This window comes from Silene latifolia, chromosome 9, assembly GCF_048544455.1.
Source record: "Silene latifolia isolate original U9 population chromosome 9, ASM4854445v1, whole genome shotgun sequence".
Taxonomy (NCBI): Eukaryota; Viridiplantae; Streptophyta; class Magnoliopsida; order Caryophyllales; family Caryophyllaceae; genus Silene; species Silene latifolia.
The window spans coordinates 100,905,146-100,977,234 of NC_133534.1; the positions used below are offsets into that span (position 1 = coordinate 100,905,146).

Genomic DNA, 72,089 nt, shown 5'->3' on the forward strand with positions numbered 1-72,089 from the left:
GCGACGGGAGTAGTCTTCGATTTCTTGAAGGATGAATGACTTGGAACCCGGCTTCTTCTTCTCCTTCGATCGGATGCTTCTCCTTCTCTTTCTCTCCCTCTCGCACCTTGTAGTCAACGGGCTCGCGCTTCCTCGATCTTCGCGCTCTTCCGAAGTTGCGGCCTTCCTCCACCTCGGATAAGAGTCCGACACCCACAAGGCATTGGAGGAGAAGTTCAAGAACCACATGTTTCTTTGGGCCCACTTCATAGCCCACTCTCTTCGGCTCTCGGTAGTAAGCGCCATAGCGATCGTGGAACGGTGTCAAGCCTAGGGATCATCCGCTTCAACCCGACTTGCCTCATCAATCTCTCGGGAAATATGCATACCATAAACTCCAATCCGGGAATGCGCACGGACCTAGTAGGATCCAAAGAAGACACTCCGAGTGTGAGACTTGAGGTGCCACCACGGAACGACCCACCCGATCGGCGGGCCATCATCATTCTTGACTTGTTCTTCCAATAATCGCAGACCGGGTGAAGTCCACCATGTACACCGTGTCCTCATCGAAATCATACGGGCATGATAGGAAAGTGCATGAACCGGGGGCTCGAGCAATCGGAGCCGTTCCATAAGCCAAACCTACCAAAAAACAGGTATTAGACAAAAAAAAAAAAAAAAAGACAAAACGAAAAAAAAAGAAAGAAAGAAGGGTGTCTTTTACCTGTAGGATAACGGGACTCCCCAAAAATGGAAGATCGCGGTTGGATTTCCTATTGTCCAAACCCAAGATAATCTCCCTAAGCACGAGACAAGTGGGCTCTGCGCGACTCCATTTGCTCAATAAGACCCAATAGACGGGGATCACCTCGCAAATCTTCGTCAACATGCCCATGAAAGACATATACATGCAAAGCAAACGAAGCCAAAGGCTCTCCTCCGGCAACATAAGAGCGTGGGGTCGGCTGTTGATGAATCGGTCTACGAAGTCCAGCATTCTCACGCCTTTCGGGGTAACCAAGCGGTCCACCTCGAGCCTAGTCAATCCGAGCAAGTCTCTGAATTTGGTCTTATACCCTTGTGAAGTGGAAGAGATGGCAGGTAAATGTTCGGGGTCCCACCCGCCAATAGCAGCAATTTCCTCCGGAAAAGGACAAATATCACCTCCTGGGAACGCAAAAACATGATAATTTGGGTCCCAATAATCAAGGCAAGCATCCAAGAACGGTTTTACAACCTTAATGAGTTTCAAACTCAACAAAGACCCAAGGTTATAAGCACCCATGTCATGTTTCTCAATGTTCGAAAACTCATTAGTCCATTCCTTCAAGCGAATCTCTAAGGTATTCATGATGATAATTTTCTCTTGAAAATTTATTGGGAGTTTTTATGTGTGAATCGACGAAGAAGAGACGGAAGAATTATATGATTTAAAGCTTCGTCGACGCTTCTATTTATACTAATTCTTTGTTTCCAAAAATCCGTCGAACCGACACTTGGCAGGAACAGGCGCGGCACTCGCCGCGCCTCTTCAAAGGGACGCGGCTCATGCTGCGCCTCTTCTGACCTCACTTCGTGATTTCGCGTTTGGATCTTTCCTAATTCTATAAACGAATAATTTCCTATTCCTACGGGATTTTATTTTGGTAAATCCGAGAACTTTACCATGCTTCAGGTTTCCTTAATCCGCAAACGCGCATTTCGAGGCGACATCGACATTCTCCGCCATTTTTCTCACACTTTTATATTTAGTTTTCATTTTAATTCTTTTTTATTTCAACATTTACTTAGTCATTTCATTTTCTTAATTTCTATTTTTTTCATTTTCAAACTTATAGATTTCTCTTTTTCTTTTTTTTTCGGGGGTAACCCTCCCTACCGTCCGGTCATTTCCGACAAAATTTTTGCATTTTCACGTCCTTTCGAGTCTCATTTTGCACTAATTAAAGGCCTTATGTGTATATAAAAATGTATGTGTTACGCGATTTTCTATGTAAATTTCGGTAGCATGACGGTGTAAACCGTTGTCTACCAAACCTGTTCAAAAGCTAACCTGCAGGTACAAATAACACAACCCAAAGAAAGCAAAAGGCACTCGGGCCGTCGTATATACAACAAAAAAAGCAAATATACAAGCAAGCTTGGGGCTTCGCCCCAAACAAGTCCAAATGTGCAACTGGGGGCTTCGCCCCAAACAAGTCCAAACGTAAACTGGGGGCTTGCGCCCCAAACAAATCCAAAAATGTTCAAAATCTACAAAACCACGCAGACTACTGCTGGGCACCCTCCAGCTCGGCAACCCTCGCCATAAGAGCGGCAATCTCGACGTCCCGAAACTCGAGCTCCCTCGACAAACGAGCCGTCTCCTCCCGAGACTGGGTCAACTCTCGCTCCAGCTCACGATCGGCCTGTGGACAACAAGAAATTGGATCATGTCAATCAATTCAAACAAAACTGAAAAACCAAAGATCAAGGAAAAACAAATGAGGTTCATACCTGACGACCTCGACCGCCGACGAGTGCCTCGATGGCCGTAGCTCGTAGCCGGTTGGCCACCCTCCATAGTGCCACAAACCGAGAGGGCGCGACCTGCGTTTCAAAAGAATTCTCAGTAAACTGAACAAGTTCAATCAAATGTGTTCTTACACGAAAAACTATGCAAAATAAGAACTCACCCTCCGAATCGATCGCAGTCATCTAGGCCAAGATCCGTCACGGCCACGTCAAAGTCACGCGGCTCGGAGATCGTCGTCCTCCCGTAGCGTCGGTGTACTCGAGGGTCTCGGGGAACTCGGGGGCTCGATGCCCGCCGCCTCAACCTCCGCAAAGACAAATGGCTCTCGTTAATCGATGATCTTTCGTCGCGATTCTCGAAAATCAAAATCCAACAAGAAACAAAAGATACTCACCACTACCGGCCAATACGCCAACCTCCCGTAAAGGAACGCCGAGTAAACCTCGTCAGGGAGAAGAAGGTCGTCGCCACTAGCACCAGCCAGGTCCGCCTCCCTCTCAGCCTCAGAAGGCTCCCTAAACATCGTCCTAGGAGGATCGACGGGAACCGTCAAAGCGCCCCGAAAACACTGACGAGCTAACCGCTCGCCCAGATACCACACAGGACCCATCGACGTCCACAACAGCAGCCGACTCGAGCTCCTAGGTCGAAGGACCTCAGCGACAAAAGGAGGCGCTCCTGCGTACTCCGCCCGGTCCGGGCACCCTTTGCGACAATATAAAGGCAAAGGTCATTCCTATGATCAATTTAAAACAAAGTATGAGAAGAATAAGTGCATACAAATAGGATACTCACGCTGCTCAGCTGAAGAGCGTTCACATCCCGCCGGTAGACATTGTGAGAAGAACGCTTGCTCTTCGTCCGGCACATGACCCAATCCCTCACCACGGGGTAGGCCCTCTCCAGCGGCTCCGTCCTCTTGGGCGCGAGGCCCGGAAAGTAAGAATACACCCACGCCTGCAAAGCATAATAATCAATGACGATCTGTCGGTCGTCGATAAAGAAAGAAATTGACTCTGGCCTAAAGGAAGGTTCATACCTCCAACAGTAGCCCAGGTCCGACGGCGCCAGGAGAAGTCCCCTTCTCCATCAACTCCGGACGAACCATGGCCCTCATAAAGCGGATGAGGACCGCAAAACCAGCAGTGACCCAGTCCCAACGCCCTAGGGAGCTCGGGTCGAAAGAAAGGGGAGAAGCTTCGTCGTGACCTCTCACCCTTGTCTCCGAGGTAAATCGAAGACAAGAACCACCAAAGCCACAGACAGGCCCTCGCTCGTTTGTACAAGGAAGGGGAGCCGTCTCCCTCCCATCGATCACCACCGATACGGGTCTTCCCGCAAAGTAATCTCGAACGTAGGCGGGTACCAAACCCGGCACCGCAACAGCCTTCGGCGACGAGGTTCCACCCGATCAACCTCCTCGCCTCGGCCGAATCCGCCCTCATGCCGGTCTCCGGCCACACCATCTCCTCGGTCCCACACGGACAGAAATCATGCCGTAGTCCTCCAAGGTGACTCCCACCTCACCAAAAGGCAGGTGAAACGTGGAAGTCGTATCCCAAAATCAATCCAAGAAAGCGCGGACCAGGCTAAGGTTGGCCCGTAACTTCCTCTTCACGATATCCCTCCGGACGAACCGGAGGACCGAACGCTCCACGCTCGATCATGGCTCTCTCCTCCGCCGACAGCCGCTCGTAGTGCTCCATCGCCGTCGTGTACCCCGAGAACGACCGGATGTTCCCAGCCTCCTATTATGATTCGAAATAAAGCTATCTTTAGTTTTAAGTAAATTTGAAAGTAGAAAGGGGTAGGTAATGAGTTAGGGAATTCCTATTTACCAAGCTCTTCACCGTCCTGTAGGACAAATGACCCTCTGCAGCCCACACAAGGTGCCTACTCTCCCGAGTCTCGGCCACGCGGAGCCTCTCTCACCGACGACCCCCTCGTCCGAGGTGGGCCCGTCTCGGAATCTCCTCCTCATCGGCCTCCTCCTCGGGAACCTCGTCAGCAGCCCATCACCGCGGCGGTGAAGGCCTGCTCCAAAGCCTCCTCAACAACAGCAGCGTCTACATCCATGAGATCCCTCCCAGAAGTAGAAGCATCGTCACCTGCAACGTTAAAGCAAATCCAGGCCGCATCATATGACGACAAGCCTTTGTTAAGAAATTTTCAAGCCTTCAAGGCCCGGGAATTCCCCATTTCTGGCCATCCTTGGCCATGTTCTCACCAATTCAATCACTCATGTGACAAATTGGGTCAAGTCAAGTCCGAGTCAAAGCCTAGTTCCGGGTTCAAGTCGAAAATTCGGCAGCATTTCGCTATAATGGCGGTTATGCCCTAGAAGAGTGTCCTGAAAAAGTTGTCACAAACCAAACTTCCAAGATGGTAGAAAGTTTACCCATCATCCCAGGGTCCAAATATCAAATTTCATCATAAATGGGCAATCCTAAGGCCATTTTCGAAGCAATTTACGATCTAGCTGTGAAACCGTCTCAAAATTCGCTCAAGGGCTCAAAACTCGATGAAAATTCAAAGCAAATACATGGTTATGTTCCTAACATTGCCTACTATCCATTTCTAGCATCAATTTGGCAAAGCAAATCCATTTGGGGGAAAAGCCCCAAATTTTCGATTAAATGGGTTGAAAACCCTAGTTATTGCGGCTCGAAATTCGACAAATATGGAAGATTAATGCAAGATTAAGACACATACCTCGGTTAGTCATATTTAAAGCAAGCTTTTGAATCCAACCTTGACGGAAATGGTGAAGATTTGAGAGAGAAATTGAAGAATTTGGGTTTCGAAATAATGAAACATAAACCTCCTGATTTCGTGTTTTTACGCGGAAATTGCCAAATTGGGGAAAAGACGCAGCAGGCGCTGCGCCTCTTCCAAGAGACGCAGCTCTTGCTGCGCCTCTTCCTTTTGTTCCCTCCACACGAATTTTCAAAAATTCGTTATGAGTTCGTTATTTGTGGGCCCATCTTTGGTGCGCCTCTTCTTCAATGCTATTATATCCTTTTGGTCCGTTTCGACGATTTTCTTTCGTTTCGGCCCGCATTTTATCCAGCGCGACAGTATTTTGCAGTATTGTCCAAACCCATTTTATCCCGCGCAGCAGTATTTTGCAGTATTGCTCAGTTTGTTTTGCCAGTAGCGTAAAGTAGTATTTTAAAGATCGCTCACTCAAGATTTCTTCCCCGACGATCAAGATGTTCCTAGTCGTCAGTATATTCCCCAACAAGAGTTCGCTTGAGACCAACGCAAGCAGATTCAACCCCAAGTTTTCTTGCCTGAGTTCGTTTGAGACCGACGCAAGCGGATTCCCCCAGCAGTTTCTACCGACGTCCTGCTGCTTTCAATATTTCTTGTTTCCCCGCGGAGTCCGACAGGGTGTCGTTCTCCGGAAGTTCCTATACTCAAACCTTAGTTACCCTTAGGTCGAAACTCATATTTGGCCTCCTTCCCGTCAATGCTTTCCCTTAGGGTCCCACACCCTAGCACAATCCTTATATATCTTTTAGGTCTTACCCTTAGCTCCCAAGCTCAAACCTTAGCTCCTATGCACCTCCGAAAGCATCTCGAGAAGAAGTCTCAGGTATGATCTCTTCTTATGGCTGGCGAGCTTCCTTACGTAGTCTAATGGACTTTAAACGACCCTCCCCGGAAGTCGACAGACTCTAAAATGTTCCCGACGATAGGTCCTTGGCTCAGACCCCTTGAGCCGCCTCGCGTCGCCATAGTCGTCAGGTTGTAATCTTTGATTGACCTGATGGCTATACTTTGACTTTCGCCTTGTCCAAGCCTCGGTCAAAGTGGGGGCTCAGAGACACCTCGTTTCGCACCTCCCGCAAACCACCCGGTGATGATTGGGCCGCATGTTTGGTACGCGGAACGATTTGTGACGATTCGTAAGATTATCGTCAAGTGATTGCTCAAATATTAATGTCAACCTCTTAGTTGTCATCTACGTCCCGATACGGTCGTTTTGGCGATAATTAGAGTATATTCGAGTCGGGTCAAAAACCGTCTCCATTTTTCGATGATCGTTAAATCCCGAGTCGAATGTTTGGAATGTTCCGGATATTTCTATTCCATATTTCTCAAATTTTATCTTTTGGCAAATAATATCCCGTAATATTTACATAAGATATTAAAGATAATCGAATTAATTCCGTCCTACCATAACTTAAACGCGGAAATCTTTCTTAAGCAGGAGGAAACCTCCTGGGAACAGACGCAGCAGGTGCTGCGCCTCTTCCAAGAGACGCATGTCGCTGCGCCTCTTCCCTGTGCCCTTCTTTGCATGATTTACGTATCTTTTTTATATCTTTCCGAGATTCACTTCCAAAGAGTCTCTGAAACCCTATTCCTCCGTGTGATTAGTATAAATAGGAGCCTTCGTTCCTCATATTTCTCACGCGAGTGTCCGCCCTTCTCTTCTCCCTTTGCATTCTAGACTTCGTTCTTACTAATTGGCGCCTACGTGCTTGGACTTCCGACCACGTAAGCTCGGATCTTTCCGGGTACCAGCCTCTCCGTTGCATGACCGACCAATTTGACCACTACACTCAATCAATCTAATTAATCAACTTGTTAAATCGTTTTCCTCTTTCGAGGGCACTCTTTCCTTGCATTCGCGTCGAGCATCACTAATCGATCTTCTTAGTTCTTCTCGTTCCGTCAACATGTAAGTCTGAGGGTGTATTAATCTCTCTTTTATTTATTGTATTTTATTATTGTATAACGATTGTAAGGTTTATGTCGAAAGTACCTCATTAAAACCGATTTCTAAAACCGTCTTTAAAACCTTTTTTGCGGATTTCCAGTAGACAGACGTCGAGAAAAGACGCAGCAACCGCTGCGCCTCTTCGAAGGAGCGCAGCACCTGCTGCGCCTCTTCGTGAGGGCTGCGCAGATTCTCGCTTCTTTTCTTCTTCCTCCGTCCTCTCGTAATTCGTATCAAATTTATTTCTTTTGTTTTGTTCGTACATTAATTCTTCATCATGATAGTTTAATAATTCATATGTATATTAACCCTCATCATTAACATGTTTTAATCGTCATAAATCCGACTCAAATCCCAAATAATCAATATTTGCGGGTTTTTCGTCATTAAATTCAATTCGAGTTTTAGAGATTCAATTCGTTCATGTTGAGTTTCTGGGATTCATTGTTGATATATTTTCACCTGTTTAGTCATCAATCCGTCGTCAATTCATCATGTTTAGTTAATAAATTTCGTTAGTTAGTTTAATTAATCATTCATTAACATCGACCCTTCACATAATTAATCCGTTTGTATCCGTCTTATCCATGTTTATTGTTTTTATGACCTCAATCATATGTAAATAGTCTGCTAATAACTTTCATCCGAATCTAAAATCGCAATCAATCCATTAATTTACCAATTAACATTAACGGTTTTGCGATTAAAACACGGCCAGAACTCACCCTTGGAAACGCGCAAAGAATCGGCCGCGCCTCTTCCAAAGGGGCGCAGTGCTCGCTGCTTTGTTCAGGATGAGTTCTGTCTCTCGAACTCCTTTTACGCCTTGACGTAGTGTAATTAGTTTATGTATTAATCAACTAATATTCGTATTATCACCTTCTGATCTGTCGTGTTTTGTTCTTTTATTCCTTTTTCTCAAATCATCCGTTTTAAAGGTATTTTCGACATAAATCGCCTATTCCTTTGTAATTAATGTAATTTTTATTATTGTAATTCATAATTATTGTATTCCATTTATCATTTGTATATTTCCACATGTAAATCAACATTAAATCCAACTTCGACCCAATTGTGTGCTAACTTAATTGTTCACCGACTTAGTCTAATTCTCACATGTTAGGATTAATCTATGGATGTTGCATTGCATGCATATAGCCGACGATATATCGAGTACGAATAAACTCCCTAATCATTAGTAGAGGCCGCTATCGAGGCGGGCGGGATTAGGTGTTCGATCAAAAGAGCTTCCTAATACGTACCCTCACCCCTTACTCCAGATCTCCGTGAGCACCCGTGTTCATTGGCATCCGCGAGAGTCATTCTAGACATAGAATGCTAAGGGTAACGATTGCTTAGTGTTCATGTCACTACTTTGTGTCTTGACATGACACGAGGTATTCGAACGGTTCCAATTTCCCATAAAAATTGGTGGCGACTCCTTACAAAATGCAAACGCTTGTTTTCGAGCCCCTTCACCAAGCGCCCCCGTGGGCGGCCCGCTGTCCACACCAGCATGATAGAGATGATGAGCCGTCGGATGACGGTTCTGGGGGGGAGGAGGAGGAGGAGGACGCTGGAGAGTATGTGGTCCAACCGAACCCGGCACCGCCGAGAATGTTGAGTCTGAAGTTGGGCCGGGATAGTAGAGGACGTTATTCGAGTGTTAGAGAGTCCTCTAGCACCGACAGGTCGAGGAGGCCGAGTAGGGATAGTTCTTGGGTCCTGAGAGAGCCCGTTCCTGGTGGTCCTAGGAACATTAGCACCCTACGGAGTTTTGGTGGTCACGTTGCGTTCAACAGTTGGTCGGACCCTAACCCGGAGAATATGAGGTCGTGGATCAAGCTCTACGAGAGGCCGAAAGCTGTGAGGGAGATTAGGAACATGGTTCTCACTGAAGGTGTTGCAGCTAGGGTACAGGCGAGCGGGCTTGGGGTTTTGAAGGAGTGTTTTACCACCGGTCTAGATGATAACCTCCTTAGTGCTTTTATCGAGAGGTGGCACCCGGATACTAACACTTTCCATATGCCTTTTGGAGAGATTAGTATCATGCTCCATGATGTCCAGCATATTCTTGGGATACCTGTTAGTGGTGATCGGGTTATTGTGGCCGGTTCGGGCGAGGATGATGACAGTGGTTTGCGGGGCAAGATTGCGAGGTTTTATGGAGTTCCTGAGTCCGATGTTGCACCACCGCTCTACAAGAATGGCGGTATACTAACATCGGAGTTGAGGCAGGTTGTTTACCTAGGGAACGAGCATGACTCGTTACGGGCTTACCTCTTGATGTTACTGGGTCATACTCTTTTCATGGATAAGAGTGGTGATAGGGTGTCCGCTCAGTTGTTGCCCTTGTTTGATAGTCTTGAGCGGGTTGGTTCATATGCTTGGGGTGCGGCTTGTTTGGCTTACTTGTACCGACTTGACTAGGGATGGCATCGCGCCGAGATAGTCTTTGGTGTTAGTGGGTGTCTACCGTTACTCCGGGCGTGGATATACGAGTACTTTCCCGGGTTCCGACCCGGTCTTTGGATTCTTTTTGAGGACCGTCCTCTTGTTGAGGCTTGGGCCAACTTGCCTCGGAGTAAGGGCGAGTCTCGTACTTTTTCGGTTGTATCGTCATAGTTTGGACGATCTTAGGTCGAGCATGTCCGATGGTTGCCTTACGGGAACCGTCCTCGGGAGCTTGCGAGTATCGCTTTACTCGGGTTTTATCGGACATCTTGATATAGTAGAGCCGTACCAGCCGGATCGGTGCATGCGTCAGTTTGGGTACCGTCAGGATGTCCCGGTCTCGATGCCTATTGCGGTGAAGGAGTCTCGGCCCGCGAACGGGACTTACAGGCTGGATTTCGGGCAAGAGCCCGATAGGACATGGATGTCCGAGATATCCATCACACACCTCCGACACCTGTCAAAGAAGGCATATATGCCTTTCGAGTGTACTAAGGGATACATGTCTTGGTATGTAGAGCATTCACACCCCTACTTTTATCCCCCCTCACACCGCGTCCATTTTCGGCCTGTCGAGTTTCATGAGGAGGAGCCTAAGTCGCCCTAGCTGTTAGTCGTAAGTTGAAGAATGTCTTCAAAGACAAGATGATGAGGAGACCGAGAGAGAGACTCTAGAGGATTTGTTTGCGGGGATGCGTCCTTACTATGCAGACGTGTATGATGACTAGTTTCTTTTTATTTTCTTATGTTTTTCTATTTCGTTGGATTATGTATGTTTGGATGATGTTTGTATGGTTTTTTTAGTATCTTTGTATGGATAATTCATCCCATAAATCACCGTCATTTTTCGGCATTTGTTGAGGAATATCATACACCAATGTCTTCCAAAAGATATGAATATCCTCGAGATGGACCCTCCTACCTTTTCCGTGCAAAGATACCAAATTGCATGCACAAGGTAATCCATGAGTCGTTCGCATCACGTGTCGGCATCGATCATTCAATCCGATACCCAAACCAAGGCCTCTAGTAAGTTCTTTCTCCATTAACTCTATGGCCTTAGTAGACACGTTTCCTTGCAATAAGGAGAAAGTACGAGATGTTCTCCTAGGTTTACTCATTTCATCTTCGAGTTCTTTCTTAATCTTCGAGTGTTGACTTTCAAGCATGCCGTGGATACGGGACCACATGGAGTCAAGTGTGAGATGCTTTGACTTCAACCAAGCCTTCAATAGAGAATGTGCTGACTCAACACGGGAAGTTGCCGTGTTACCAAAATATAAGACCTCGTTTGTATAGCATAAAACGAACTTCCCTGCGTGTTGACCCCAAGTTGTCCGTACATAATCCTCAATTTGTGGCCACTTACGTTGGAAACACTGCCACGCACGCTGAAACGATTCCTCGGTAACTGAATTGATCACCCTAAACCAACCATCTTCATCATTTGAGATGACAAATTTCCTCATACTTTCAGTTTTGAATGTTGTCAAGGCTTTTGCATTGACGGCTTTGTTCACATGCCATCTACACAACAAATGCTCAGCCCGGGGAAATACTTGCTCAAGAGCGCTGATCAAACCCAATTCCCGGTCGGTGACAAATACAAATAGGGGACGCAACTCCGGTGGCATCTAAAATCGCAGCTAACTTTCTCAATGACCACTTGTAATTCACGTCGGACTCGGAAGGAATCATCGCACATGCAATTAAGAAGGACGATCCCGTGGGTGTCACACCAACCATCTCAATGAGTGGATTCTGGTAAATGTTGGTTTTATAAGTCGAATCCATGAGGACCACATAAGGATAAGCCCGGAACAACTTAATCGCTTCAGGATGAGCCATGAAAATGTGAGTCAACGCTTTTGAATCCTCGGAATCAATCTCGTAGAAGTGGACGTATTTCGCTGCCACCGCTAGAGCCAACATTTGCTGAGCGGTGTTTCTTTCACCCATTTCTTCTTTCTTAATTTTCCTTGTTTCATTATACAGTTGGGTGCTTGACGGTTGAGGTTTATCGGGGGATCTCAAATGAAGACCATTTTTAATATCCCTCGGTTGAACCCCGGCCAATGTTTGTTGGAATCTAACGTTGGACCATGGCCAAACGTGGAATTCCATTGTTTGGTCCGTGGCCAAACGTTGGTTTCCATTGTTTGGACCGTGGTCTGAACGTTGGTTTCCAACTTTGGCCATGGTTCATCTTTCGGGGGACATTTTTCAGATTACGCAACAAATTCAAACATTCCCTACTACTAAGTTAATACGTCAATTAATTCAACTATCGAATAGAATGAACGATGCGCAAAAAAAATTGAAAAATTAAGCAAATGATTAAGTTGTTTACGTACCGTTGAATCGAGATTAGACATATTGTTAATTGTTGTTGTTGTTGTTTGTTTTGAATTTAGTTGAGTTTGAGAGCATTTTTTTAGAGAGATAAAGTCATAAGGGCAGTCATCGTCTTTTTTATGAAAAACTTCGTCGATATTTACTAAAACGTCGTCGATATAAATCAGCCCCCTTAATCTATCTTCATCTCCTCCCTCTTGATCTCTTCCTTTCAACCTGTAATTTTTTTTCAAAAATTTTCATGTTCTTCCATTTTAACGAATTATCAACTCTCCAACTGCTTTATTATTTCCTCACCCTATTACAATCCCTTACAATCACTCCCAACCAAATCTTTTCAAACGGACCCATATAGCTCGCCGCATAAACCCACTTCCACCACCACCACCACCACCACCCATACCCGATTCTGATTCCTAAAATCCGCATTGTTACAGCCCATAATACCAAGGATGAAATAGTTGTAGGTGGAGAAAGCATTGGTAAAGATGCTCCTCCGTCGGACTGATTACTCATCCGCCGCCGTACAATCCGTCGCCTCTCTCTCCAAAGTCCAACCCGCCCTCCGCCCCTCGCTCGGCTCCAACCGTGACTTGGTCTACTAAATGGTGATATCGTTGCCGCTTTGGATTCGCCGTCGCAGTCGGTTAAGGATGTTGTTAAGGTACTTTTTAGGATTTCGTTGTGTCAACTTTTGAAGAGAGTTTGAGATTTTGGATGTATGGTTGAGATGGGCATGGGAAATTTTGGTCTATACATCCTGTAGACACAAAATCAATGTATTTTGGAAAGGATTAATGAGGTTTTGGTGTTTTTGGGAAGAAAGAGAAGATTAATTAATGGTGTTTACAAAATTATAATAAGAAAGAGAAGGTTTAGAAGAGAAAAAAACCGGTTTAGCAGGTAGCCCTTCCACCTGTTATAATAAAAGTGAAGGGATGTAATAGTTGGATATATTAGTAGTTAAAACTGAGTTTGGAGTATTTTGAGAAGGGCATTCATAGTTTGGAGTATTCACATCAAATAACCCTATTAAAAATTATAAAAATTTGATATTCTTATAGCATTCATGACGATAAATCAAACAAGATCTCACATGACTATATTTTGTCTTATAGATTAAGAATAATATCGAAGATTCTTTACGATCATGAATAGTGACAAGATTCTCAATGTTACCATTGGTGTGGTATGGAGGGAGTATAATAAGCAAAAGGATATGAAGTGGTTTCTCCACTAGCATGACATTTGCCTGTTTGGATTCCTAGAGACTAGAGTCAAAGCTCAGTCTCAGAATAAGGTAGCTGATAATGTTTGTTATAGTTGGGATTATGTTACTAATATTACCTGTCACCCTGGAGGGAGAATTTGGCTTCTCTGGCAGCCTAGAATGGTGTTTGTGGACATTATTGAGATGAGTGACCAGCTTGTCCATGTTAAGTTGAAGGAGAAAATAAATAATAGAAATTTCTATGCTACTTTTGTTTATGGATTCAATAAAGTTGAGGAAAGGGTTCCTTTGTGGAATGACTTGATCAGATTATGAGCCTTGGACTTTTTTGGGGGACTTCAATAATGTTATGTATGCTAATGAAAGAATAGAAGGGATAGTAAAGGATCAGGAAATGTTTCCTTTCCAGGACACTGTTGATGAATGTGAACTGCAGGATATCAAATCTTATGGAGCCTTCTTTACTTGGAATAATAAGCAACCAAGTGAGACTAGGGTTTTTAGTAGAATTGATAGAGCTTTGGGGAATCATTGGTGGTGTAATGAGTGAAATGATTACTATGCTCAATTTAATCCTGAAGGAGAATTTGATCACTGCCCTTGTCTGGTGACTGCTGGAGCAAAGGAGATGTGAAGAAAAGAGCATTTAAATTTTTTAATTTGTGGTGCAGAGCTTCTGAATTTTCTCAAAATGTCCAAGTGAATTGGTAAATCCATATCCCTGGAACTGCTATGTTCCAGGTTTGCAAGAAATTAAAATTGATGAAACCTGTTTTGAAGAACTTAAATTGCTCTTTATTCTCTGACATTGAAAGAAATGCTGATATTGCTTATAAAATCATGATTGAAGCTCAAATTCCGCTACAAAGTACCCTTATAATTTACAGCTGATGGATAAAGAGAAGCAAGCAAGAGATTCTTATCACTTATTAGCTGTCTCTACGGAGTAGTTTTTGAGGCAAAAGCCAAATGTGCCTGGGAAAGAGATGGTGATGCAAACACTGCTATGTTCCATCGAGTAATAAGGAAGAGACGGCTACAAAATAAGGTTCTTCAGATTCAAAATGAAGAGGGACTGAATTGCAAGGAGCCTAAAGAGATTTTGAGGGCCTTTGTGGATTATTATCAGCATATGTTAGGCAGTACTTCAGCAACCGATGATGTTTTGAAACATGTTGTTGAGGCTGGGAAGAGAGTCAATAGGGCCACCTGGGATGCCATTTGTAGAATACCAAGTGAGGAGGATATTAGGGCCATTATCTATGCTCTCCCTGATGAGAAAAACCCAAGACCATATGGATATACAAGCAAGATCTACAAATCAACCTAGACTATCCTGAAAAAAAGATATCTGCACTGCTATATAAGATTTTTTTCACAGTGGCAAGCTCCTTCAGCAGGTTAATTCTACTAACCTCATTCTCATTCCTAAAGTAGATGAGTCAACACATGTTAAAGAATTTCGTCCAATAGCCTGTTGCAATGTATTATACCAGATTATCTCAAAACTGTTGCACAGAGTGCTTTCATTCAGGGGAGAACAATCCTAGGTAATATCCTGATTACTCAAGATCTGGTCAGGCTCTATACTAGGAAGTGTGTGTCCCCTAGATGTTTGATAAAAGTAGACGTCAGAAAAGCATATGATTCTATTGAGTGGAAAGTGTGCAACAGATGCTTGAGTATTTAAACTTCCCTCCTAAGTTAAGAGAGCTTATAATGCATTGTATCAGTTCCCCATCTTTTTCTATTGGTTTAAATGGCCAAACTCATGGCTATTTCAAGGGCAAAAGACGGCTCAGACAAGGGGATCCAATCTCTCCTCTATTATTCACTATTTGTATGGAATACTTGTCCAGATTAATAGAGAGAATGGTGGAGCATCCTGAGTTTTCTTATCATCCATTGTGTAAGAAGTTGGAGATCACTCACCTAATGTTTGCATATGACCTATTAGTCTTCTCTAAAGGTGATATTAAGTCTGTTACTATTCTTATGGAAGCATTTAAGTTGTTCATAGCCACTACTGGTCTGACTATAAGCAGTGAAAAATCTGATATCTACATGAATGGTGTGGTAAGTGAAGATGCTAAGGCTATCCTAGATGTCACTGGTTTCAAAAAGGTGTGCTGCCTTTTAAATATCTATGGGTCTGTATATCTCATAAGAAATTAACTAAGATTGACTGCAACATACTTGTGGATAATATGCTTGCTAGAGTTAGAGGATGGAATAAGAGGAAGCTCTCCTACTCAGCCAGGTTGGTCTTGGTTAAAGTTGCGCTGGCTACAATACATAACTATTGGGCCCAAATTTTTGTTTTACCTGTTGGGGTAATGCACAGGATACAAGCTTTGTGTAGGAATTTCTTATGGGAAGGAGGTGAATCTTATTCTAAGGCTCCATTAGTGGGATAGAATATTCTTTGCAAAGGTAAGGACCTAGGAGGATTAGGGCTAATTGATAGAAGAGCCTGGAATCTAGATGCCATAGGGAAGCTGGCATGGTGGATTCAAATGAAAAAACATATGCTCTGGATAACATGGGTGGATATTATATATCTGAAAGGACGGCTATGGATGAGTTATATTCCAACTCCTAATAGTTCTTGGGCATGGAGAATGATCTGTGATGTGAAAGAGAAGTTTAAAGCAGCTTATGAGAGTGGTATGTGGCAACTTGACAATGATGCATATAATATTGCTAAAGGGTATACTTGGCTGAGCAGTGGGGATGACCAGAAGGTTATATGGAAAGCTATGGTCTGGAATAGGTACCATGTTCCTAAGCATATGTTCATAATGTGGTTGATTAAAAAACGGAGACTGCTTACCATGGACAGATTGAAGAAGATGGGCATTTGCGAGGCTGGTATGTGCTTCCTATGTGACCAGCTCCCTGAAAACCACCAGCATTTATTTGAAGATTGTCCCTATATTAATGCCTGTTTTAGCATTCTCTATGCATGGCTGGGCATTATCAACCTTGGGTTGCAAACTGGTGAAGCCCTGCTCAATGACAGAAGGCAGCCCCTTCTAATACGATTGTTGAAAAGCTCTGTTGTGGTGGCGCTCTATTATCAAGTTTGGATGGCTCCAAATTCTTGCAGGTTGGAATTGTATGTCCCACGGCCTGAATGTCCTATACAACGCATTAGGGAGGATATTAAGCTGAGATGGTTACATGCCGCAACATATATTGGAATGGTGTAGGAGCAAGAGATTGTCCTAGTTTCTTCCATAGTTAACTAGGCTATGATTTGAATTTATATATATATATATATATATATATATATATATATATATATATATATATATATATATATATATATATATATATATATATATATATATATATGATTTTGTGAGTTTGGTTTCTTATGGTGAGTTTGCGCTTTGAAATCTCAGACACTAGATTATATTAGAGATGAATGGCCAAGATCTAATCTTACCTGTCATATAAAATCACTGTCATTTAGTTATTTTCTCTTTTTTCTAGTGTTACTCTTTTTTTTTACTTTAATTTTTTTTATCTCCTTTTTTTTCTTTGTGTTAGTATGCTGTTATTGTGCCTTTTTTTTTTTACGACTTTGATTTTTTTTTTCTCTTATGTTTTTCTCTAATTTTTCTTATTATGTTACCTTTTTTTTCTTTTTCTTTTTGTACCAATTTTTGTACTTTAATTTTTTTTACTCTTATTTTTTATACCTCGTGTTATTATGATGTTATTGTATTTTTTTTACTTTGATTTTTTTCTCTTTTTTTTTTACCACGTGTTATTGTGCTGTTATTGTTATTCCGCTGTTATTGTGATGTTATTCTGCTGTAACTTTGATTTTTTTTACGACTTTGATTTTTTTCCTTTTTTTTATCACGTGTTATTGTGCTGTTATTCTACTGTTATTCCGCTGTTATTGTAATGTTATTTCGGTGTCACTTTGATTTTTTTTATTACTTTGATTTTTTTACTCTTTTTTTACCGCATGTTATTGTGCTGTTATTCTGGTGTTATTGTGATGTTATTCCGGTGCCACTTTGATTTTTTTTACGACTTTGATTTTTTTCTTTTTTTTTTACCACGGGTTATTGTGCTGTTATTCTACTATTATTCTGCTGTTATTTTGATGTTATTCCGGTGTCACTTTGATTTTTTTTTACTACTTCAATTTTTTTTCTCTTTTTTCCCCTTGTTATTGTAGTGTTATTGTGGTGTTATTGTAGTGTTATTCATGTGTTATTAGAGTATTATTCTGATGTTATTGTAGTGTTATTGTTATCTTATGCAACTTCAATTTTTAATAAATGCAGGATAGACTCGGGCATTCACCAATCAGTATCATAATCTCCTCCATCTTTAATCTTATAAAACAATTGACCATTGCTCTTGGTTAGCTGGCCTGATAATGACCCTTGTCTCATTATAAACACGATACCGCAAAAAGATGGTAATAATTATGATGATGAATCTGATGATGATGATGAAGCTATAAACATATTCTAAGACCAAGGGATATACCTTTGTGGATGTTTCGGTTCTCTACCCAAACCATTGAGTTCTTCCAAGTTATTCTAGGGCGTTTTCTTTTCAGACAAGGGTTCAAGACATACGAATACAAATGAACAAACTGCTATAGACTTGCAATTTCGAATGAGAGAATCCTGATCTAACTAGCGTAAAAAGCCATTGTCGATTTGACAACTACATACAGTATATGTTTTGGGAATCGATCACAGTACATAAATCTATATTGAGCTCAATCAACTAAAGAAACAGCAATTAACAAGCATTCACCGTCCTTTAGAAAGCGCCTCATTTAGCTCATTCTCGGAAGAAACAAAAAGCTCGATATAGCGGCTTCCTAGGATTTTTCGATCCTTCTGCATTGTAGCCTCAGAATCCTCAGCGCTTGCAAACTCGAAAAACGCTTCACCAGTTGTCTTCCCATTCAAATTCATAGTGATGTGGATGGACTCGTCTTTCAAAAAAAATCCACTGAAGAACTCCGACACATCCTTGTTGGTGGCTGAGAAGGGTAGAGAACCGAAACATGACGATGATGATGATGGTAATAATTATGATGATGAATTTGATGATGACGATGAACTCGATTAAAGACTATGAATTTCATTTGAGAAAAACATGAAGCCCTTAATTCAAGTCGATATCCGACGTAATTTCAGGCACCGAATTGGTAAAATTGAGATGATACAAAGAGGTTAAATTGATCGAAAATAAACATTTTTAATAGATCTGATGCATAATTGTTGAAATTAATCGGAAAATTGGTTAAATTGAGAAGGCAACATTGTTTTTGCGTGAATTTCCATAGATTTTGGGGAGGTTTTTCTGGGTTTATAAAGAGGAGCATAGGTGTGTTAGTTTTGACATTCAAGCTGACAACTTTCCTTTTGCGTGTTTTTATTAATATTAGATTCAATCTCACCCGTCTATTTTCTTTTATCTAATGGTTTAGATTTTAAAGCACAAACTCACCATATGAACCAAACTCACGAAATTCCGCCTCTCTCTCTCTCTCTCTCTCTATATATATATATATATATATATATATATATATATATATATATATATATATATATATATATATATATACTCACGAGTTCCACCAAAAAAAATAATTTGTATGCTAAATTAAGTAAGTGTGAGTTTTGGTTGGATAAGGTAGCATTTTTGAGGTATGTGGTGTCAAAGGAGGGAGTGTCAGTTGATCCAGGTAAGATTGAGGCAGTGTCTAGCTGGGAAAGGCCGCAAAACGTGGCGTATGTGAGAAGTTTTCTGGGGCTGGCTGGTTACTACAAGAGATTTGTGAAAGATTTCTCTAAGATAGCTAAACCTTTGACTACTTTGATGGGGAAGGAGAACAGGTTTAAGTGGGATGAGAGTTGTGAGGCAGCTTTTCTAACCTTGAAGGAGCACTTGACCACAACTCCTATCTTAGCTTTACCTGAAGGGAGTGAGAATTTTGAGGTATATACTGGTGCTTCGGAGGATGGGGTAGGATGTGTACTAATGCAAAGAGGGAAAGTGATGGCTTATGCTTCGAGACAGTTGAAACCATATGAAGAAAATTACCCGATGCATGATCTAGAGCTAGGGGCGGTCGTGTTTGTTCTTAAGTTGTGGAGGCATTATTTGTATGGAGCTACTTTCAAGGTATTTTCTGATCATAAGATTCTTAAGTATATTTATACTCAGAAAGAGCTTAATATGAGGCAGAGGAGATGTATAGAGTTGATTGGAGATTATGATATGGAGATAGTTTACCATTAAGGGAAGGCTAATGTGGTGGCAGATGCTTTACGTAGAAAGTTTATTCATGCTCTATGTTCAGCTATGTCGCGTTTGAAGTTGCAAGATGAGTTAGACAAAATAGGAATTAGTGTGATAAGAGAGGGGGATTCAGTTGGAGATTTAACTATTGAGCCAGAGTTGTATGCTGAGATTAGAGAGAAGCAAAAGGGGGACTCGAGGATCGAGAGGTGGCGCACGACCGTGGAGGGAGGTGATACGAAAGTTGCGCGGAAGCGTTTAATAGAATAAAAAACAATATTGAAAATAGGATATTTGCTTCGAAATATGTCCTGAAATCGAAACAATGGGATATTTGCGTGATCTAGACCTATAGATCGAACAATGGTGATTAAATCGCAAGACCTATTGCTATCAATCGGGTTAGAGCTTGAAACGCGTCAAACAATAACAGTTTCGGAACGAAAACGCGTCGATCCTATGTTTACAGAACTTGCAAACACGAAAAAGCTTCTGCTTCAATTTTTATTAATTCTCAATCGATCTTTAAAACATAGCACACCCTATGCCTTATATAGGCTTACAATCACCTAAACTAGTACCTTTAGGAGATATTATTCTTGTACAATAAGAAAACTAACTTTAGGAAAGAAATAACAGAAAGCAGAAAGAAGTAAACTTCCTAAAAACTAGTAAACTTTCTAAAAATTGAGATAAGGAGATAACTAAACTAGAAAATAAATTAATGAATTTTTAAACACTTTCATTTTTGGATCAGGAGGCGTGGCGTCACGGTTTACCGTGGGGGAGGATGATGGGTTGAACTTAGATGGGAGATGGTGTGTACCTGGTGATGAAGAATTAAAAAGAAAGATTTTAACTGATGCACATTCTACGCCATATTCTGTGTGAGATTAGAGAGAAGCAAAAGGAGGGCTCAAGGACCAAGAGGTGGCGCACGACCGTGGAGGGAGGCGTGGCGTCACGGTTTACCGTGGGGGAGGATGTGTTGGGGTTGGTGTCCTTAACAGTTAGTGCAAGGACTTATAAACCTCTAAAAGGATCAAAGGGCATACTTTGGTATTATTATCAGTTGATCCACGTTTATCAATAACGGTTGGCTTGCTAGATAAGTTTGACGTTATTGTCATACAGATGGCGGTGATCAACTGGTCCCTAAAAGTCACACCTATAGGATACGTTCGAGAGATGTGACAAGTATGAAAATACTTGTCATATAGATGCAAAAATTGACTAACCGGTTAGTCGAGTTATTTGACTAAGTAATTAGTCAAATATGTGATGTTGAGATATTATATTTAATACGGATTAAATATCATGGGCTAAGGCGAATTAACCAGTTAATTCGTAAAATTAAATATACGTGATTTATATTTAATTAAATGTATATTAAAATAATTATACAATACTGTTTTTGTCGGACACGAATTAATAATTCAAACTAACCCGAATTATTAGCTGATGCCTTAATTTCCGATAACCGATAACAGTTTATAATCAGACCACGTCATATACACTTAGCGAGTGATGGACCGGACCGCGAGTTTAAGTGAAGAGAAATTGAAAAGCCCATACGGGCTCCTCTCACTCGGTTTGGCCGAGAATCACCAAGACAAAAGGAGAGCTTTCTCCTCTTGTCTAACCTAATTCATTCTCGCTAAATTTTTAGGGTTTCGAAGAGCATTCTTCTCTCAGAGAAACCGAGATCTCACATCTCAAGCAAACTCACATCAGTTCTCCCTATATTGCAAGGCAATCGGAGAACACTTTTCTAGCACAAGGGCATATCTCGGACAAAGTCTTGGGTGTAACAATTAGGAGGAAATCGCATTGATTTTGTTCTTTACGCCGCAATTTTAAAGGACCCGAGGTTATTTCTATACATTAATCATTTCATTGTGTTTATCGTTTTATGACTATAAATTGCATGTTTAAATTTACGTTATAGTCCTGCAATTAAAGGGTAGTATACGGATATTAACCCACAAGTGGTATCAGAGCGAGGCCACGTAAATTTTTATATGTGTTTTTCATCAAACGATTGTTGAAACGATGATTTTTGGTTAAAAATTTATCTCGGTGACCATTTTTTTTTACTCGCGCAGAAATTTTTTTTTAATTTGCTGCGTTTTTTGGTTGCTTTGGGAACCGTGTCTTGTTTACACGGTTGCTCTTGTTGTTGTTTTGTCTCGAAAACCAAACCGTGCCATGTTTTACACGGTTTGTTTTGTTTCAAATTTCATATTGTTTTTACATGTTGTTATTTTATACAGAGATTATAGCAACATGTCAAGTTTTTGTCAATTGTTAAATTTGTTTTGATGCGTTTTTGATCAAAATTACAATTGATCTTGTCTCGATATATGTTTTCACGAGGGTTTTGAAGTTTTCAGCCACTTTTGCATTCGATCGAGCGTATTTCTACTCGATCGAGTCTTTGTTTTGTCTTGTTTTTGATCGATCGAGTCCCTGTTGTACTCGATCGACCATCTCAAAACCTTTTGCTCGATCGAGTCCCCTGTTGTACTCGATCGACCCCTTTCTAAACCCTCACGCTCGATCGAGTTGTCCTCGTACTCGATCAAGCAGATTTGCGATATAGGTACTCGATCGACCTCCAGCTTAGTCGATCGAGTACTTCTTGATTAGCATACCTCTCGATCGACTTGCAGATTCGATCGATCGAGCCCTCTGTCCCTCGATCGAGCACTCGTGTCCCTGGATCGAGGGATTTAAATCTTTAACTTGACTTTGAAAATTTGTTTCTTTTGATTTAAATTTTCTTTTGGCTTCAATATGTACTTTATCCGGATATAGTACACTCGCTATGATTGTGAAACGGTTCACACACGTACCATTAAGTTATTTTAAATTATATTTAAAGTAACGGATTATAATAGATTAAAATTAAATGATAGAAGCGGTTTTATCACACGAATTTTAATCATTAAAAGGTGGTTTGGATAAATTTAACATAATTACAGAATTATGTCACGAATGAATTTGTTTTTAGTTGATGCATTTTTATTTATCGTTAATTTATGAATGCCGTGAATGCCTTTTATTACGTATTTAATTTTTGCAAGCGATTGTAACTTAGTGTGGCCTTAGTAGAACGTGTTACCGTAATGATGGAACACGGTCTTGGTTGTATTTTGAGATCTTGCATCTCCGTTTTGGATTTTTTCACTTGTAATTGCAGTTTTAATTAGAATGTAAATAGGTTTATATTTTGTAATTTTAATTGTAATTTTTGAGAAGACCAAAGATGGAGACCGGATGCTCACTCCCGCTACTTGGATCAAGATGGAACATCAAGACAAGCTTTTCGGGTCCAACGGTGGATTCCAAAGTTGTATTATGTTCTTATACTAGGATAGGCCACACTAGGAAAATTTTATTTACGTTTTTGCATTCCTTTATTTATTTTTCGCAACGATAATTTGCATCATATTCCGCCTAAAAACCAAACCACCTAATTATTGCATGAAAACCGACACATATAGAGGTCACGAGTTAGTTTTCATTGACATTCTCATGTCACACGTTTTTAAGCCATCTTCCAAATAAATTCATTCACGACAGACGCTAGTTATTCGTTCACTTAAAATGAATTATAATTTTGTTGATGGGATCTTCCTCGTACAAACTAAAATTGAGAACGGTCTTTATAGGTCAAACTCCAATGAGTCCCTTCTTCGTCGGTAGGCATACTATGACCCCTTCTACGTCGGGTAAGTTGGAACCGATTGACCTATTTTATCTCAACACTATGGTCACTCGTACGATCCCGTGATCATGGTGGACTATAGATAGGATTTACGGAAATCTATCGACCAAGAGTTCTTACGAAAGAATTAGCTAAACAGTTGGCTTATCAATTTACTGAAATTGAGTCTTGGGATCACTTGTATCATTCTTGAGGGAGATCAATTATGCAAGTGCGAGAGTCTACATGTTTAAAATGAATTTTAAAATAGACTTAAATCACCTCGATGAGTTGCTTATTTCGTTTTGTTTTTCTTTCTTTTTCGAGTGTAGATCACGTTTTAAATCGCTAAACATCAAATGGTGGTTCAAGTGATAACCCAATGCCAAGTGCCACATTGGACCGTGAGTCCTGGCTTAGGATCTTCATGAGTCGGATGAATCGGTCCACTCGGATCGAAGAATGACGGATCCAACCGCGGATCGGGAGGCAAAGATTACGGAATCTGCCGCTGGCGACGGAAAGCTCAGATATCTGCTTGAGCCCATGCCGTTAAACCCAGGCCCCACGGCTGGAATTAACGAAATCAACAAGTATAACGATTTCGCTTTAGAAGCTGGTGCGGTAAAGAACGTACTTATTTTTGCAATGGAACCCAATTTGCGTAAACGCTTTATAGCCCAAGGTGCAAACAAGATTTTCACCACGCTCACTAAGGAATTCTCGAAAGCACCGAGAATCGTGACCTATGAGCATACCACTCGCTTCTTTGATGCGAGACTCCGGAAGGGCCAACCGGTTAGCCCACACATTCTCAGCATGATTGAGAATGTCGAGAAGTTGGAGACCTTTAATTGTAACATCAGCGAGAATATTGTTATCGACCGTATTCTTCACTCACTCCACGATGGTTATTCGCAATTCAGAGCGAATTACTATATGAATGATTTGAAGAAAACTCCCCATGAATGGCACTCCCTCCTCGTATGCACCGAGAAGGACATGAAGTGCAAAGTGGGAGCTCGAAACAGGATATTCTCGTTGTGTCAAACAAAGGGAAAGGTAAGGGCAAATCTCCGCAAACCTAAAGAGGTAAGGCGAAGTTCAAGAAGTCGGGTTCAGGTAAGAGTGGTCTTGGTGAGTCGAGTAACTCATCAGGCATGACAAAGAGCAAGAGTGAAAACATGGAATGCCATCATTGCCACAAGATTGGGCATTGGAGACGCACATGTCCTGTTTATCATGAGGACTTAAAGGCAGGTCGTGTTAAACCCGTTGGTATGTCTTCTCTCTCTTCTACTTTTATTCATATGATTGAGATTAACCACGCAAGTTACGGAACTTGGGTACTTGATACCGGTTGTGGTTCTCATCTCGTGCAATCATGTGCGGGGGCTCGAAACATCGAACCCCTCGTAAAGGGTGAGGTGGACTGCGTGTCGGGAATGGAGCAAGAGTAGTTGCCATCTCCAAGGGGACATATGTGATCCAGCTTCCTAGCGGATTTGAGTTGTCATTATATGACTGCTATTATGTACCTAGTCTTTCCAAAAACATTATTTCGATTTTGCGCTTGATAAACTCGGTTTTTCATTTGTAATAGAAAACAATGCTTGCATTTTCTCATTACACAATATGATTTATGGCAAGCGGTTTCCATGAACGGAATTTATGTTTTAGATCGACCTCGGAAATATTACACGTAATGAATAAAAGGTTAAAGGTTGGTGACAAAGATCAAACATATCTATGGCATTGCCGTATGGGACACATTAATGAGAAACGCGTAAAACAGATCATCAAACATGGAGCTATCTCGGCCTTTGATTTTCAATCATTTGGCACGTGTGAATCATGTCTCATCGGTAAGATGACTCGGATTTCCTTCAAAGGTGTTGGAATGCGCGCTGCCGACCTATTAGGGCTCATACACACGGATGTATGTGGTCCTATGTCAATCACCGCACGAGAAGGCTATAGGTATTTCATCACTTTCACGGACGATTTGAGTAGATATGGCTATGTCTACTTAATGAAGCACAAAAGTGAATCCTTTGAGAAATTCAAGGAATACCAAAATAGGGTACAGAACATGTTGGGTAGAAAGATAATAACACTGCGTTCGGATCGTGGTGGCGAGTATCTTTCTCACGAGTTTGATCAACACCTAAAGGACTGTGGGATTGCCCTACGATTAACTCCACTGGAACACCTCAATTTGAACGGTGTGTCCGAACGGAGAAATCGAACACTACTTGATATGGTTCGATCCATGATGAGTCACACGGTTTTACCCGATTCATTATGGGGTTATGCTCTTATGTCGCCGCCGCTCTAATACTTAACCGAAGTCCGTCTAAAGTGTTGACAAGACTCCATATGAACTATGGAAGGGAACGGTCCCCAACTTGTCCTTTATACGGGTTTGGGGCTGCGAGGCTTATGTCAAGTGGAGACGCGAGGATAAGCTCGGCCCGCGATCGGTCAAGACATACTTTATAGGTTATCCTAAAGGAACACGTGGTCATTACTTCTATTCGCCAACCGAACAACGCGTTTTTGTTGCGGCTAGTGCGACATTCTTAGAGAAGGAATTTCTCGAGAATGCAAAGAGTGATAGAACCTTCGACCTGTCGGAGATTCCAGAACCAAACACCGAGCAACCATTGGAGGAACCAATTCCTTCAATCCCGGCTGCGGTGAATATTCCTGAGGAACCTAGGAGGTCGGGTAGAGTCTCTATTCCTCCGGACAGATACATTGGTATGGTCGAGGAACATGACATAGATGACGTTCTACTCTTAACGAGTAGTGAACCCGCAACCTATAAAGGTGCCATGACAAGTTCCGACTCAAAGCTATGGCTTGAGGCCATGCAATCCGAGATGGACTCCATGTATGAGAACAACGTGTGGGATCTTGTTGACTTACCTGCTAAGGTTCGTCCCCTTCAATGCAAATGGCTTTACAAGATAAAGCATTTCGTGGAAGGTCAGCAAGATATCTACAAAGCACGACTAGTTGCTAAGGGTTTCACCCAAGTGCCAGGTTTGCACTACGATGATATTTTTGCACCCGTAGTCATGCTGCGTTCCATTCGGATTATCTTAGCGATTGCCGCTTTTCATGACTATGAAATTTGGCAAATGGACGTGAAAACCGCCTTCTTAAACGGCTTTTTGGAGGAAGAGTTGTACATGGTACAACCCGAAGGTTTCATCGATCCTGAACATCCTAAGAAAGTATGCAAACTTAAGCGTTCCATTTATGGACTTAAGCAAGCATCAAGGAGTTGGAATCATCGCTTCGACCAAGTGATAAAAGACAATGGATTCACTCGATCTGTCGAGGAACCATGTCTATATATCAAGTCGAGTGGGAGCAAGATTGTCTTCCTAATATTGTATGTTGACGACATACTCCTGATTGGGAATGACATACCTCTCTTAACTTCGGTGAAAGTATGGTTGAAAAACCATTTCCGGATGAAAGATCCGGGAGAGGCACGAGAGAATTCTAGGCATCCGTATCTATCGAGATAGACCACGACGGATGTTATCTCTCGATCAGAGTCTTACATAGACAAAGTCCTAGAGAGATTCAGCATGACTAACTCCAAGAAGGGGTTCCTTCCTATGGCTCCAGGGGTGCATTTGAGCAAGTCTCAGGCACCAGAGACACCGGAAGAGAAAGAGCGCATGACACGGATTCCTTATGCTTCGGCTATAGGATCAATCATGTATGCCATGATATGCACACGTCCGGACGTGGCATATGCATTGAGTATGACAAGTCGATTCCAACAAAGAACCAGGTGAACCACATTGGTTGGCTGTCAAGAACATTCTTAAGTACCTCAGGAGGACTAAAGATTGGGCATTGACTTATGGAGGCTCTCAAAAGCTATGCGCAACCGGTTCCGCAGATGCTAGCTTCCAAACGGATCGAGATGACTCGAAATCTCAGTCTGGATTCGTTTTTACTCTTAATGGCGCCGCGATCAGTGGAAGAGTTCGAAACAAATCTGTTACAGCAGATTCTACGATCGAGTCCGAGTACTATGCCGCGTCGAAGCAACAAAGGAAGCGATATGGATGCGTCAATTCTTACATGGGCTCTCTGTAGTGCCTAGTTCGAATGACCCGATCACCATCTATTGCGACAATAGTGGTGCCATCTTCCAAGCTAAGGAGCCAAAGTCTAGCAACAAATCTAGACATGTACAACGGAAAGCTCATCTAATCCGGGATTACGTGGAGCAAAAGGAAGTAGTGATAGAAAAGATTGCTACAGATGATAACATAGCAGATCCTCTCACTAAAGCATTACGACAAGATAAGCATGAAGGGCACGTAAATTCCATGGGAATCAAACGTGTTCTTGAGTTGTAGTACTCTTTTATGGATCGATTCATTCTCCTTTGTACTCTATACGACATCATCGTTTTGATATTTTATATATATATTTTGTTTTTCATGTGGAATTGTACGACAATTTTGAACACCACAAAGTGAATTGAACAAACATCATATCTTGTTAGTCCTTAATTGCCCACATGAGTGATAACTCGGCAATTATTCGTGACGTTGGTTGATGGTGGGTTCAACGAGCCATAAGTCAACAAAGTTGTGACCAATCACAGAGGCGATTTATACGGATATTTCGTAGGACACAATTGTGACATCGACGTGGAGTCCTAAATGTTTTATAACATTCGTTGCCCGGTCGTGGATAGGACTTCCATGGTGATCCTAAGAGTCGATTCTTAGACTATCGACTGTCTCTTGAGACTACGGCAGACTTTGGGTGACTTTGGTTTCTTTCTCACGGTCATCCGTAACAGGGGGCCAAGTAGATTTTTTCTGGGTCATTTCATGTTGTGCTTAGATCGGAAGGAGTCGAGTTGAAGGAAATATTCAGCCTTTATCGGGTACTCGATATTTCTCAGGGCCACTCGAGGAGTCAGAATCGAAATGCATGGCCATGCTCGGATACGGATTCGTTTTATCGGTTAAGTTACTCTCTAGTCGGGGAAACCACTATAGATACAGATCGATTGTAAAATACGACCTTTGTGGATCCAGATCTGCAAATTGTTTTACATTGAGTGGGAGAGATTTTAAATGAATATGAGAATCGGTTATCGCACATACACTTGTTCGGACAAGTGGGAGTTTGTTGGAGCTTGTGTCCTCCAGTTAGTGCGGATAACGTCATTGCACATACACTTGTACGGACAAGTGGGAGCTTGTTGGGGTTGGTGTCCTTAACAATTAGTGCAAGGACTTATAAACCTCTAAAAGGATCAAAGGGCATACTTTGGTATTATTATCCGTTGATCCACGTTTATCAATAACGGTTGGCTTGCTAGATAAGTTTGACGTTATTGTCATACGGATGGCGGTGATCAACTGGTCCCTAAAAGTCACACCTATAGGATACGTTCGAGAGATGTGACAAGATGAAAATACTTGTCATATAGATGCCAAAAATTGACTAACCGGTTAGTCGAGTTATTTGACTAAGTAATTAGTCAAATATGTGATGTTGAGATATTATATTTAATACGGATTAAATATCATGGGCTAAGGCGAATTAACAAGTTAATTCGTAAAATTAAATATACGTGATTTATATTTAATTAAATGTATATTAAAATAATTATACAATCTTTTGTTTTGTCGGACACGTATTAATAATTCACCTAACCCGAATTATTAGCCGATGCCTTAATTTCCGATAACCGATAACAGTTTATAATCAGACCACGTCATATACACTTAGCGAGTGATGGACCGGACCGCGAGTTTAAGTGAAGAGAAATTGAAAAGCCCATACGGGCTCCTCTCACTCGGTTTGGCCGAGAATCACCAAGACAAAAGGAGAGCTTTCTCCTCTTGTCTAACCTAATTCATTCTCGCTAAATTTTTAGGGTTTCGAAGAGCATTCTTCTCTGTAGAAACCGAGATCTCACATCTCAAGCAAACTCACATCAGTTCTCCCTATATTGCAAGGCAATCGGAGAACACTGTTCTAGCACAAGGGCATATCTCGGACAAAGTCTTGGGTGTAACAATTAGGAGGAAATCTGCATTGATTTCTGTTCTTTACGCCGCAATTTTAAAGGACCCGAGGTTATTTCTATACATTAATCATTTCATTGTGTTTATCGTTTTATGACTATAAATTGCATGTTTAAATTTACGTTATAGTCCTGCAATTAAAGGGTAGTATACGGATATTAACCCACAGGATGATGGGTTGAAGTTCGATGGGAGATGGTGTGTACCTGATGATGAAGAATTGAAAAGAAGGATTTTGACTGAAGCACATTCTACGCCATATTCTGTGCATCTTGGAGGAGAAATTATATAAAATTTTAAGAAAACATTATGGTGGCCTGGGATGAAGAAGGAGGTTGCTGAATTTGTTTCAAGATGTTTAACTTGTCAGAGGGTGAAAGGTGAGCATAAGAGACCACAGGGTTAGGTACAGTCTCTAGATGTGCCTGAATGGAAGTGGGAGAGCACTTATATGGATTTTATTGTTGGTTTGTCTCGTACCCAAAAGGGCAATAATATGATTTGGGTGATAGTAGATCGTCTGACTAAGACGTTACACTTTATTCCTATGAAAGATACTTGAGTAAGGCTGAGTTGGCTAAAGCTTATGTGAGAAATATTGTGAAGTTGGATGGGATTCAAAAAGATATTGTTTCTGATCGTGACTCAAGGTTTATTTCTAAGTTCTGGCAAGAGTTGCAAGAGTGTATGGGTACAACTTTGAAGTTGATCCCTGCATTTCATCTAGCGACAGACGGGCAGACTGAGAGGACTATACATACTTTAAAGGACATGTTGAGGGAGTTTGTTGTAGAGTTTGGAGGATCTTAGGAAGAGAGGTTGGACTCGATAGAGTTTTCTTACAATAACAGTTATCATGATAGCATTGGTATGACACCTTTTGAAGCTTTGTATGGAAGGAAGTGTAGGAGTCCAGTTTATTGGGACGATGTCACTGATGCCGTGACACTAGGGCCGGATTTGATCAAGCAGGTGGTTGAGCAGGTTCATGTGATCAGACAGAAGATGAGAGCTCTACAAGATCGAAAGAAGAGTTATACAGATTTGAAGAGAAGTGAGATTGAGTTTGCTGTGGGAGACAAAGTATTGTTGAAATTGTCACCAATGAAGGGAGTGATGCGGTTTGGCAAGAGAGGAAAGCTGAGTAAGAAGTACATTGGGCCTTATGAGATTTTAGATAAAGTTGGTGAAGTGGCATATCGTCTTGCACTACCACCAGCCTTGGTAAGAGTTCATAATGTTTTTCATGTTTCACAGCTGAGGAAATATGCACGTGAGTGATCCTACTCATGTGTTAGCAGCTGAGACAGTTGAGATGGATGAGAATTTGTCTTATGTGGAGGTGGCTAAGGAGATTTTGGACAGGAAAGTGAGAAAGACCAGAAATAGTGAGATTGCATTGGTGAAAGTTCTTTGGTCTACTCATAATGTAGAGGAAGCTACTTGGGAAGCTGAAGCTGAGATAAAAGAGAAGTATCCTCATTTATTTGCTTAAGGTATGTTGGTTACAAGGACATAACCTTTTCTTTTACGGGGGTAGAATATAACACCGTGTTTAATTTTGGTCTTAACTAATAATCCCTCCAATTTCATTTATTGTTCCTCTTTCCCTTTCCATCCATTTTCCTTATTGTTCTCTTTCCTTTTTTGGACAACTTTGTATGGTTCAAAATCAATTTAATGTGGGCTTATGTGTATTGTGTGGTCCAAATTGATTCCCTTATTTTTTATGCCAAAAAGAAAGGGGAACAATAAATGAAATTGGAGGGAGTAGTAATTTAACTAAAGTGTGTGTCGTTTATCATTTAATTAATTAGTTTGGGTAGTGACGTGTGGTGAACTTCGGGACGAAGTTCTTTTTAAGGAGGGAAGACTATAGTATTCCGCATTTTTAATTAATATAATTTATAATTTATAATTTATTATTTATAAGATGTGAATAAATAATAATTATTGTCGTAAAAAGAAAATAAAATAAAATTAAGAATCGGGTACAAGACCACGGCTTGGACCGTGTTGTACCGAAAGTGAAAGGAGGTAGTATGTGGTTTGGTTGTTATCTAAATTACTTAGATATTTTCATTAGTTTAATAATATATGCAACTTCCTAGAACCTTCCACATTCACCTACCAATTTATATAAATACCTAGCTAATGCCTCACCATCATATTTATTCCACATCAAAAACTCAGCACATATAATTGTGAGGAAGAGCAATTTTGTGAGATAACCTTAAGACGGAGTTGTCATCTCGCGCTAATTAATTGTGGTAAGTTGTTTTATCGCCTCACATCAATTATTTTTGTTTGACCTTGATCCGCATCTTGACCGTGACTGTTGACTGGACCGTGGCCGTGGAGGGGAGCCGTTGACTGACGCGTTTGACCACCGCCGAGTCAATCGTGTATGGGGGATGCGTTTGTGATGGTTTTGCGGGATTGTTTTGGGCAGTTTACATCTTAAATTCAATAATAAGATTAGTTTATAATCGTATATAATTTAATTGATTGATTAAGTGGTGGATTTGTGGAAGAAGCTTTCTAAATTTATTTGTTGAATTGAGAAGATTTGCTAAAGATAGGTTAACTACTCAACTATGCTTAATTGGTAATTGGTGATCTGTTATAAGATGGACTGTTAATATATTGTTGGCATGAGATAAGTTGTTGGTTGCATTGTCTTATGATAATTATATCATCTTGAGCATATTGTTATAATTGTTGTCTTGAGCATCTTATAATCATGTTATTATCATTGTTGGTTGGCTCTCTGTTGTTGGTTGGTATTTTGAAAGAGGATTGGCATTGTAATTGAGGTTATTTGGTCGTCCAGGCACGGGGATGTGGAAGATCTGTGGACCTGCGCGGTTTTGGTCGGCTAGGCAAGGTGGCGTTGGGGTTTGGCCGTGAACCTGAGCAATATACGGATTGTGATGGTTGTGTTGTGGGTTCGGTTCTGGCGTGTGATATGGCACACGGTTGAGCCGTGTGTGTGACGATCTTGGCTTGAGTCTCTTGATTATATTTTATTGTAGGTTATCGTATTATTATTGTTTTTTTTGGTGAAATGTGAGTATATATATATATATATATATATATATATATATATATATATATATATATATATATATATATATATATATATATTTCAAAAACTTTATCCAATTACATAGGGAACAATTGGAAAAACCAAAGAATTAGAACATTGAACATCATCGTTCCCATCAATAGAAGCCCAAACGAGTTCGTATCTCCAATTCAGTCTGTCCACCTCTAAGATCAGTAAGTCTACGAATTTGCTGTTGGATCATCTTCTTCATCCGTTCTGCTACGACTACAGGTCTCAACACACTGAGCTGGATTCTCGCATGATTCCGTTGGGACTAGACATAATATCTGTAAGTAGTCAACACCATTGCCAAAGCTTTCCATTTCATGTTGTTTCGATTAGCATTCAGTAATTCATTGATAGTAAGAAATGGTCGACCAATCCAGACTTCTAACACATTTTTGCACTTGGCAACTGAATTTGCATTCAGTGAATAAATGGTCAATAGTTTTAGAATGTTCAGCACACATAATGCATATATCATCCAGGCAGAAACCATAGGCATAGAGCTTAGCTTTAGTATTAAGACCTTCTTGCATTATCAGCCAGGAAATGAAAGAATGTTTGGGCACATTCCAATCATTCCACACAATTTTTGTCCAGTTCTGTGTAGGATATCTCGCCATTAGCCAGTCATAACCATTACCAATCGTATAGCCTTTCTGGTGAGGAGTCCAGCAATTATCAGTGAAGCCATTCTTAATCTTCTCCTTCACCTTACAGATAGTCTTCCAAGTCCAAGTAGAATCATTTGCAGGTGTGTAGTCATGCCAGTTTGCTCCTTTAAGGTAAACATTATCAACCCATTTAATCCAAAGTCATCGTATTATTATTGTTGTTTAGTTATCCTACTCAACCTCGTGGTTGACTATGTATTAGGGAAAACCTGTGATGAACCAAATATTGGGGAGCAGATTGATTTCAGGTTAGCTTGTGTGAAGTGCTGGATGCTTGGATGGAGCTTGGGACGTTGATCTTTATCAGAGTCTGGAGATCACTTTAAATTATTCAGACATTATTTAGTTTATTTCCGCTGCAGTTGTTTTAAACGTATTTTGTATTATTTATTTAACTCATCGAAACTTTTATAATAAAACCATTTGAGGCACTTTATTTATATCGTCTTAAAGTACTTTGGTAATTGTTTTTTCTTTTATACTTACTACCTCAGGCAACTGAGATGGTAACACCTTTATTTATCTGGGAATGTCTTGCTAAAGGCTCCTAATTAATGGGGGTGTTATAAATAGAAATTTCATGTGTAGTGATATGTGGAACGTGTTACCCCGAAACCATGTTTAGTTAATGATAGTAGAGATTTGATTTGGTGATAAGTAGTAGGGAAAGGGGGGAAAATAGAAATATGCCGCTGAAGGAATCTATACCTGGTAACCGTATATATAAGATGTGCCTGCTAAGGTTGGGGAGGTTTCTTTCTTACAAACCTAATTGAGTTTCCTTTGGGGAAATTTGAGGTAATTTTGGGGATGGATTGGTTGGGAAAGAATAGAGCCTTTAATGACAAGTATTAATAGAACGTATCTTTGAGGGGATCCAAGAGAATAAATGTGTCTTATAAGAGATTTGTGGTAAATCTAAGGTGAGACTTATAGCAACAATTACCTTGAAATCTTGTTTGAGGAAGGGTTATAAGATGTGAAGGATGTCTTGTGGACATAACCACCCGAGCCGCGCGCATTCGCGCGTTGGTTTTGAGGCGTCGTCACTTCTTCCACGGAACTCGGACGCGAGTCAAAAGCACGTCATGTGCCGTTACCGAATTGTAAGGCATTAAAACTGTTGAAAGGTTTGACAATCCTGCATTTGTGGAGTCGCCACCAATTTTTATGGAAAACTGGAACTGTTCGAATACTTCGCGTCATGTCAAGACACAAAGTAGTGACATGAACACCAAGAAATTCGTTACCCTTAGCATTCTATGTCAAGAATGACTCTCGTGATGCCAATGAACACGGATGTTCACAGAGACTTGTGTAAGGGGTGAGGGTACGTATTAGGAAGCTCGTTTATTTAAAAACCTAATCCCGCCCGCCTCAATAGCGGCCTCTACTAATGATCAGGGAAGTTGTTTATATTTTATATGTTGTCAATTATATGCATGCAATACAACATCAACGTATTAATCCTAGCATGTGAATATTAACTAAGTCGGTGAACAAACAATTTTAACAATTAATTGGGTCGAAGTTGGAGGTTAGATTAATTAAAGGTGAATTGCCAAGTAAGTAAATCATACAAGATAAATAAATGAATTATAAGAAATAAATTCCAATGGAGTTACAATGGATAATTGAATTTACGTCATGAGTACGCTTAAAAAGAGATTTGAAAAGAAAATAAAAGAATAAAATATTTAGAAGATTGTAAAACACGTCAAATTAGTAGTGATAATAAGGATAATAATCGATTAAAACCTAATTAGAAGGCCTACGTCAAAACAAGACGAGTTCATAGGCAGAAATCACCTCAGAACAGGCGCATCATCTCATGCGTCCCTTAGAAGAGGCGCATCAGTTCATGCGACTGTTCTTGAGTTGCGTTCTGACTGTGAAAGTCAAACTTGTTAATTGTTATCGTTGTTTGGTTGATCAGTATGTATTATTGATATACAACTCGAGTGAAGCTGATTTAGTCAGATTATATGCATCGGGAACCGTTGTAGAGCAATAAAAACGAATAAAAACGAATTATTACAAGTTAGCTATTCTATGAAGTCGTAAATGGGTTTATATACAAACTTGAAATTAGAGACGGAAATTAGAAGGTAAAGAATTGAAGAAGGAACATAATTAAAATCAAATATCAAAGACGAATTCAAGGGACTTGATAGGAACAAATCGAGCCTCTTAAATCCGGGTTCGGATTTAACGACGAAAATCCGCAAATATCGAATTATAAGGGATTCAAGTCGGAAAAGATTTGAAAAGTATTTTATAAAACAAATTTGTAAATGAGAAAAGATAAAAACTTGAAAGGAATAAGGAATAAGACAGAAGAAAACCTTCGAACAAAACAATGAAGATACACGAAGAATAAGATGAAGAGCAACAGAGGCTAAGCAGCCTCTGGAATAGGCGCAGCAAGTGCTCCGACCATTCCAGAAGGCACAACAGTTGTTGCCTTTCTTCTCGATGGTGTCTCCTTGCTGTTCCGTCAAAAGAGTTTTAAAATATGATTTTTGAAAACGGTTTTAAGCATGCTCATGATGTGAACTCGTACGTTAATTGATACAAAATAAAATACAGTAAATAAATTGGGTTTTATACCCTCAGACTTACGTGTTTGACTTAGCGAGATTAACTAAGTTGTCGTATTAGTGATTGCTCGACTCCATGTAGAATGAAAGTGTCCTCTAAAGAGAATTTAAAAAAAGTTGATTAAATTGTAGTGGTCAAATTGGTCGATCATGCAAATGTGACTGGTACTCAGAATGATCTGAGCTTACATGGTTGATTGATCAAGCACGTAGGCGTCGAAAAGTAAGAGCGCGGTCTTAGAATGCAAAGGGAGAAGATCAGGGCGGACACTTCTGTGAGAAATATGTGAGGCGGAGGCCTCTATTTATACTAATCACAGGGGGGAATTATGGAAAAAGTAGAAATAGGAAAGAAATCCGGAGGAAATCCAGAAAATGGAGAAAAAGCAGCCCAGGAAGAGGCGCAACAGGAACTGCGACCTTTCCAAGAGGCGCAGTACCTGCTGCGTTTTCTCTTGGGCAGTTTCCTCCTCAGCAAGAAAGATTTTCGCGGTTGATTTTAGGAATTAGGGAAGATGTAGGCTTCCTTATTCCGCAAGGTAGATATTTTCGTGATAATAGATAAAATTTAGGAATATTACTCCTGAATATTCCAGAATATTCCGACTCGGGTTTTAGACGATTTTAGAAAATGGAAGCGGTTTTTGACCCGGACTCCAAATGAACTCTAATTACTGTCAAAATGACCGTATCAATGCGTAGATGTCGACCACGAGGTTGACTTGACTGTTCGAGCTATCACGGGTCGACGAACTTACGAAATGTCATAAATCGCTCCGCATAATCAGACATGCGGCCCACTCATCAGTGGGTGGTTGGCGGGAGGTGCAGAAACGAGGTGTCTATAGAGCCCCCACTTTGGCTGAGGCTTGGACAAGGCAAAAGTCAAAGTATAGCCCTCAGGTCAATCGAAGATTACAACCTGAAGACGATGGCGACGCGAGTCGGCTCAAAGGGGTCTGAGCCAAGGACCTGTCGTCGGGAACATTTTAGATTCTGTCGACTTCCGGGGAGGGTCGTTTAAATTTCATTAGACTGCGTAAGGTGGCTCGCCAGCCATAATAAGAAATCATACCTGAAACACCCCTGGGTAAAACAGGACTGAAGGCGCTTCGGCAAAACTCTTTTGTCTGAAGATAACTTGGTGTCTGAAGGCATTAGGGGTTACAGGGCTTCTGAAGAAACTTCTTAATACTTTTGAAAACTAACTCTTGAGGGTAACTTTCTCTGAAGGACTGAACATAAGAACTTTTGAAAATTATTGAAGGGGTTATCTGAAGGTTGCTGAAAGGATTATCTCGATATAAGAAACCGTTGGGACAAAGATAATTGACTTAAAGGAGACGGATCTTTCTGAGGACTGCTGATAGAAAACTTGACTTGGTAGAAGGCGAGACTTTCCGAGAACCGCTGATAGAAAACTTGATTTGGTCGAAGGATACATGGGTTGTATAGCGGTAATGAACTCTCGCTGGGGAACAAAATACTGCAACTGCTGGGGAGAATGTAGACTAGATGGGTGAAAAAAAGTACACCCATAGAAAATATACGGAGTAAAAAAATACCCGTCGCGTTAATGGAAACATCCCAAGGCGGGAAAATATAGGGCTTGGGTCCACCCTTAACGAGCTTACAACGACTTGAAAGGAAAGGCTGTTGCAAAACCTGTTGGAGAATAGGCGCAACAGACAACAAACCTGGGGAAAGGGCGCAGCAAAGACTGCGTTTTCTCCCGGGTTCATCCGTGCCTGAGTAAAAGAGAACTCAGCGCGAGTTCGTTTCATTTAAACCAAAACCTTTCTTCTTCTTCTTCCTCTCGACAAACACCAAAAAAACCCAACCAAATTTTGCAAAAAATTGATTGAAATCCGCCATTAATCATGACAAATCCAGGTATGTATCTTGCCCTTTCTTTAGTTTTTATTTGTAGCTTGAATAAGATTGAAAATTTAGGGTTTTAATATCCAAATTGGCCGAAAAATTGGGGATTCCGTCCCAAATGAGTTTATCCCTTAAAATTGACATTAGAAATGCGTAATTGATCATGCTAGGAGCATAACCATGTATTCATTTTGAATTTTCGTTGAGTTTTGACGAAACGAGACGAAAATAAGACGATTTTGTTAAACCGCTTCAAAGGGATCGAAAATAGCTTAAAACCTGTCCATTTTTTATGAAACTTAATGTTTTGAAATCCTTGGAGGATGGGTAAACTTCCTACCATGCCCAAATTTTGATTTGTGATAGGTCTTCCGGGACACTTTTGTATGGGTTTAGGCTTATAGTAGCGAAATGCTGCTGAATTTTTGGCTCATGATCGTAACTAAGCTTAGTTTAACGTAGGATTATAGTTTTATCACTTTGTCGACTTGCTTAATGGTAGGGCTTGAGATATGTCTTGAGAAAATGGCTTAAAACAGCCTCTAAGTTCTTTGTTTGTGCTTTTCTTCTTTTCTTTTGCAGAGGATGTACCTTCTCCCTCGGGGCGAGACACCAGGGAGGTCGACGTTGATCTCCTTTCGACCCTGGTAGTTCACGGGGAAGAAATGGAGGAGGTGGAAGAGGTGGCCCAGAGGGTCAACGTGAAGAGGAACGGGCGCAAGCTTGTGCCTGCACCTCAGTGGGCAGATAAATGGGATGGCTGGCATCTCATTTGGGCAGCAGAGAGTCACTTGTCGTATCGCGTGGTAAGGATCAAGGTAAAATTCGGTCTTGTCTTTATATTAAGCCACTTCACTTATATTTATCTGCTTTATTTTAGCTAAGAAGCTAATAAAACTTTGAAAATTCAGGAGGCCGGGAACATGAGGTCCTTTTCTGGGTACACAACCATGATGGAGGCCTACGAGAAGCTATCAGAGGAGGATAAGGCGATCATCGAGCGTGGGGCCTTTGGGTCCTTGGTGAGGGGCTGGCTAGAGATCAAAGGGGAGAAGATTCGCGCCAACATGTGCCTGATTCGAGGTTTCCTAGATCGCTTATGAGACATGACCTCGACTTTTCATATGCCTTTTGGAGAGATCAGGGTCACTTTGGAGGACTACAACATGATCTTCGGCTTGCCTTGCGGAGATGATCTGATAGTTTGGCCTGCGACGGCCATGAGAGCGGATTCAGCCGAGGCTAGAGGTTTGATCGGCTGGAACCTAGCCAAGGCTGCGGCTAGGTTACCCGGCCTAGTCCCAAGTTCTTACGTCAAGGAATACTTTGACGGTAAGACTCTAGCGAGAGTGCAAATGACTGCAGGTGGTGAGATGGTGCCTCCTCCACCGTGTACAGCTGAGCTGCGAGCTCGACTGTGGCTCTGGTGGTTTCTGTCTTCGATTTACTTCGGAGACAAGGGCCATGGTTCGTCCCGAGCTGATGGAGAAGGGGACTTCTCCTGCTACTGTCGATCGAGGTCTCATTTTGGACGTATGAATGACGTGGCTCGTATTTACGCACATTTAGTCCGCTAACTAGCCTCGTTGCTATGCTTTCTTGCATGCATTAGGGTCATTTCTTATCTTTAGCTTCCTACTTTGCATATTCTATGAGGTTTTGTGTCCTTGGTAGGAGAGGAATGCTAACCTTGCTTATATGGAGCAAAACGGAGCTAAATGGACCGCATCTAACGACCAAGCAACAAAAAGGAGACCAATACTAAAAGCCTAAGTCAATAAAACAAGTATACGAGCACTGATGAAGGACTCCCACAGCTCCTCAATAATCCCCACGGATCATGAGGCAGCCAAATGAAGAAGAATCTGAGCTGCCCTTTGAGACGGGCGTCCCAAAAGCAGCCCGAGCGTCTCAAAGAGCAGGACGAGTGTCCCCAAGACTCAGCCCGAGCGTCCCTTGAGCAAGACGGGCATCTTTCGTTACAGCATGGGCGTCCATTAAAGGCAGGTCGTGCGTCTCCAAGCGGGGCTTACAAGGCGTTAAACTCATTTAAGGGGCTTAATCGTCATTTAAGTCCTGAGTTAGCCTAATACTTGTACTTAGTATAAATACTCCATTGTAATAGGAGATTATCATCAAGTTTTATTAGTTTTAATCAAGTTTTATTATGAGATTATCTTAGATTAATCCAAGTTATTTAGTAGATTAATACAATCCAATCATACAATTCAATCTTAATCACATCTTAATCTTTCCTTAATTATTCAAGTGTTCTTAGATTTAGTTGGGTAATTTGAAGATTATTTGGGTTTATTGGAGAATTGACAACTCTTTATCATCCATCAAGTTTTCTTCTATTATTCTTTGCTTTCTATTTGATCATCCTATGTTGGTACAATTTCGCTACTCTTACTTAATCCTTGTTTATTGTTTTAGTCTTTCATCATGTTTAGACTTGTTAAGATGATTGACACCATTATTAGCATGTTCACCATGATAATGAGTGAGTAGTTTCTTAACTAGGGTTAATGGGGGATTAGGGGAGTTAATCATGGGGTAGATCTTTACTTAATAAGTTCATATGAATGCTTGCTTGTTGTAGTTTCAACTTATGCACATGTTATTCTTGATGAAATGCTTGATTGACAACCTAGCATGAATCTCTTATCCTTTCAATAGGACTTGTAAGACATAAACTAACTCAAGGCTTGTTAGACCATGAATATAGTTGAATAGGAAGAATTAAGTCGACTTGTAGATGTTGTAAAGTCTTGACTGACTCGGCTCCAAGACCCAAAACTTCCTAGGAATTGCAATATACAAACTAACTCGATTCCACTACAACAATAAATTGCTTGCATCTATGAAACTTATTTATGTGATCTCACCATGATTCCCTTATGAACCCATGACACTCTAGTGCTTTAATCAATTGTTTACAACCCCATTTGCTTGCTTTGCTTTACTTTCATTTGTTTACATTTCCTTTGTTAAGTAGTTTAGATTGCAACTATCGACCTCAACCCAATTTGTGAAACCAAAGTGATCTAAAAATAACGAGCTCAAATGAAGGATATGATGGAGTATAAACAAAACAGCATCACAGGCCAATCAAGGAGCTGATATTTCATACTTGGGTTCGGAAATTAGCAAAGCTCAAGGAGTTCTAGTTCAATTCGGATTAGAATAATATATTATCATTAGTATTTCTATTATTATTTGAAGTAGGAATAAAGGTTTCCTAAAACCGTTAGCATTAGTTTTCCTAATTGTAATAGAATTTCCTATTTCCTAGTTTAGTTAGGAGCCTAGTTTATTTTCTAATTCTAGTCGGATTAAAATAAGGCAAAGATGCCAGGTCTAGGTCAGTTTAGGCATGTTTTCTAGTTGCTTTAGGTCAGTTTATTAACTCCTATATAATGAGGTCTTTGTGTTGTTATTTCAGACATCGTTGAATTGGAATAAGAAAAACCCTAGTATTTGCTGTGTGCAATTGCTGAATCGGATTGACGCGTTTGATCCAAAATTGTTCTTGCTTGATGCGTTCGGGCATTAACACGATTGCTATTCAATAGGTCTTGAATAACAATCACCATTGAACGATCTATAGGTCTAGATCGGTCAAATATCCCTTTTATTTTCATTGTTCGCATAAAATCAAAAACACCAAAAAATACTATTCACGTTACTATTCACCGTCACTATTCACGACACTATTCATCGTTACTGTTCATCTGTCACTGTTCTTCATCTGTACTGTTCATTGTCGTGTTCTTGTCATTCTTGCTTCCGCTACCAACGAAAGTTCGAGTAATTTTCGTATCACAAAGTCATAGCTTTATACAACCGATAAATCAATACAATACCCGTCCCTTGGGATCCGACCTTTACCGCTCTACTAAGAGTAGTTTTTTGAGATTATAAATAGAGTTTGATTGGTGAGCTTATACGATAAAGTTTCGACCGAATAAAAATGGCGCCGTTGCCGGTTGTGAAATATGTTGGTAAGTTTTATACTTTTGGGCATGAGCCCGAATTTTGTTGTACATATGAATGTTTTGCTGTATATATGTCATGGCCTCAGAGCCATTCGTTGGTGCTGGGTGTGAAATATGTTGGTACCTGCAGGTTAGCTTGGAAACAGGGTTGGCATTTTGACGGTTTACGCCGTCATACTGCCGAAATTCATATTGAAAAATCAAACATAGCACATAAAGCATAAAAATCTGGCCTCAAATAGCACAAAATGTAACTTGATCAAGTCGAAAAAGAAGAAAAGAAAAAAAAAGTGCCCTATTGTAGTGAGCAAAATGACTTGACACGCGATGGATAATGGGAGTGCTTCCCCCTAAAAAAAAGAAATAAAAGAAAAATTGAGTTTTGACAATTTTGAGACGAGGGAGGGATGTAAATGATTCCCCAAAATTAAAAAATAATAATAAAAATGGGTAAGTGTGCATTTGACGAAATGTGAAATGACGATATCGTCTCGAAAAGCGAACCCGCGTTGAAATAAGATTCCGTAACAAATTCGGAATAACAATTAAGGAAATAAAAATTTTCGTATATAAAAAAACATATTCCTACAGAAATAGGAAAGTTTTAGCCAAATCCGGATTTAGGAAATATCCTTGCGGAAATTGCAGAAAATTGAGCTGGGGGAGAGGCGCAACATGAGCTGCGATTATTCCAAAGGGTGCAGCATTTGCTGCGTTTTCTTCCCAGGTGCTCTCTTCCTGAGCGATTTTTGGAAAGGCCGAATAGTATAAATAGAGCCCTCGGTTTAGCTTCTATTCACAGAATTCTCCCTCCAATTACTCCGTAATTCATCAAATATAATATTTCTCCCAAAAAAAAAGATTTTCAAGAAAAAATGGATGCTTTCGAATCTCGACTCAAGGAATGGACCAATGAGTTTTCAAGTGCGGAGAAGTACGACATTGGTGTTTTTGGATCCGTCATCAGTTTTGAAACAGTGAAGTGGTAAGACCGTTTCTTGATGCTTGTCTTGAATATTGGAATCCGGAGTATCATGTTTTCGCCTTTCCTGGAGGTGAATTTTGTCCTTTTCCCGAAAAATTTGCAGCAATTAGAGGATGGGATACAGAAAGTCTTCCGGCTTTACCATCTAGGTCTCAAGGGTATAAGAATAAATTTAGGGATCTTCTTGGATTGACCAAAGCTGAAGTTGATCGTCTTGTAACTTCCAAGGGGGTACGGATTTTCGATTTTATAGACCGCTTCATAGATAGAGAGGACCCTTCTATTTCTTATGCTGCAAGGCGCAGAGCTTTCATGTTTTACCTTCTTCATTGTTTTGTCTTGAAGGGCCATGTTGACGCGGAAATGAGAGGTGACTCCCGTTTTTTGGGTATTATCGAGTAAGTGGAACTGCGCAGGAGCCCAACTTGTCTGGTATTAGGAGAGACTATCTTAGGGGTGGATAATCGGAAGGCTAATCGTGAGCTCCCGTATCTTGGAAGTCCTATCATTTTACAGGTAAAATGCTCCTGTTTATTTCCTTTTTCATTCTTTTTTCGTTGTTTGTTTTGAGGCGGGGACTTTGATACTTGTCTCCTTTTTGCATATTTGGCTGATGGAAAGGCTGCGATTGATCGAGCCCCCAGTTAACGTGCCAGGATATTGATCACGATCGATCGTGATGAGGACGAGGCTGTATATGGTTGATTTCACTCGAGTTTTCAACTACTGGGAGAACAAACTAAAGAATGAGGGAGGTCCACTGATTAGATGGGTTATCCCTTGGTGGCATCTCAGGGCGTTGACAGGAGTATCATCCCTGGATCCTACTCGATCCCTTCATATTCCAGGACTGGAGTTCATGGTCCATATTTTCCCGGAGAGTCTAATGAGTCAAGTTGGCATGAGGTAGAAAATATCGAAGCTTGACACTGTTCCACAGGTGGCTTTGGCGCATACGTCTGAGACTTGTCGTGAGTGGGCTTTGTACTGGACTCAAAGGAACATGTGCTTTATGCCTGTCGCGGTTGGTTCGTTGTGGTTTTCAGACTCTTATTTGCAGTGTGTCAAGGCTAGCACCTTGGAAGAGCGCGAGAAGTTGAGAAAGCATGAGCCAATTGACTATAAGATCCGCGAGGTGGCTAACACCTTGGAAGAGCGCGAGAAGCCGGATTCCGACTTGTCCGCCCGAAGAAGAAACCAAGAATGCTCCGGTTGAAAAGATGATCGTGGATCGAAATGGAAAGACTAGGCCTCGAGAAAGACCGTTGGTGATTAGGTTAGTGATAACGCAAGAGCGTCCCCCTCGAGGTCGAGACAAGAAGTATGACCGAAATGACAAAGGCAAAGGAAAGATGGAAGAATAGAAATAGCCCAAGTCTTTAAATTACTTATTATTATTAATCTCATTTGTAATAAATGGCGGGATTTTTAGAATCCTAGCCCAGCGTTTTATTTCAGAATTTATATATTATTTGGTGTATTACTTAATAGATGAATAAATCGATCGTTTTTCAATTAGGAACTTAAAATCAGCTCCCTTTATTTATTCTTTCAAATTCCAAGTGCCAAAGCAAATGTCCTTCTATTTACATTTTGATTAGAAATTGATTGGGTTGTATCTTGTGAAGGACTGCCTACGTATTCATTAAAAATGAAATCAAACCCAGAACGTAGTTCGAAAATGGAAAATGTAAAAGAATAAATGTTCGAAGCAAGAGCTTGTAATGAACATAGGGAATAAGCATGGTGCCTTACTTACTCTTTAAAAATGCAATTAAGTTATGTTGATGATATTGAGGATAAATAAAAGATGCCATAACGCAAGAGCAAGGTGGCACGAGTCTCGAGGTTTGGCCAGTGCCGTGTATTTCGTGTCGCAAGAGCGGCACGTGGGTCCCGCATTGTGCGTTTTTAGATCTATTCTAAGGGTAATACCATTTGTGTTGGTCTAGATTGGTCGGGTTTAAAAACTCATTTCCGTCTAAATCTGTAATTCTAACCGCACCCCGTGAGAGTATGAATTTGACTAAATAAGGACCGGCCCAATTAAGTTTGAATTTTCCCCTTGGGTCGACTGGTACAAGAGCTCGAACAGATTTAAGCACTAGATCTCCCTCTTTGATATTCCGAGGTTTAGCTTTCTTGTTGAAATCTCTTCAAATTCGTGCTTGATATGTTTGAATATTATGCAAGGCACGTAGTCTTCGTTCGTCTAAGAGGATGAGTTCTTCATGTCTGTCTATATTCCATTCTGCTTCCGGGATTTGGCTTTCCTGTATAATACGTAGAGATGGGATCTCTACCTCTACTGGCTGTATATCTTCTATGCCATAAGTTAGATAGAAAGGAGTAGCCCCAGTGGGCATCCTGACTGAGGTTCGATATCTTCATAAGGCAAAGGGTATCTTGCTAGGCCAGTCTCGATAATTATCGATAATTTTCTTGAGGATCATGACGACATTTTTGTTGGCTACCTCTACTGCACCATTAGTCTGGGTCGGTAGGGCGAAGAATGATGATGCTTGATTTTGTATTTGGCCAATAACTGCTCGGTTTTAGCTTGAAAATGGGATCCGTTATCACTGATTATTTCATGTGGACACCCATATCGACAAACGAAATTGGTTTGTACGAACTTGGCCACATGCTTAGAGGTTAAGGCAGGATAGGATGTCGCTTATACCCACTTTGTGAAGTAATCAATGGCTACCAAGATGAAACAATGACCACTCATCCCGGCTGGAGTGATCTTCCCGATGATGTCAATTCCCCATGTAGAAAATGGCCAAGGAGATGTCATCATATATAGTAGAGATGGTGGAACATGTTGTACGTTCCCGAAGATCTGGCAATTGTGGAAATGTCGTAGGTATTTGATGCAATCTCTCTCCATCCTTGTCCAATAGTATCCTAGACGCATGATTTTCTTTGCCATTATTGGCCCACTTATATGAGGGCCGCATTCTCCATCATGGACTTCTTCCATAACTTTCTTTGCTTTTGAATGATCAAGGTAAATCAAAATGACGCCTTGTGGCGTTCTTGTATAACTTCCCTTGATTTAGGACATATTGAGATACTAATAGACGAATTGCCCGTTGTCCCCTCTTATCCATGTCGGGTGGGTATATTCCGTTGAGCTTGTAGTTTAGAATGGCTTGATACCAAGGTTCCTCTTGATTTTCCTTCTCATCAGTGAGAAAATGCACATAGGCTAGTTCAGATCGTCGTTCAATACATAACGACATTGCTATCAAGTTGTCAGGCATGTTGATCAAGGATGCAAGTTTCGCAAGAGCGTTTGCAAACTAATTTTCTTCTCGAGATAGATGTAACTAAATGACTTGGTCGAAGAATTTCCAAGACCCAGTGATTGGACTCATGATTAATGATGAGTCGCCGTGGACTCAAAGTCTCTTGATGCCTAAACCGACCGCTTCTTGTAAACAGATGAGGCAAGCCTCATATTCTGCCGCGTTATTAGTCACCTCGAAGTTGAGTTTGACAGAAATTGGTGTATGCTCGCCTTCCGGAGAAATGAGCAACACTGTTATACCATATCCTCTTAGATTGGAAGCTTCATCGAAGTAGAGGTCCCACGATTCTGCATCGGTGTGCAAAATGTCTTCATCTTGAAATAACCACGTATCTATTACTTGGGTGTTATGAATGCGATTGTCTGTGAAGAATTCGGCTACTGGTCATCCTTTGATGACCTTCAGGAGTACATATTTGAGATCGAACTCTGAGAGCATCAAAGTTCACTTTGCTAGACGTCCATTTAAGACAGGCTTCTCGAAAATGTATTTGACAGTATCCATCTTCGAATATACCTTGATGGAATAGCTAAGCATATAATGGCGTAGCTTCTTGGTTGCCCACACAAGAGCGAGGCATGTCTTCTTAAGTGGTGTATACTTAGTCTCATATTCCAAGAACTTCTTATTAAGGTAGTAGATAACTCTTTCTTCCTTCCCAATGGCTTGCGCAAGCATAGCCCCCATGGCTGTCTCTGTGACTGTGAGATACAGAGATAAGGGTTTATCTTTTTGTGGTGGCATTAGAACTGGCACCTTAGCCAATATTTCCTTGATTCTGTCAAATGCCTTTTGACAATCGTCATCCCACATGATGTGGTCTGTTTTCTTGAGCTTCTTGAATATTGGTTCACAAATCATAGTGAGCTTTGAAATAAAATGACTAATGTATTATACTTCGCCCAGGAAACCCCGAACTTCCTTTTCTGTCTGTGGCTGTGGCATCTCAATTAGAGCCTTGATCTTGGATGGATCAATCTCTATTCCTCTCTAACTGACTACATACCCCAATAGCTTGCCGGAAGTGACCCCAAATGCGCATTTCTAAGGATTAAGCCGCATATTGTACTTGCGCAATCTCAGTAAGAACTTGTGAAGGTTGGCGATGTGACCTTGCCTATCTTTGGACTTGACAATCATGTCATAGACATGTACTTCTACTACTTTATGCATCATGTCGTGTAACAGAGTAGTTGCAGTGCGTTGGTAAGTCGCTGCAGCATTGATTAATCCGAACGGCATAACGTTGTAGCAGTAAGTACCCCATTGAGCAACGAACGCTGTTTTGTGCATATCTTCTTCAGCCATTTTGATTTGATTATACTCCGCATATCCATCCATAAAAGAGAGGAGTGTGTGAACCGCTGTATTATCTACTAATTTATCGATGTGTGGGAGTGAAAAATTGTCTTTTGGACTGGCCTTCTTTAGGTCCCTGAAATCAACACAAACCTGGATACGCCCATCCTTTTTGGGTACGGGGACTATATTAGCAACCCAGTCTGAATACTCGGAAACTTTGATGAACCCGGCTTTGAATTGTTTATCCACTTCCTCCTTGATCTTTAGAGCCCATTCTATTCTCATTCGACGAAGCTTCTGTTTTACGGGTTTGAAACCTATTTTGATTGGGATTCGATGTTATGCAATGTCCCTGTCTATCCCTGGCATATCCTTATAGGACCAAGCGAAGACGTCTTTGAATTCGTGAAGGATGTCGATGAAGCGACCTCTTTCATTTGGGTCCAGGGTCGTCCCTATCTTAAGTTCTTGGGGTTCTAAACATGTCCCTACATTGATAGGTTTAGTATTCTTTATAACTGGTGCCCCTTTACCCTCCTCCAGTATTTCTTTGATTATGTAGGGAGGTAGTTCGATTGAGTCTGAGTCAGGATCATCCTCAGTATCATCATAAATAGAATTGCAGTCAAGATAACACGAAGAGTAAGCAGAATTGAATTTATTCATATTAATGTTTGAAAATAGCTGAAACAAAGAAGCCATTTGTGATGTAGTCAGTGGCGGTAAAGGGTCAGTTACTAGGGCATTCCCCGAACTACTGTTACTAGACGATGCTAAGCTAGGAGAAGAAAAGGGATGGGGAGTGACAACAAGAGGAGACTCTCTAATGACTTCCCTAGACTTAGACTCAGTTTCTGACTCCGACTCTGACTCAGATTCGAACTCGTCGTCTTCTGGTTCTCCTTTGAACATCTCTCCTTCTCCAGTTTTGAGCTTGAAGAGCCTTCCTTGATTGTTGGTCCATTTGATTGACTTTCTCCATCCTTTCTGTTGATTCGCTGGGTTCACATCTATGATCAGTGCCGGGGGATTGAAATGGTCATCTCGAAGTATCATAGTAATAATCTCGTCCTCGGCTGCCTTAACGAATCGATCTTCTTCGAATAAAAGGTTGGCGGCTTGCCCGTCGAGACAAGGTGTCTGACGATTTCTGATGGTAGGAACTGTTTCCTTGGCAATGAAATAGAAATCGTGGAACACTTTGATTCCAGCTAGCCTGTTGCCTTTGAACATCCAAGGTTCAGGAAATCCGTGAAAAGATTCATGGTCTCCTTCCTTGACGGAGTATCCATTCAGCGTAGGGTGATATGGTCGCATTTATATTCCTCGATTTTTGTGATTGTGGACTTGAGTAAGCATTTCGACGGCTTTGGATATGGTAGGCTTGTATCCTAACCCTAATGGTATCTTATGGTAATGGCCTTATTTGAATGGTGGGAAGGTGTTATTCCGGATAGGGTTTAGTGGCATTCTTGGGAAGTATCGCTGGGATTTGAGTATGTGGTTGACCACTAAGTTGGAGTAGGGGTTATAGTATAGAGGTGCCAATTCTCTTTCCACAAGGTTGATGATTTGATGAAACCCTCCCAACTCGTGTACTGGATCCGACACGACCTGATTACTAGACATCTTTTTTATGACTGCTTTGATAGGTGACGAAGTGATCATCACTATTCGGCCATCTAGAGGAATTTTGATCTTTTGATGCAGCGTGGATGTCACAGCTTTGGAAGCGTGAATCCATGGCCTTCCTAGGAGTATGATGAATGATGCCTCGATGTCTACTATTTGGAAGTTGACCTTTCTTTCGATTGTCCCAGTGGCTATAATAAGGTTGATAAGACCTATCACTTTGCGCCGCGTCCGTTTGTAGGCGCGAACACCTTGATTAGTTGGAGTCCAGTCTGATTTCTTCATGCCTAGCTTGTAAGCTGTTTTTAGTGGCATGACGTTGACTGCGGAACCATCATCCACTAGCGTCATGGGAACATTCTTCTTGAGACATGTGACCGTAATGTACAAAGCTAGATTATGAGTGACACCAAAAGGTGGTAAATATTCATCTGAGAAAGTAACTGGGTTACTTAGCTTGATTGAGTCCTGGAGGACTAGGTTAACCACATCATCTAGAGTAGAGTCGTGTGCTACATTAAGTTTTGCCAACGCTTGTAGCAAAGCTTGGCGTTGTGGAAATGTGCTAGAAACTAGTTGTCAGACTGAAAGATCAGCCTTCATCTTCTGTAGTTGCTTCATCAAGTGGTCAGTAACTGAGTCTTCGTTGTTCTCCGTTGGAGATACGGTATTCCCATTTGTAGCTGAATTATTTGTTTGCATTAGAGTGACATTTTGATATGGGTGACCAGATCAAGTTAAGTGATCTATGTCAAGATCCTCCAAAGTTTTGACCAAGGGATGTTCTATAAGGTAGACATCTTCGTCATCATCGGCCCAAACGCCATTGATAGTGTTGAGTTCTTTGAGGTATAGGATTTCGGATTCTAGATGAACAATTTGTTGAACCAAATCATCAACTACCGTGATGACTTCTTGCATTGTAGACTCATAGGATAGGGTAATGGCCATTTGCGTGGCTCTTGGTGTTGAGAGTTTTGACTTTCGCAAAGACGATACGACACTTCTAGTTCAACAACCTGTCTACTCACACTTCTTGCCCATGCGAAAAAATCTGCAATAGTTGGTGTGACGGTAGAGTAGGCTTCTCCATGGTCGACCATATTGATCTCATCTTTGGATGGAGAGTTAATGTGTGAGCAATCCAAGGTGGATTCCTCATCTGTGCTTACATGGTTGATTGATCAAGCACGTAGGCGTCGAAAAGTAAGAGCGCGGTCTTAGAATGCAAAGGGAGAAGATCAGGGCGGACACTTCTGTGAGAAATATGTGAGGCGGAGGCCTCTATTTATACTAATCACAGAAAAAATCTGCAATAGTTGGTGTGACGGTAGAGTAGGCTTCTCCATGGTCGACCATATTGATCTCATCTTCGGATGGAGAGTTAATGTGTGAGCAATCTAAGGTGGATTCCTCATCTGAGATCATTAAAATTCCAATAGGATTCTTTGTATTTTTAGGTTTTCTTCCAGGAGGGGTAGGCAAACGCCCATCTTCAATCATGTCTTGGAGATTATGCTTCATTCTGTAACAGTTTCTGTGTCATGTCCTTTGCCCCTGTGATACTTGCAATAAGCATTATCGTCCCAGAATTCGGTCTTCTTTTCCGGGTCAAGTGTAGGTCCTATTGGTTGGATTCTTCCTTGCTTCATCAACCTCTTCAGTGCATTTGTGTATGTGTCATCGATGTCGGTGAACTTCCTTGGTGTAATGTTTTTCTTGGATGGCTCGACGAGGTTGACATCCTCGGTCTTGCTAGTAGAACCGTAAGAACGACTTCCAGTTGATGTTGACCCTTGATATCCGCGTCCTACTGTTTTGGACAAGAGCCCTTTGCGAATATCGTCTTCAGTTCTCGTACCTAATACTGTTAAGTCTTTGAAAGACTTAATGTTTTGGTACCTCAAATAATTTGCATAGATAGGCCTTAGATTGTCCATGAACGTTTCCACAAGAGTGGCCTCGTCTGGACGTTCAACTAATTGGGTGGTAGTCTTCCTCCATCTACTTAGGAAGTCGGTGAATCCTTCCTTTTCATTTTGGGTAAGAACCTCTAAGATGCGCATGTTGACTTGAATGGCATTATCTGCATATTGCTTGGTGAACTCGATGGCTGCATCGTCCCAGGTAGAGATCTTCTTATCTAGAAAGTAAAACCACTGTTTGGGAATAATGTCGAGAGATGAAGGAAAGATCCTTAAGAACATCTCCGACTTGATGCCCGTGATAGACATGTAATCTTTAAAAGCACGAATGTGGTTTAGAGAATTTTTGTGGCCCTCGAATTTCGGGATGTCGGTCATGTTGAAATTAGTTGGTAGTTGGGCATTTACTGCTTTATACTTTCGGCTATTTTCTCTGTAAATGTCATCCCCTTTGAGGTACATCAGTTGCACTTCTAAATATTGAAGACGCTTTTAAGCTTCGATGAGGATTGGGGAAGAATCATTTATGAATGATGGAGAGTCATCATTCAATGGAACGTTGGCAATAGAATTTTCCGTGGGAGGGAGCCTTGCTTCTACAGCCACTATACGATTTTCGATCGTTTGGAGGCGAGCATAGGCGACATCTTGACTAGTCTGAAGTCGGAGTAGTGCGGCCAGGATTTGACTATTACCATTTCCTTCGGGACCATGGACGCTTGCTACGCTTTCATTTGTTCTAATCATCTTGGGCTGAATATAAGAACCGACGACGAATCAAGCCACATTCGACTATTTTGCACACTTACTCCGACAAGACTCGTGGATTGAAAAGAAAAGACACGTTTGTCTAAAAAAATGGTAGTCCGATTCAATTTGGAAATTGTTATTGTTGGTTTTAATTTTTGGTAAGCTTAACTCAATTGAAATATTGCCAAAATTATATAAAAATGCTCCAAAAAACAATTATAATAAATATTATTTTTTAAAAAACAAATCTAGCTATTTGCGGCTCCTTTCTGAAAAAAAAACGCCTCAAATAAATGGCTATTTGCGGCTCCTTTTCTAGAAGAACGCCGCAAATAGCTTCTTCTATTTGCTGCGTTTTTCTATAAAAACGCTGCAAATAGCTTCTTAATTGCGGCGTTTTGTTTCCGCCGTAAATATATTTTCTTTTTGCGGCCCCCTTATTTGCTGCTACAGCAAAAACGCTACAATAAGGCCTAATAATGACGCCGCAAAAAAATATTTTTCTACTAGTATGTTCATCCTGATGTGAAGGATGCAATCTTGCCTGCTACTGGGTTTTCTGATGGGCAATTCCCTTTCAGATACCTAGGAGTTCCTTTATCCACATCTAGAATTTATGTGACCATGTTTGATTCTCTAATTCTAAAGATTAAACATGTTATTCAGCACTGGTCTACTCATTTCCTTACCTATGCGGGTAGGGTGCAGTTGATTAACTCTGTAATTCTTGGGGTTGAAACCTTTTGGTGCTCTTGTATCCTCTTGCCTCAGAAGGTTTTGAAGAAGATCAACAAGTTATGAAAAGATTTTTTCTGGGGTATCCCTTTTGAGGGTAAGAGAATGGTGTTTAAGAAATGGCAGGATAACTGCTTGCCTAGGGATGCTGGAGGTTTCAACATTAAGGACCTTTTTTTTTAGGTAAACATTAAGGACCTTAATACTTGGAATATTGCTCTGCTGTGTAGATGGATTTATCATCTGTCTCATGCTAACACGGGGAGCTGGGCTACCTGGCACTATTCTTATGTCCTAAAGCATCAGAATATTTGGTTAGTACAGTTCAATGATAGTTTCTCTTCTAGCTTCAAGGGGATCCTTTCTGTGAGAGATACGATAATTGCTCTTGCTGGCAATGTTAATAATGCTACGAACCTGATGAATAGTTGGCAGTCTAATGGTCATTTCATTGTTAAAGCAGCTTAAAGCTATCTGAGATGCGCAGTTATGGCTGGCAGGTGGTCTAAGGCTCTGGTTCATCCTAGAATTGTCCCTAGTCACAGAATTATTTGTTCTCTTGCTATCCAAAAGCTGTAACACCCCCACATACCAAGTTGCCTTACTAGAACCATCTTAGCATGAGAGACTGTTACCATCTCGGTTTCCCAACTAGTATATCAAAATTAACAACTCAAAAACGTTTATTAAAGTAATATGAGTTAACGATTACATGTTCCAAAGTCAAAACCAAAACAAAGTTCACTAGTTCTCAAAACAACTGAATCTAAACAGATAATCTCGTGACAGCGGAAGCTAGACTCGAAATGATGACTACCATCATCACGTGTCACAATCTGCTCACCATCCCCGAATGGATCACCATAGATTTTACAAACAACAACGGGGTCAGTTCACCGCATAATCAGAATAAGACAAAGTACGATAAGATAAACAGTTGTTCACAATCCACCTCCAACTCCCAATCACATCATGTAACTGACTACACACTAAAGTGTGTAGCCCTTGCCAGTGGGGGACCGCAGCCGTACCCACCTAAGCTCCGCTCATCAACGAGCGATAACCCTATTCATTAATGTGCACATCCCCTCCCGTGGCGGGTTCCACAAAGGGTGAAACTAGGGTGTGAAGCCACTCCCGCAAGTGACTCCACGCAGCCGAGGACGCACCTCGCGAACATCATCATCAACCATCACAATACCAACACCAAACTCCAATCCCAACAACAGCAAATAATCACAATATCAATCGTACAAACAATTACAACACAATCTTAAATCAATTAAACAGTAAATCGAGTAGGAAAACCCTACCTTAGCACAATCCGACACGAGACAATCAAGCAGGCTAAAATGGCTCCTCTACGAAATCTCTACTTAACAATAATCATACAATTCCAATTACAAACATGCTAAAATCCCCTTTCCCCCAAATCATAAACCAGGGCAAAACCCTAAAAGACAAATGACAAAACTCATAGAACTAGAGGCTTACCGACACAATCGACGCGAAGGAAGGGTGAACTAGACTCACGAAAGATCCACGAACTGGAGAGAGATTTGGAGATGATTAGAGTTACGTTGTAAGTTTAGGTTTTGGTAATAGTGATTAAGAAACTCTAAATCTCGTTTATATAACTCTAATCCTCCCTAAATGAAACCGCGGAAATAAACATTGTTAGACCGGATACTCGATCGAGCATATAGTATACTCGGCCGAGTATCCCCTACTCGGTCGAGTATTCCCATACTCGGCCGAGTATTCCTGGACAGTAGCCTGACCAGAAATACACGACGGACTTACTCGACCGAGTAAGCCATACTCAGCCGAGTAAGAGACTTAGAAAATCGTAGTATTACAGTCTTCCCTCCTTAAAAAGAACTTCGTCTCTGAAGTTCACACTATACCCACAAAACAAGACCAACAACTACAACACAACTCTTCAACAACTACTCCCATAACCAAACAACTCCCACTATAAAACAAAACACCCATCTCAACTGAAAAGATGACAAAAACATAGCTAAACTAACTTAAACTAACCCAAAGACAAGCACGCGACCACCAAAACGGAATGTTACATTCTACCACCCTTAAAACAAACTTCGTCCTCGAAGTTTACTCACACTCATAAACATCATACTACTACAAGTACTGCCATTACCTGTAATAAAACCAACCACAACACAAATCCATCCTTTATTCTATATCAACACTTAACTTCCAATTAAACCACAACATGTACAACCCTCAAACTCTCTTTGTCACATCCTACTCTTCTTAAGATAAATGTTACGTCATGGTAACTCACTAATACTAGATCCTTAACTATCTCTTTTCATTATCTTCATCACCACCGCATGTCACCGATAACCGCTTATAGCTTAAACACCTACCTACATCCATTCATATATCTAAGGCTCTCTTACTCTAACCGTTCTCATACCTCAATTCATTCGGCACACTACCTAACTTATACCACAACGACAAACTTCTTTATACATGCACTTATCTCCATAATCATAACTCACGATCCACAATTGTTACATACAGTCACACTAGATCCTCAAGTTCTCCTATTTATTGCCGTAAAACTCATCCATAACTTAACATAATACTAGTTCCCAAAACCCTATTCTCACTGTCCCAATAAAGATTACGAACCAGTTGCCACTTCTGGCTCAGCGCACACCCATTCCATAAAACTCTTGCCACAACTATGTCAACAATGCCTCCTCTAAAACAAGATCGAAAGTACTCTAACAACTCCTCACAACTGTGTCCCATCAACAGGATATCACTATACCATGATTACAATGACCACATGCACAACTCTCTTCCATATCATACTCTACCCACACTCCGAAGTCGCAACTGGTAAGAAACATCAATAAACAAAACAACAGTCCATATGTCCAGACCGAAACTCACAGGAAACAGCAGTAAACAAAACAACAATCTATATAACTGGTATACACTTTCGAAAACTCGTCTCATAAGTATCCCGCCTACTCCACCACAATCGATGACGGCATCGCAACACCGCCATCAACAGCCGCACCATAACAAAATACTCGTATCACAATACGAAGTACCATGCCCGGATCGCCACCCGAGGCACAACAACCACATCGATAGTCATCGCAACTTATACAATCCCATAGACACTGGCTAAGTACAACTTCCTTGACCAGAAGACTTCCTTAAAACCGCTTTACTAGATCACAACGCAACATATTACATGTAATAACAGATAATAACCTTATGTATACCATCCATACTATTACTCATGAGGCCGGAACCTCACACTATCACTTACAGATATCATACATACACATACAAGTATAACATATAACGCGGAACACTCATATAACGACTCATAACTATCACACTATACCATTACTCGTGAGGTCAGAACCTCACACAAAGATTTACACAAATCATGGACCCATAATCGAATCTAACTAGCTAATCCAGATCACGTAAGTTACCACTTAATAATGAATATCTCTCATCCGAACTTAACTCTCATAACATATCCTCCCATCCACACAATTATCACCACCTGACGAACGTAACCATATTATCAGTACCCAACTACTAGCAAACACCTCTTATATCCACATCTTATACTCCCTCACAACCATACATACCAATCAGTCTCCACAAAATCAACCCCTTTAGAACAACTAACTTCCCTAGATAACATCATCCTCAATCACTAGTGACAGCACTACGACACCACCATCCTTCATGTGACTACTCTCTTACTATCACTTCTTAATATAACAATCGTTTCCTCTCTTTGGTTGTCATCCCAATAACGAACATCAAATCCATCAACAAAATTTACCTCAACATTCTTTCCAATTATATCCTTTATATTATCGTCACCTAACTCTCCACCAAAATCTCATATCGTGCAAACACTCTACCAGCTTCTTATTCCTTTAATACCTCAAAACTCACGGCTAACATGTCGTCCTGAACTCTTATATAACCATTAACTCACACCCTCTCAAGATGATATCGTACATTTCCATGATTCCTTACTTTCATGTTCCATAACTTTGGTCAACGTTATCTCAGCTTATTTCCATCCAATAATACCAATTAATAATTGATCTCCTTCCTTCTTCCATCTAACTCTTTAGTAATCCGGTTACCTTCTTGTTGCTCCACAACTCAAATCCCATTAATTCATATTAATATCTTCTCATTCTTTCTTATCACTGATCATCTCTCATCATACTACTCACTCACAATTGTCACCATCAAGTCCACACAACTAACGGTTACTCTTCCATTAGTTGTGTCTCCCTTTCGTATCGCTAAAACCAAAAATTCACCTCATACCGTTAATTGCCCAAAGAATTACACACTAGGCTCACCTCTTGATAATCCAAATTCCCCAAACTCGGCCACTATCTACACATCGCGACATAACTCGATCTCACTATACACCATTCGTTTCCATCCCTTTATAACGACCTTCCGTCACATATATCCTTAACAAACACAATCCTAACCGTCTCCTTACATAAATCCTTACACATCCCAATTTGCCACTATTCGCATTCCTCCCTACCCAACACATATCCCTCATAAGTTGGCATTCCCCACTTCATAGCATCTAGTAACTTACGTATCAAGACCGTCACAAATGTAAAAGAATGCTTTAAGACCCAAAATATATGTGTGCACATAACCTATGACTCAAAACATATGTAAGAACGTTTCCGCCGACTGAAAACAACCGTCCAAAGAGGTACTCGGGCAAGTGCATGAAGTACTCGGCCGAGTACAGAACACTCGGTCGAGTAATGAGACTACTCGGCCGAGTTCACCACTCCAGAAGCTGAACAAAATTATCACAGAAAGATTACTCGGGCGAATATGGGTTACTCGGTCGAGTATGAAAGTTACTCGGTCGAGTAAGGCCTACTCCGTCGAGTACTGGCACAGTTCTCAACAACGTCCAGTTTTCGTAAAACAGTCATATCTCCCTCGTTACTTGGTCATTTTGGGCGTGTGACTTATCGTTAGAATCGTAAGAAGACAAGCTATCACCTCAAATTATAATCACGACAATATCATTTCTATAACTCGACTTATGACAGTTTTAAGATAGCCCTTCCATAATCGGTCTTCATACAAATCAAATTTTCTAAACAAAACAACTTAAACATGAATAAGACAAACAATAACAACTCAATACTTCTAAAAACCAGTACATAGGTGAACTTTTATCGTACCCATGTGTAAATTTAACACAACATTCATATATATAGACGCATGACCTCAATCACATGCTACTACCAACAACCCAAACATTAACATCATCATGATCAAATAGACATACCCCACATCACATTACATGTACTCCAATCACTTCCATTCAACCCAAAAATATACTTCATCCAACATATACTTAAAGGTACAAGTACAACACAAATTAATTTCTCATTTCATCCAACAACTTCACAAAAAATAAAGCTACAAATACAACAAATATTACTTTAAACACACATGATTCTCAAGACACCCCATGTTGACCAGCTAGAAATTGTAAGGGCCTCAATGCGACTTCTGGACGTCTCCCAAGTCTTTGCGGTTGCTTCAAACAACTCTCCCTGGGTTCATTTTATTTACACTCCCTATGTTCATTAGGTTCATTGGTTTTAGGTTCCAGAATCGTCGCTCTGATACCACTTTGTAACATCCCCACTTACCAAGGTGCCTTACCAGGACCACCCTAGCATGAGAGACTATTACCATCTCGGTTTCCCGAGGCTAGTATATCAAAAGTAACAACTCCAAAATGGTTATTAAAGTAATACGAGTTAACGATTACATGTTCCAAAGTCAAAACCAAAACAAAGTTAGCTAGTTCTTAAAACAACTGAATCTAAACAGCTAATCTCGTGACAGCGGAGGCTAGACTCGAAGTGATGACTCCCCAATCTCGTCCCCAAAGCTAAAGACCATCATCACCTGTCACAATCTGCTCACAATCCCGAATGGATCACCAAAGATTTTACAAATAATAACGGGGTCAGTTCACTGCATAATCAAAATAAGACAAAGTACGATACGATAAACAGGTGTTCACAATCCACCTCCAACTCCCAATCACATCATGTAACTGACTACACACTAAAGTGTGTAGCCCTGCCAGTGGGGGATCGCAGCCGTACCCAGCTAAGCCCCGCTCATCAAGGAGCGATAACCCTGTTCATTAATGTGCACATCCCTTCCTGTGGCGGGTTCCAAAGAGGGCGAAACTAAGGCGTGAAGCCACTCCCGCAAGTGACTCCACTCAGCCGAGGACGCACCTCACGAACATCATCATCAACCATCACAACACCAACACCAAACTCCATTCCCAACAACAGCAAATAGTCACAATATCAATCGTACAAACAATTCCAACACAATCTTAAATCAATTAAACAGTAAACCGAGTAGGAAAACCCTACCTTAGCACAATCTGACACGAGATAATCAAGCAGGCTAAAACGGCTCCTCTACGAAAGCTCCACCTAACAATAATCATACAATTCCAATTACAAACATGCTAAAATCCCCTTTCCCCCAAATCATAAACTAGGGCAAAACCCTAAAAGACAAATGACAAAACTCATAGAACTAGAGGCTTACCAACACAATCGACGCGAAGGAAGGGTAAACTAGACTCACGAAAGATCCAGGAACTGGAGAGAGATTTGGAGATGATTAGAGTTACGTTGTAAGTTTTGGTTTTGGTAAAAGTGATTAAGAAACTGTAAATCTCGTTTATATAACTCTAATCCTCTCTAAATCAAACCGCGGAAATAAACATCGTCAGACCGGATACTCGGTCGAGTATATAGTATACTCGGCCGAGTATTCCTGGACAGTAGCCTGACCAGAAATACATGACGCGCTTACTCGACCGAGTAAGCCATATTCGGCCGAGTAAGAGACTTAGAAAACCGTAGTATTACAAAAGCAATTGGCAACTGTGGATAATATGCAGCATAGAGGGTTTCATGTGGTGATATATGTTCACTTTGTAAGGCAGCATTGGAGGATCACAGTCACTTGTTCTTTACTTGTCCCTTTTCTAGAGCAGTTTGGGCACAGATTTTACAGCGGATGGTATACTCAGAGCTGGTAAAAGACTCTTGGAGGAAATGGAGATGGCAGGTACAGGAAGTAAGCATAATTAGAGGGTGGCATGGTTTCGTACATCTTTAGCCGCTGCAGTGTATCAACTTTGGCTTGAGCGTAATTCTCGTATGTTCCAAGGTAGGCAGACCATAGTTGAGGCAGTGGTTCGAAAAATGAAATTCCTATTTTCTACTAGAATGCTAATGTGGCAAGATCACAAGCATTATCATAGTATTTTAGCTAGTCTATGCTCCTCTATTGTATAGTGGATAGCCTTGCAAAAAAAAAAAAAAACACATCACTTGTAATTTCTTTCTTAATGAATGAACTGATAATTTTTTTTCAAAAATAAAGATATTATATAAATAATTTTGAAAAATATAAAACTTTAAATACTGTGCATATAATAATAGTATTAAGAAGATTTACTTTTATCAAATTTGCAGTGGTCAAGTTAGAGTCAAAAATTTAAAAAAACCCTAATCCTCTCTAAAGGCGACTGCACAGGCGATTTTGAGGACGAATTTTCTTGCACTAATGGCAAGGAATTCTGCCTCTAAATCAGCAAAACTACGTAACATCACTAAGAGGAAGGGGTTGACGTCGAAAGGGAAGCAACAACAATCTGCAAGGTCGGGTAAAATTTCACAAAAACCTAATGAAGAGGAGGCAACGAAACATGCTAGTATGCAGGACCTTTAGGCATTCCTCCATTCAAGTTGGATGATGAAGAGGTCATAGTTGAAACCATTGATGAGGATGATGAACCCATTCAGACTGAGAAGGAGGACTCTCAAACGATGGAAACCCAAGGAGAATGGACTCACGTGTATGGTAAGAAAAATAGCATAACTATAGAGAATGATGATACTCCTATAGTTCATATTACAAATGATGATGTGCATGAGGAAGTAGAATATTGGAAGCAGGCCATTTATGGCTTTGTCTTAGGAGCTAATCCTCCCATGGCAATTTTAGAAGGATATTTACGACGTATATGGCACAAACATAAAATTGACAAAATCTCTTTTATGCCCAATGGAATATTTCTGGTTCGTTTTCAAACGAAAGATATGCAGGAACAGGTGCTGAAGGCTAGTCATTACCTGTTTGATAGCAAGCCAGTCATCATCAAGCCTTGGAAGGAGGATATACCACTTGAGAAAGAGGAGGTTAAGAGTGTTCTAACATGGGTGCGGCTTCATAAGCTGCCTTTGAAATTCTAGGGATAGAGTCTACCTAAACTAGCAGGGGCCATAGGATCATACATACAGAATGATAGTGCTACAGACATTAAGGCCACATTGGGCTATGCTAGGGTTATGGTGGAAGTTCAAGTGAATCAAAAGTTCCCTAAGACTCTTAAGGTGGTGGATGAGAAGCAACAATTGACTGAGATTGACATAGGATATGAGTGGAAGCCAGTCTTGTGCAAGGGGTGTAAGTGGTTGGGACATGAAGAAGAACACTGCAGAATTCTTAACAGGAAAACTGTTAAACCTCTTCCACCTGTGAAACCAGTCAAACAGATTTGGAGACCAGTGATTGCAGTACCAAAATCTAAACCTACTCAGGATAATCTGCTGGTTACTCCAAGAGTGTCATGCTTGAGAACAGATGAAGAACCGGTTATACAAAAAATCTCTGATGTACATAAGGATGACAATTAGGTTCCCCCTGACAACCCTGAAGTACAGAGTGTATCAAGGTCAGAACGGATAGAGATGGAGGGTCACTCAACTCCTAAGAATAATTAATGTTAAGCCTTAGTTTTTGGAATGTTCGAGGTATGAACAGGAGGAATAAGCAGCTAGTTATCAATAAATTCTTATTAGAAAATAATGCTGGTATTTTTGGATTGATAGAAACCAAGATAAAACCAACTAATGTGAATAAAGCTATGACTATTTTTAATAACTGGAGTATCTCCACCAATACTGCCTGCCACACTGGAAGGCGTATTTGGATCCTTTGGCAAGCCAATCTATACAATGTTCAGTTTATTGAATATGATTCCCAGTATATTCATAAGCAGATCACTACTCAGCCTGACAATGTGAGTTTTCATTGGACGGTAGTCTATGCATTTAATGGTAATAAGGAGAGGGAACCTCTTTGGGCTAATCTAAGTAGAATTGCTAGCAGTATACAGGGCCCTTGGGCTGTGGTAGGTGACTTCAACTATGTCTTAAATGCGGATGAGAGGATTGGGGGTGCTTTCTCTGGAGCTGATGCTGAGCCATTCCTGAATTGTAATCATCAATGTGAATTAATGGATAGTCCTTCTCTTGGGGCTTTCTATACTTGGAATAATAAGTAATGTCTTGAAGATAGAGTGTATAGTAAACTTGATAGATGGCTTATTAATCAGGAATGGCAAGATATGTTCCCTGAAATGATTGCTAATTTTCTCCCTGAAGGGCTCTTTGATCATAGTCCGTGCTTGGTCAGGAATGGGTGTCATCAGGTTGCTAAGGTCAGGCCCTTTAAATACTTCAATATGTGGAGTAAGGCAGCTAATTTCAGTAAGGTGGTTCAAGAGGGGTGGCAGTCTAGTAGGAAGGGCACTAAAATGTTTGAATTGGTTGGGAAGCTGAGAAATCTGAAGCCTTACTTGAAGAATTTGAATAATTCCAAATTTTCAGATATTGAGAGGAGTGCTGATATAGCCCTTATCAAATTAACTTAGATTCAGCAGGAGCTATGTGTCAGGCCCCAGGATCATGAGCTCATTCAGCAAGAAAGTCAATTAAGGGAGGAGTACAAAATGCTTGCTGAGGCACATCAGGATTTCTTGCAACAAAAAGCCAAGCTTAATTGGAACCTTGATGGGGATACTAATTCAGCTTACTTTCATGGCCTCCTCAGAACCAGGAGAAGACAGAATCAGGTGCTCCAAATTGCAGATCAGAAAGGAGATATTCATGTGACACCTCATGGTATACAAGAGAGTTTCATCCATTTCTACACTAATTTGCTGGGGAGGAGTAATACCACTGTGAATGTTAGCAAGAAAGCAACGGAATATGGGAATAAATGTGAAGAGTTCCATACTCAACAGTTGTTGTCTCCTGTAACCAATGGTGAGATTAAAGATGTCCTTTTTAGCATCCCAAATGATAAGGCTCCAGGGCCAGACGGCTATTCCAGTCAATTCTTTAAAGCTAGCTGGGATTTGATAGGGGTGGATTTCTGTGAGGCTATACATGAATTTTTCAGGAATGGCAAAATATTGAAGCAGTTAAATGCTACAAGCATTACCCTAATTCCCAAGGTAACCAATCCTACCACTGTAATGCAATTCCGTCCTATTGCCTGCTGTAATGTGGTGTATAAATGTATATCCAAAATATTGTGCTCCAGACTGGCCAAAGTCCTCCCACACCTCATCTCCCTTACTCAAGGAGGTTTTATCCAAGGTCAAAGTATCATGGAGAATATTCTCATTTGTCAAGACTTGGTAAGACTATATAGAAGGAAAACAGTTTCTCCTAGATGTTTGTTTAAGATAGATTTACAAAAGGCTTATGACTCGGTAGAATGGGAGTTTCTGTTCTAAGTGATGACTGAGCTTAATTTTCCTAATCAATTTCTCAATCTCATCAAGGAATGTGTCACCTCAGCTAGATACACCCTGTCCCTGAATGGTGATTCTTTTGGGTGGTTTAAAGGTCAAAGGGGATTGAGGCAAGGAGACCCCCTGTCTCCTCTGCTATTCACTATCTGCATGGAATATCTTACCAGGCTTCTAGCATATATTACCTCTACTATGAACTTCAAATTTCATCCATTATGCAAAAATATGAAGCTGAGTAGCCTGATGTTTGCTGATGATCTATTACTTTTCTGTAAAGGGGATGTGGAGTCCATAATGATCCTACTCAGAACCTTCTCTACTTTCTCTAAGGCATCAGTTTTGCAGATGAGTAAACGTAAGTCTAATGTGTACTTTAATGGACTGCCTGCTGATATCAGAAGTGAAATAGTACATGTGTCTGGTTGCATTGAAGGTACTTTGCCATTCAAATATTTAGGGGTGCCTATCAAACCCTCTAAACTGAGCATTAAGGACTGTCAACCCCTAATAGATAAGGTGTTAGAAAGAATCAGAATGTTGGGTACCAAAAAGCTGTCTTATGCTGGGAGATTAGTCCTGGTTAAAGCTGTTTTCAAGTCCCTACATACATACTGGGCGTCTATTTTTATTCTTCCAAAGGGTGTCATTGCTAAGATTGAAGCTATATGTAGGAATGGATCAGAATTTACTAAAACTCCTACAGTAGCCTGGTCTAAAATCTGTACAGGGAAGAAGCAGGGAGGCTTGGGACTAAAGAATGAGTGTCTATGGAATAAAGCTGCAGTTGGTAAACTTACCTGGTGGATTCATGCTCACCCTGACAAACTCTGGGTTCAGTGGATTCATAGCACCTACTTAAGAAGGAATGGGTGGGGGGAGTATCAGTGTCCTAATGATGTTAGCTGGACTTGGAAGAAGGTATGCAAGCTCAGGATTGAATTGCAGACTGCCTACTCTCAGAATGAATGGAGCATGATACCTGGTAAAGAATATTCAGTTGGAAAAGGCTACTCTTGGCTGCAACAGTCATCTCCTGATGTTGGTTGGTACCATCAGGTTTGGAATAAGTGGACTGTCTCTAAACATGGATTGATTGCCTGGATGTATCAGCATCAGGGCCTCAACACCAAAGACAAACTCTTTCGTCTTAGTATTAGCAGTGACTGCCTCTGCTGCCTCTGTGGAAAAGAGGAGGAAACACCCCAACACCTGTTTTTTAAATGCCAGTATAGTATAGAAATCATGACACGTATTCAGACCTGGGTTGGATTTGTGCTGCCTGACACCAGAGATCATGACTGGAGAAGGAATGCTAGATTGTCTAGATTGAAGGTAGGGATTCTGAACAACATTCTGAATGCTGTTACTTACCATGTGTGGAGACAAAGAAATGGATGCAGGCATGATATGAAACTGCAAAGGCCTGAAGTCTGTGTGGCCATGATTCAGTACAAAATCAGGACAAAAGTTAAGCAACAGCTCAAAGGCAAGTTGGCTAGGAGAGATCTTATGTGGATTGAAAAACTCATGTAATTAAGTTTTTGTGTTTTTTTGTTTTGTCTGATGCTTGTATCAGACATATATAGTTGATGTATCTTGGTGCTCTATCAATATAATTTACCTTTACCAAAAATAAATAAATAATAGTATTAAGAGGTAAAAAAAAGGATGTTTATTACTATTAGGTGATACTTAAATTATCTTTGTCTTAGTCTCTATTATTTTTATTATTAAAAATAATTATCTCATTACATGTAACTAAAAATTATCCATATTGCTAAAAGTAGTACTCATTGTACCAAAATAAAAAAAACTAAAAGAAATAGTCACACTATGGTGTATAATAAGTTGCAGAATACTATTTGCATGTTTATTACTCAAGTTAATTTTGACAATGATTTTTTATATCTTTGTTTAATATATGAGATAAGTTGCAGAATAGTATATGCAAAATATCGAGATTTCGAGATTTGGAATATATGAATCAATCAACTAAATTTTCCAGCTTTACATGTTTATTAGTCAAGTTAATTTTGGCAAATTTTTTTTTTATATTTTTGTTTAATATATGGAGGAAAGTGGCCGACATACGATTTGCAAAATATCGGAATTTCGAGATTTGGAATATATATGAAGGCATAAAAGATTAGTGTTGGTCATATGAGATATGGTAAATTTGAATATATTAATGGAGATTTTTTTACTTAAGTTAAATGTTGTATAAAGGGTAACAAATTAAAAGTTTTTTTTTTTTTTTTTTTTTTTTTTTTGTGAGAGGAGTATATTAAACAAAACCAAAGTTCTTATATAACATACACAAAAGGGTCATTAAAGCAAGATACTAGATGCTTAGACAAATTCTATCCACATACTTTGTTTAGTTAATTAGTTAAAGTTTAATCAATAAACTTTAAGTAATTAATTAATAATTCATGCTCATACGGACATTCGAAAAAGTGGGCTAAAGTTTTAATACTCAATTCACCCCCCCCCCCCCCCTCCTGAGTATTTCAGATCGATAGACTCATCAATTGGTATCAGAGCCTCGTGCTCTTGATTTCCTAACCGCAAAGTACCGGATCCGTATATCTCTGTTTTTTTTTACTTTTAATTCCTCTGCCTTACACGTGTGAAATGGATTCCAAGTATCTAAAGTGTCCCGTCTTTGATGGGAAGAATTATGGACTTTGGAAGAACATGATGACACATTATATAAAAGGACATGATTGGGAGTGCTGGAAGATCATACAAAATGGACCAAATAAAATTTTGGTTGGATCCACTGAAGGCACTACCTATGAGAAAAAGGAAGAAGACTATGTGGAGGCTGATTACAAGAAGGTTGAGAAAAACTCGAAAGCGATAATCTTGTTGCAAAATGGCATAACATCTAATGAATTTGATCTATTTCTTCTTGTACTTCGGCCAAGGAAATATGGGATGGTCTTGAATTAGCTTATGAGGGAACAAATATTGTAAAGAAATATCGTATTGACTTGCTGATTCAAAAATATGAGCTCTTTATAATGGAGCCAAACAAATCTCTTGATAGCATGTTTGCACGATTCTCCAGTATCATAAATGAATTGAAAAATATTGGTAGAAAGTTTGAATCAGAGGATATTGCACGAAAAATCCATAGGAGTCTGACAAAAAAATGGCGTCCTAAGGTGCCAACAATGGAGGAATCAAGAGATCTTTTTTCCTTGTCTTATCAGGAACTCATAGGAGCCCTCATGGCTCATGAGATTGTCATAGATAACAATGATGCTGAACCAAGTAAAAATAAGAGCATGGCTCTTCAAGCATCAGAAAGTGAAAAGGTTGAATCTGACATTGAGGATGAGACGGTCTTGTTTGCCAAACGTTTCAGAAATAAATATTTAGAAATAAGCAAACAAAGCCGTCCTATAATAATAAATCCTTCAATAAGAAAGCAACCGAGTCAAAAACGTTTTTTGTTAATAGAGGATGCTTCAAGTGTGGAGAGTCTGGTCAAATGGTCAAAGACTATCCCACATGGGAGAAAATCAAGGACAAGACTAAGCGTAAAAAGACCAAAAATGAATTTAAACAAGTCATGTTAGCATCGTGTTGGGGAGACCTCGACACGGAAGATGATAAAGGGTCCGAAGATGAAGAAGTTGCCAATCTATGCCTAAGCAATGTCAGTCTTGACTTGATTTCTGACAATGATGATGACAGCTCCAACTCAAGTTCAGAGTATTGTCTTCTAGGTGAATCTGACTCAGAAGATGAAGAAGAGGAGGTAATTTATCTTGAACTTAACAAACAAGTCAAAAGTTACCTAAGAGTGCGTTAATAGAATACTTTGAGCAATCTCTTGATAAGTGTCACGAACAAGATCTAGAACTAAAAGCTTTGAAAGAACAGATTCTAAATATTCCTGAAGAGAATCATCTTCTAAAAACTAAAACCAAGAAGCTTAAATCTAAAGTTACGGCTAATAAAGCTACAACTTCAGATTCGACAAATGCTGAGAAGTTAGCTCTTGAGTCTAAAGCTATAGCTAATGAAGCTATAACCTCAGAACTAAAACTCAACATTAAACATCTTCAAGCCAAGGTTATAGCTAATGAAGCTATAACCTTAGAACTGAGAAAAGTGAAAGAGCTTCTAAAGACTGAGGCGACAGCAAGAGAAGCTATAGTCTCAGATAAAAAAAAGGAAATAGATTCTCTGAATCAGCAATTGAAAGAATCTAAAACTCTACTATCCGACACTAAGAAGCTGCACTCTGAGATGGTACGAGTTCTTAACAAAAGGTACTATAAAGAGAATAATTCCTCTAGAGATGTAGAACTAGATCATTCCGAATGTTTAAAAGAAATTCAATCTTTAAATGATTTGCTCTTACATGCTAGGAAGGTTCATGACAAATGGGAAGGAAGCACGAAAGTCCTAAACTTTCTAACTGGGCAATCTGATAATAACATGAAAATGGGTTTAGGACATGAGTGCTATGGTCGTATAGACCACTCTAAATGCAAATCAATTCCTTCCGAATGAGATTTCAGGAAGAGAAAATATGTTAATTTACTTGAATACTTGACTTGTAATTACTATGGTCATACGGCACATATTCAGGACAACTGTGTTAAACGAATGCAAGATTTATGCAAAGGCATTCAATTTGTTGAAGCATCTAACATAGTAGTTGAAGTAAATGATATTCCCATGTGTTTTAGCATTGATTTTCCCTGAATGGATCCGGCTTGTTTGAAGAATAAGATGGGTATCTAGCTCTATATGTTTGGAGTATTTATAGATGAATTACAAAGAATTATGTAAAAAGAATAATGCTTATGCTATTTGAGTAAACTGAATACAGGTTTTATAATTGGATGATCGTAAAATAATAAGTAGTGAAGTAATCTTCTATTGATAAATTGTATATCTCCCTTTACAAATGCTAAATCAGAGTATTTATAGTCATAATTATGAACGTTGCATTGATCCCCAACGTTCTTCTCTTTTGTCGGGGTTGTTGCCGGATTAATAGGGCGCATTCCCTATTAATTCGGTTGACTGGTTCTTCTCCAGCTGATTCTTAGCCTTTTCCTCTTTTGCACGTCTAAGTTCATGGGTGATGTAGTCTCATAATTAGTCTTGGTCTTCCTTGAGAATAGGACACGGTTATTTGCCTTATACAACTGTATTTCTTGTTTATCTTCTTAATCCAGCCTGCTTTAATAATCTGCCAAGCTATTCAATACTGACCATCAGGCTTCTCTTCCAGGATTTAGTAGCCTGCTTGCCATAATATTCTTCAACAGCTAAATAATAGTTAGATTTGTCCGGTCTTCGTTTCCTTCAATCAGCCTTGTAAGGTCAGGCCAGGTTAAGGTCAGGCCAGGTAAATCTGGGCCTAACAATTGCCCCTTGACATTTTACCCGTGCTGGATCAGGCCAGGGGTGAGATGTCAATTTTACCGGGTTGAATAATAAAGAGACTTACACTTAATCAATGACTCTTAGACTCCTAGTTACCGTTGAACACTATAACGGCTAGGTGATGTCATGCTGAGAGTTTTGCAATCCCTAGGGTTTTCACACCGTTATAAATTTTCTATAAATACGGTATTTAGGGCAAGGTTATTTTTCATCAAATTTCCTCCACTTTCTTTGCCAAATATTCTTCTGAAATTCTTCTGAAATTCTTCTCAGCAATCCTGTTCTGCTAGTTTATATTTTCTCGACAATTCCATCACAATAAATCAAACACTTAGAGATATGGGAGCCAAAAAACGCCCTGCATCCCAGAAAGCTGCTGCTGCTGAGCCTGAACCTATAGACGTCCAGGAAGAAGAGGTGATGGAGATTGATCCTCCTGCTCGTGCTGTGGCTTTTAAGTACCAGGATTCTGTTTTCACTGCCCTTCAATCTTTGGATTCTTCTTTCCCTGAGGAGAATTTACTAAAAACAAACTATGACAAGATTCTAAGGGAGAAGAAAATAATTCTGAATCTACCGAGGTATGGATCCCGAGTCTTGTCCGGTCGAGCTAATCGGGTATCACCTGGCTGGTTCTGTATTTTTGAATGGGCGTTCAAAGCAGGCTGTAAGTTACCTTTTACTCCCTTGATGATTGATACCATTCGTGCTATGGAGGTGTCGCCTTTTCAGATTATGCCAATGGTTTGGAAACTTGTCCATTCTATTGAAAATTTATGTGCTAAACATAATCTTGTAATTACTATTAATGATATCAAGGCAGTTTATCATATGAAAAATCCTGTTGATGGTCGTTTTAATTTGAGAATAAAATCGAAAATGTCTCCATTAATTACTAACCTGGACTCTGGAGATGATAAGAATTGGGCAAAGACTTTCCTGTTTGTCCGGACTGAGACTTTGGGATCAGGCTTTGATTATCTGAGATATCCTCCCTTGGAGAGTGGTAGGTTCCTTGTACTTTTTATTTTGCAATATATATTATATGAAGTTAATGGATTCTGACTCTTACCTGCGTGACTTTGACGGTTTTTGCAGCTCCTGATTGGAGTTGTGATCCCCTTGATGAGGAGGCTGTTTCCAGGATAGAAGTTTTCCTTGCTATTCCTGAGGAGGAGAGGACCTGGCCAACTAGTTTGGGCAAGGAGTTGTTGCCCCGGTATATGAAGACCAAGTTGACCGGGGTCAGAGTACCCAAAGGCAAGCCTAGTTCTACTGCTCTTTCCTGTACGTCTTCTGTATGCTTTTATGTTGGCCGTTATCTTCCTGTCGTTCTTTGCTTGATATTCACGTATAGTTTTTATATATTCAGTATTTAGGTCTTCTGCTAGGCTGGCCAGCTTTTCTGCAAAGGATTTGAAGGCTGGGGTGGCTAGGATTGCTGAACAGTCCAAGAGCCAGGAAGCTAGTGGGAGCGACAAAACGCTTGATATCCTGGTTTCTGAGATTCAGCCTCTTCAAGATCCTCCCAGGATAGTATCGCCTGAGGTCGTCCAGGCTCAAAAAAGGAAGAGGGAAGATGTGATCCTGGAAGGGGAAGAGGGAGAGAAAGAGCCTATTCAGGCTCAGCCTCTCAGGAGTATAAGGCAGGTGCCCGCCGGGGTTGATGATATGGATCTTTGCCCGGGCACGATAAACGAGTTTTACGAAAAGATGGGCGACCGGCTATTGTCCGCTAGTACCCTTGAGTCGTCTACCGGGGTGGTTTCTATTCTGACTTCTCTCGTAACAAAGGCTGTTGATCTTGCTTCTCAGGCTAAGGAGGTTGGTTGTAAGGGAATGTTTTTAATTGTTCATGTGTTTTTTATTTTGTTTTGTATTTGGCTGATTGATTTCGTTCTGTTGTAGGGATTGGATGTTGGTTTGGCTGCCGCCTGTCAGTTCAATGGTGCCCAGGCCAAGGTTGCTAATTTGGAGGAAAAGTTGGATAGGCTAAACCGTGATCTGCACACATCCAGGGGTAATGAAGTGGTACTTCAATCTCAGTTGGGGACAGCTAAGGAGGCGGTCAGGGCTGCTGTAGTTTGTGAGGTGGCTGCAAAAAACGCTGCAAAGGTTGTCAGACAAGAGTTGGAGGCTGAGAAGCAGGCAATGCAAGATCAGTTAAGAAAAAACGAAGAGCTTGCTGCTGAAAAGGAGTTGGTGGAGGCACGGTTGGCTGATGCTGCTCAGTATTTCTTCGGGAAAGGCCGGGTCGATGCTATGAGGGATCCAGAATCTGACCGGGCTAATTGGGATCCGGACCGGGATGAGATGGCTTTGGATGCTCAGTATCCTGATTTGGCCAATATGGGTCAAGAAGAAGAAGTGGATTCTCCTCCTTCCAAGGCAAAGTCTGATGATCAGGAAATGGCGGATGGTTGTGAGTCGGTCACTGGCTCAAAAGTAGCTTAGTTTTGTTTTTCTTTTTGGTTTTGGTTTATCCAGGGAGAATGTCCCTGGAATGAATATTTAGAAAACATTTTTTGACCCATCCAGGGGGGATGTCCCTGGAATGGAAAATTTTTTAGGCGTGTGGTAAGGCTATTTATTTTGGATGAATAAATATTTGGTCAAATTTTCTTCTTGTGTTTTCAAAAGGTGATGTTGAATGTCTACTGGATCTGGCCGAGTTATTCAACCGGATCAGGCCTTGATTTTGTCTTGGATCGCCGATTTAATGTGTTATGGGTGGGATCGTTGCACCCTGGGAGGGCTTATGTCCCTTGCACTGCCTGGAGGGCTTATTACCCATTTATGTTATACAATCCAGGAATAGATTTTCCAGGTTTGTATGATAAGTTGAGCTCAGTATTATAAGGCCTGTTTTGCAACTGAATTTTGGATGTCAGTTGGATATCAGTTGAATGTTGGTGGGGGTGGCCCCCAATCTTTAAGATTTGTTTTAAATAGAATGCAGTATGAAAAAACAAGTATTGAAGATTCTACTTGGTAAAAATATGGGAACATAGATCAGTACTTGGGCACGTAATTTTGAAGAAATCATATATTGCATTTATTCACGTAATGGCAAGTATCATACATATAATTTCATATCAAGTTGAGCAGGAAATGTGAACACAAAAGTTATACCTGAACCGGGAAATATACTTTATATGTGGAATAATTTTAGGTGTGAAATGTTCCAAGCTCTTGGGATCATTTCGCCTTCCAGGGTTTGTAATCTGTAGGCTCCCTGGCCGACTATTGAGTCAATTAGGTAGGGACCTTCCCAGGTTGGGGCCAATTTGCCAGCATTCTTTTCTTTTGTGTTTTGGAATACTTTCCTGAGGACAAGGTCTCCTACCCTGAATACCCTGGCTTTGACAGTCTTGTTATAGCTTTTCGCAACTCTTTGTTGGTATGCTGCTAATCTGATGCTGGCTGCATCTCTTAGCTCTTCTGTTAGGTCCAGGTTGTCCTCCATTAGAGGTATATTGCTTGTGATTGTATTCAGCCGCATCTGGTCGATGGAATGTCCACCTCAGTGGGATTATCGCTTCACATCCATAGACCAAGGAGTAGGGGTTTGGCCTGTGGATGTTTTAGGTGTGGTTCTGTCAGCCCAAAGGACCAGGGGAAGTTATTCACCCATATCATGCCTTTCCTTTTTCCACTTTTTCTTTATGCGGTGATTACCACTTTATTC

At 40.6% G+C, this 72,089-nt stretch overlaps 4 protein-coding genes across 4 annotated transcripts; 3 read left to right on the top strand and 1 right to left on the bottom strand.

Moving 5' to 3' along the window:
* Positions 1–10,480: 10,480 nt before the first annotated feature.
* LOC141601411 (uncharacterized) lies at positions 10,481–11,879 on the bottom strand. The gene is made up of 2 exons (XM_074421691.1): positions 11,332–11,879; positions 10,481–11,207 (listed from the first exon to the last, which is right to left on the bottom strand). The coding sequence occupies exons 1-2, from the start codon at positions 11,877–11,879 to the stop codon at positions 10,481–10,483; spliced, it is 1,275 nt and encodes a 424-aa protein (XP_074277792.1).
* A 1,306-nt stretch (positions 11,880–13,185) lies between these two features.
* LOC141601412 (uncharacterized) lies at positions 13,186–14,596 on the top strand. The gene is made up of 4 exons (XM_074421692.1): positions 13,186–13,262; positions 13,359–13,548; positions 14,008–14,134; positions 14,217–14,596. The coding sequence occupies exons 1-4, from the start codon at positions 13,186–13,188 to the stop codon at positions 14,594–14,596; spliced, it is 774 nt and encodes a 257-aa protein (XP_074277793.1).
* Positions 14,597–30,216: 15,620 nt separating this feature from the next.
* LOC141601413 (uncharacterized) lies at positions 30,217–30,841 on the top strand. The gene is made up of 2 exons (XM_074421694.1): positions 30,217–30,532; positions 30,648–30,841. The coding sequence occupies exons 1-2, from the start codon at positions 30,217–30,219 to the stop codon at positions 30,839–30,841; spliced, it is 510 nt and encodes a 169-aa protein (XP_074277795.1).
* Positions 30,842–50,923: 20,082 nt separating this feature from the next.
* On the top strand, positions 50,924–52,725 carry LOC141601414 (uncharacterized). Its single transcript, XM_074421695.1, has 3 exons — positions 50,924–50,974; positions 52,054–52,316; positions 52,488–52,725. The coding sequence occupies exons 1-3, from the start codon at positions 50,924–50,926 to the stop codon at positions 52,723–52,725; spliced, it is 552 nt and encodes a 183-aa protein (XP_074277796.1).
* Positions 52,726–72,089: the final 19,364 nt, after the last annotated feature.

What these genes read in the sequence shown, in the direction of transcription:
- LOC141601413 (XM_074421694.1), top strand. Translation starts at nt 30,217, where the DNA reads ATGACACCTTTTGAAGCTTTGTATGGAAGGAAGTGTAGGAGTCCAGTT. An exon ending in TGAGATTTTAGATAAAGTTG is followed by an intron (nt 30,533 to 30,647) that starts GTGAAGTGGCAT and finishes ATGTGTTAGCAG; the next exon opens with CTGAGACAGTTGAGATGGAT.
- LOC141601414 (XM_074421695.1), top strand. Translation starts at nt 50,924, where the DNA reads ATGGCATTATCTGCATATTGCTTGGTGAACTCGATGGCTGCATCGTCC. An exon ending in CGATGGCTGCATCGTCCCAG is followed by an intron (nt 50,975 to 52,053) that starts GTAGAGATCTTC and finishes CCTGATGTGAAG; the next exon opens with GATGCAATCTTGCCTGCTAC. An exon ending in GTTTTGAAGAAGATCAACAA is followed by an intron (nt 52,317 to 52,487) that starts GTTATGAAAAGA and finishes TCTGCTGTGTAG; the next exon opens with ATGGATTTATCATCTGTCTC.
- LOC141601411 (XM_074421691.1), bottom strand. Translation starts at nt 11,879, where the DNA reads ATGGCCAAAGTTGGAAACCAACGTTCAGACCACGGTCCAAACAATGGA. An exon ending in TACAAGTGGTCATTGAGAAA is followed by an intron (nt 11,208 to 11,331) that starts GTTAGCTGCGAT and finishes TTTGTTGTGTAG; the next exon opens with ATGGCATGTGAACAAAGCCG.
- LOC141601412 (XM_074421692.1), top strand. Translation starts at nt 13,186, where the DNA reads ATGAATAGTGACAAGATTCTCAATGTTACCATTGGTGTGGTATGGAGG. An exon ending in TCAATAAAGTTGAGGAAAGG is followed by an intron (nt 13,549 to 14,007) that starts GTTCCTTTGTGG and finishes GCTATGTTCCAG; the next exon opens with GTTTGCAAGAAATTAAAATT. An exon ending in AGCTCAAATTCCGCTACAAA is followed by an intron (nt 14,135 to 14,216) that starts GTACCCTTATAA and finishes TCTACGGAGTAG; the next exon opens with TTTTTGAGGCAAAAGCCAAA.